A 62,570-nucleotide genomic window follows, 5' to 3' on the forward strand; every position below is an offset into this window, starting at 1 on the left:
GGTTATGACGACAGAATTTTACACAGCTGGCTTATGTTTTCAACGTGCACAAGTCGAGGTTCTAGCGAGGAACAATGATTTGGTGAACTAAAGAATTTTCGTGTTTTATCATAGAAAAATGCAATTGGTATTTCGAAAAAGGAATCTTGTAAAAGCAGAAGTATACTGATAAACTGTATTTTTTAGAAAATTAGTTTATTGTGTATAAACAAATTAAAACCGTATTGTAAATAAATATAAAATATCTAGTTATATGTATATGTACAAATATAATAATTAAATTAAAAATTAAATTCATAAGTTGTATATTTACTGGAATACGTGATGTAAAAATTGTAAAACAAAAGAACGATCAGATTTTATGAAACTGTTCGTGTTGCAATCTATCACATATTTTCATATGCTCTAACATCTGACTATTTCTAGGATTATGTGTCTACAGATATTTTTATTGATATTCTATCAAACGTATTAAGTGTTGTCTATATTATTTATCATATTTGTATGTATAGGGTGTCACGTTTAAATCTTGTCACATTTGAAAAGTTAAATGATATCAGGGGACACACTTTCTGATATCAGTAACTTTTTTCTATGTGGACGCGTAGAGGTCATATGAAGGTCAACTTTGTTTTTTTAAATGAAATCGTATACTTTTTAATGCACTAATTCGCTATAAGTAATATAGTAATATAGTATTACTATATTACTTACAAGTAATATAGTATAGTATCTGTTAGTACTTTATGTAGAGAATAATGAGTAGCATCAAGTAATGCATTAAAAAATATAAGATTCCATTTAAGAAAACAAAGATGTCTTTTATATGACTTCTACGCGGCCACATAGAAAAAAGTTACTGATATCAGAAAGTATGTCCCCTGATACCATTTAACTTTTGTCCGAAACATTTTAATATCGTCAACAGTTTCGAAGATATTCGAGTGGGTCGATTTAAATGGGACACCCTGTATAATAAAAAGTGTCATGGGTAAACAAATTTTTATTTTTATTTTATTGCGTAAAATATTTTCGAACATATACGTAGATCCACCACTCAGAAAAATGTCATAAGTTGAAGTCCAATATGTACTTCAAGCGAGTTGACACTAATATCATTTTCTTTAATATATAAAATATTACGTAACAGAGTAGTTTCTTTTCGCGCAACTAAAAAATTACATGTTTTCGACAGGAGTCCTTCCAGAACGGTCATTGTATGAAAATGGCATTTACAATATAACACAAGATAATGAAAATTCGTGCATATAAAAATACAAATTTTAAAGTTACATTTGACTTCGCTATTCTGTATACAGACAGGAAGCAACAGAGGAAGACGCTATGATTCCTAACTAGAAGAAGAGACAAAGAGAAGAAATGTGATGAAAGACCTGCAGAAATTCTCGGTCAGACGCGTGATCTCGTGTAATCGAGTTGACCCCGTAGGACAATTAGCCAAATTGGAAGGTCTCTTGGATGACTCTGAGTCATGACTTCTCCTTAAAGTTCACGATCGTCGAGTTTCGTGGCTTCTGGCGCATGCACATGTGACCGTTCATAAATATCGCACGCGATGTATCGGGATTTAGGTGCGTTTCTGTGTACTTACAGGGACGAGAACAAAAAAGGGCGCAGGACGTAACAGATTTTGCAGATTTTAATAAACCACGGCTCACCGTATGCATAATCATTCCTGAAAGGCGTGGTACCTGCACCATGTCAAGGTAACGAGGTATTCGTGACTCTTGGCAATTTCGTGACGGACTCGAGAAAATTTTCAGGTTAACGTTTTGATCGAATGCACGCACAACCACGTAATCTTTGCAATCGATACTGTGATTTTTCCATAAAACTTGCATAATTCAGTAAATTCGCTACAAAAATTAATGAGTTCGTTGCATATGTAATATTCAGACTAAACTCCAAATTTTTTTACCTATTTTTCTAAGATTTGTTCAATTCATTACCTATGTATTTAGATAAGGGTTTCGAATGAATAACCCATTAGAAATTAGTGGCCCATTTTGTATTATGGTGGACTACAGAATTCCAATCATAAAATAAACAACATTCCATGTGGATGTTCATACATTAGGTATCCGAATAACTCTGTAATCGGATTAATTGTTTAAACATTAGGACGATATTCTCAAGTACTCATTTACACTTTTGTCAATTACCTACTATATTTACTCATAATTACACTGCAGGTAATTATACATATATGTTTAATAATATTCAATAAAACATAAGGAAGATTTTACTTCATTTGGACCACCATAAAAACTTCATAAAGGCACCACATATTTCATTCATTCCAGTTTCTATAATTTCATCCATAAAGATCTGTTTCTGCATAAACGATCACTGTCTACTGACAATGTTCCATACACACTGCTAATTATAAATTACAATCAGATAAAAACAAAGACTATTTCTATCCGGCAAAAGTCATCATAAAATCCCACCCATCTCTGATACAAACGCTTAGTCGACCAGCAAGCTTCCTAGTTCATTTAACCCGCACTGTATCGGATAGCGAAAAAACAGAATTAAACGGTTATATATTAAGTCGTGTCACGGGCTACAGTTTACGAGGTTCGGCAGAAAATGTTCGCAGGTATGAATGTCATTGATCATAATAGATATTCGTCGCGGGCACGATAATAAACCACGCAACGTGGAACGAGTGACTCGCTAGATTGGTATCAGATGATCCAATTAAACGATGATACGACTGCCTTCAACCAAGGTCAGTTTTAGACCTTAACTCGAGGAACTAAAACTTTAAAAATACTTTTTTAAAAATTTTAAGTAAGTACTTAGATCGGCTAATGATTGTATCCTCCGCAACGAAATTAATCTTACAATTAACTGGTGATATCTGTGAGACTACCGGTTGATCATGACTATCACCTCAAGTAGCAGGAAATGATTATTGTTGATTTTTGTGTCGATAATATAAATTATCGTTATAAAGTGCGGATGTGTATATAAACTCTAAATTAAATACCTGATGGTGTCTGTTCACTTTTTTAGTTATACAGTGTTTGTTGTTTTGCATCAATATTTGAAAAAATAAAATACCTACCATATAAATGATATAAATGTAGTTTATTTGTTACATAATATTTTAAGAATTCTCATTCATTGTATGACCCTTTCTATGAAAAAATCGTGTATTGCATGTGGTCATCGAAAAAAACACAATTTAGAAGCGTTGATTGATTTTGAAATTTTATTACGTTTTATACATCGAAAATTTATTACACTATAAACAAACTAAATAGTTCAGTAATCTTGTATAACTGGTTAAATGGAAAATTCCTTGCAGTTTTGATGCTTCGTTTATATCTTCATATCTTTTAGCGTTCATTTGTGGTCATTTAGTCACGGTCACGTAAAAGTGACAGGATGTAACGCATATACAATTCTTTTTGGAAAAAGGATAAATCAGACGTTTCAATACGGCTTTGTGGACTTACGCCTAAACCTTCACCATTTTGTTTACAATGGCCGATTGCGTGCATCCGTGTATTTAACCTTCGGTTTTAACAACACACCAAAGAGGACAGAATGCCTCGAAAAGCGCCAAAAAAAATAAAAATATGAGGGATTGGCAGACGATAGTCTAGCTAAAAAACGACTGATTCAAGTTTAAAGTGCAGATATCTTACAAACGATTAAATATCAAAAAGGAAGTAGATACATAATTGCTTCATTGTCATTCATTTGGAATTATAAAAAGAAAGACGAAATCTGGGTTCTCATTTGAAAATATACGAGTTTATAATATAAGAAAATAGTTGAAATAGTATTGTATCGATAATAAATTTACTTTTTTTAAATAAATAAGTGGAAAATACAAACTGAAATATTATATCGATAGAATTTGTATTTCTGTAGCTCTAATTTTTGAACTTGCAAACCCTTATATGTTATGTAACAGTAACTATTTATAGACTTATTGTCAGCGATCTTTTGTTTAGCAAAATGGATTCGGCGAAGAGAAATTGTATGAAACCGTCTTGGGATGTTTGGGCTATCTACCAGAGATGGACAGATTCATCATTTGTTATAGATAAAGAGTTTCAGAAAATGAAGAAAACTGTTTAGAACGATTTTCATCCCCTATCATATAAATAATTCAGTCGGTTCATGCATAAAGAATTGAATGAACCAAGTACAGATTTATTAATTCTATAAAATCTAAGAATTTATTTGTATATTAGGATTTATTTAATTCTCGTTATAAATTACTATAATTAACTGACGACAAACAGTGATACGAAACACGTTAATAAATATATATACAAAGAACCAAACGCTAGTAACATAAAGAATTTATAATATTAATAACGAATTTTTATTTCCATAAATATTTATTACATCGTTCGTATCAAGACACATGTTAACCAAGTATGCATAGAATAATTACTTATGTATACTTTTCTTGTATTTAATGCTGACACGAACATTTCCCCTTAATTGTTTCGTAGGTACATATTTAATTCCTTCCGTGTCATAAGTAATCCTTGTTAAATAAGCTAATATATACAATAATAGAAATAGTGAAAGATTATTATGAAATACAGCTTTCATCATTAGAAAGCAATAATCACTAGATTAGGAATGTTTATGTATTTTAAATGCCCAGAAAAACAAAGTTTGAACATCACAATCTGTTCATTAAAATGCCACTCGAACTTTCGGGAAAATGGAAACTTTTCGTATTGAAAAAGTGGACATTTCCCCATAAGAAAACTCTTCTTATAAAACTTACGAGAGTCACTACGCGTTCGATATGTACTCTGAAGAACTGAATATGAAAATAAGATTATTAGGAATGATAAAGCGGTGTTCAATAAAGGCAAGCGAGATACGGTTGAGCCTTAAGGCGTGGGTCGTTATCACGAAGTGCTACTTCACGGGATCTATCTTCCTTCTGCCCGACGATATAACGCAAACCCAGAAACGATCTGGGTAGTTCGATCAGATCTATCCGTATCGAATAAATTTCTCCACTAAACGTGTCGTTTTCCAATCCGATAACCACGATCGAGGACATTTTACTATGTGATATCCGGTGATTTTACCTTTCAGTGGATGAAAGATGACGACCGGCTCACTGGATGTAATATTCATCAATTAAGAACACATTTTTGAATAGTTGGACACATTTTTGAACAATATTTACAGATATACTAATAGACTTCATACACTGGTTTACTTTAATAATTATCAATTTACCTAGTCTTTGGATGGACGATGTATTTTGAATAGGATTACTACGTTTTTGCTACACTTTGAACATTATACACGTTTTATTTATAACTTTTTTACGCTTCTTGTGTTTCTTCTCTACCTGTTTTATTTTGTTGCAGTAGCTTTGTATGATGTACTACAATGAAATTTTTATCTGTACTTGTATTAAAGAATACATCTAATTAAGAATATTATAATTAACCCCCGTATACCGAATGTAGGGTCATTTTAACCCATCTATAGCTATCACCCTGTGCCTTTGTTCAAAGGTGTATTTAATATACATACAAGTAGATTGGTTCACCTAAAGTGACCACCTCTGTCAAGTTCCGTCTCAAATGTTCCATTGTATCATGGGGGACATATAATACAATAGTATGTTTTTCACTATGTTACATTTTTATCAAAATATAACGGTCGCCTTCAGTTTTTTGTTAAATGGAATGCCCATATTTCTTCCTGAATTTCGATGAAGTATCAAATACTTCATAAAAAAAAGTATATCATTATACAGGGCCTAAAATGAACAGTTTCTGAGATATCAGTGAATTTTTTTCACATGTTCATGAGATTCTTCCGATTAAAGTGACACCAAAAACTTTATTAATATTAATAATTTACGAGTAATTAAAGTAATCACGTTAAGTGAACCACACTGTATGTAGTTATATGTAAATGTAATGTATGAATTTGAAAATATACATAAATTTTTATGGAAATTTTACTATGATTCAAAATGACTATCATTCGTCTGTAGCATCCGTTCATAAACCTTCCGAAGGTTACTAAACGAAAAAAATGAGTTTTCAAAACAAAACTAAAATTAAATTATGCAGAAGGTAGTTACTGCCAGCTACATTTCTACAACTTCCAATCACGATTAGAGAAACATATACAGTTTTATGTTATCTGAACAGGTTTATCAAAGGAGGAACACGAGCAGGATTATCGGAATTTTTCGTTTCGAAATTTTCTTCCGTACCAGAGCCTCGGTGTAAGTAGTGCACCCGAGTGAAAGTCAAATTTATGGGTACGGAGCTATTTGAACTGCAAGAAGATGATTAATTAAGTCACGGAACAGGTTAATTGGAACGTTCAAGGAACGTCCCTTACGGCCCCTGTGGACCTCTACTACGTGGTGTGTCCAAGCAGTAATAAGAATCATTCTTTTTAAATTGCTTCACTGAAAAATTTTACAAATCAATGTTATCTCCCTCAAGGTATGATCCTTGGCAACGCACACAACGTTCCCAGTGCTTCTATCATTCTTGGTAGCATTGCTGCAAATCTTCAATTGTGAGGGTGTTCAGAGCCTGCGTCGCATAGAGGGGTCCACCAAAATGGGACAAAAATCAGTATTACTTGAAAACTTACTTTATTGGTAAATTAAATATACCTGTTAATCTTTGCAGATAGGTGTATCAGTCCTGTCAAGTAATGACGTAACGTCGTCATTGAGCATTATAACTTTTTTTAATGAAAATTCATATAAAGCCTATTATTACGGAGTCCGACGTAATACAAAGCATATGAAACGGGTTTTTCAAGTTTGGTTGAAGAGATGAAGACGTGTGTCTAAGAAACCTCTGTGGTGGTCAAATGGTCAAAATCCATTCTGACCATCCCCAAGGCTCGCAGGCACTTGAACTAATTTATGACATTCAGCCTATAGAACTGAGCAAACCGCAAAAAGCCGCAGTCATTTTTAAAAATTCAAATTACAGTAACGAGTATTCTATTATATGCAACAAGGAACAATTCATTTCAACACATTCCAAAGAAGTCATGTATCCATATTCATGTTACTGTTATCTATATAATAATTCGTTGATTATTATCATACTTTCAAGCCAGATTTTTAGTTTTTTAAACAATTTAGAACGTATTCATTTTAGTGGAATAGAAAAATGATTATTAAAATTTAAATGATTCCCAATTATTTCAATTCTGTCAGTTATAAATAAGACCAAACAGAAAATAAATTTGTTACTTATACGTATTAGATACTAATAAATCAAATTAGTTGGCAATTTTGAATTTATAGAATAATTTTTTTTTATAGAATAAATTTCTGATCCATTTTTCAGAAGAATCGACCACTGTGCGTCGTGGCCTTTTTGGACATTGGCCACTGTGCCGAAATGATGCCCTTTCAAATGTCTCTTAATCTTAGGTAATAAAACGAAAGTCACACGGAGCCAAGTCTGGGCTCTAGGGTAAACGTAAAAGGACTCGGATTTGTTTTCCAGCCAATAACTCTTTGGCAGCCATCGAAGTGTGACTCGGTGCGTTAACGTGATGAAGTATCCATGAACTGATGATGTCACCAAACACACGCACAACCCTCTTCCCCAAACGATCAAGAATTTCCAGCTAAACCTTGTACCACTCTGCAGCTCAGACTTGGCTCCAGGTGACTTTCTCTTTATTCCCTAAGATGAAGACACATTCGAAAGGGCACCATTTCGGCACAGGTCTCGGTCAACGGTCCAGAAAGGCCACGACACAGGTTCTGAAACACCGTCACAGTTGAAGATTTCCAGCAATGCTACCTAGAGTCGTAGAAACACTGGGAGCATTATTTGTGTTCCCAAGGATCATACTATGGAGGAGCCAACGTTGATTTGTAAAAATTTTCAAGAAAACAATAATGATGAATAAAAAAATAATGATTCTAATTACTTTCTGGACACACCACGTAAACTGGGAAAATCCGTTCCATTTCTTTATTGACCATACCGGTAATCAGTTTTATGGACAAGATAATTCGCACGTAAGTGTGGAATTACTTGAAGTTCGAAACGGGTGCACGTTACTTGTCGTATTTAGATATTAACGCATTAGAGGGCTGTCGTGTGGTACCAGGAAACTCGTCGTGAAACGACCCTGGTCGGATGATACTCCATTAGAGCCATATTTGCCGCGGCTATTTAAAAAATCCACAGGTGAATACCATTATCACGCGATGCTCGAGTAAATAAACAATGCGGTAGCTGTACACATAACGGAAAATGGGATTCGATACTCCTCATTTCGGACATCTTTAGAATCTTCTACCAGGTTCCGCTTTGTTTCATTCAATTAACCGCTAATGATGTACCTTCGCTGTTTTTCATTTCAATTTGGAATATGTACCGTACCAGAGCTTCTGTAATTACAGTACATCTATGTATCTCTGTTTATAATTGCTAATATTACAGGCAGTGCAAAGTCCTGTCAGATTTTAATTTAACATTGGTTTAGAAATTACGATCGTGTATTAGGCACCGTATCATTCTTAATACGCAGCACCACACCGTTTTACATATCAAGCTATACCTTCTCACGCTACAAATTGAATAGATATTAAAATTAATCTTAGCACGAGGCGATCCGCAAAAACTGGTTTACACTCAACGATACTCTCTAATCGCTTATCCTTAGATGGTAATCTTATACAGTGCCGATACATTTTAGCGGGATAGCAATTTTGACTTTCTCTTTGCTGTGAATAGGCGGCTGGCAAAAATTACTTTACGACTTCGAAAAATTTAGAACTACGAAAAAGACACGTTGACCGTATACAGGTGGAGCACGTCACTGGAACCACTTGGATACTGCGTAACTAATAATTTTAGTGAAAAATGTTTCAGATAAAAGTTATATAATTTCGAGGGGGGCACAATTTGACGTAATTAGTCTTTTTATAGAAAGATGCGTAGAGGACATATAAAGGTCAACTTTGTTTTTTTAAATAGAATCATGTATTTTATATTACATTAGTCGATCCATCTTGTAATTCAGAATAAAAAAGTATTAATCTGTTTATATAAAGAAACCATTAGTTTAAGAAATATTTTGACTTTAATTATTCGAAGTGGCATACATACGTGGAACTATACGCTTGGAAGTTATCAGAATGGTTTCACGTATACCACTTCGAATAATTGAATTTACAATATCTTCTAAAGTAATAGTTTTTTGGTATTAGAGGTTAATATTTTTTTGTACCGAATTACACGCTGGATCGATTAACGTAATAAAAAATAACATTCCATATAGAAAAACAAACTTGACCTTCGTATACCCCCTACGTATCCTCCGACAAAAAAAAACTAATTATAGCTATTATGTGAAACATTATTGACTAGAATCATTAGTTACGCAGTATCGAAGTAGTTCCAGTTACGTGCTTCACCCTGTATACATTCGTATTACGAGCTACCATTTTTACAAAACAGACATATTGTACGAAAAGACCATATGTGTATATTCGCATTACGAACTACCATTTTTTACATTACATACATATACAAATTTTATTGAATAAAAATTATTTGTTTTACATTGACTGTTTCTGAATATAAAAAAATAATAAAAGCATAACTGTCGGGTATCAATCGATGTAAAATAGTAGATATCAAAAATATATGTGTAGTAACTCACAACAGGTCGTTAATATTTGCAGTCAACGAGACTAATCTTAATCTCTCTTTCTTTTTGTATTTTCTGAAATACTTCAGTGCCCGAGATGACCATTCTTCTTCAATTTTTGTTAAAATTTAACAGAATTTAACAAATTTAACTAATCAAATAAATTCAATTTCTTTTGTTCAATCAGTGCATATGTCATACCATCATGTTTACAAATATTTAGCAAAAAACTTAAATTTACCAGAATTTATTATTTCCTAATTTTATATTGTGTTGAGTGTTGTACTCGGGGCCAGGACACACCCAAATCAAAAGTTCCACCCAGAAAACGTCACACGTGATCAGTAAACTGCGGATTTTATGCATTTGTAGAATATCCCATCATCTAAAATTCAGTGTAATAAAAGGTTTCCGAAAGTTTATTCAGATTTTCCGTTCATTTTGAACCTACTGAAACCCTTACTAGGTTAAATAAAATTTTATTTACGCCTAGTTTTGCGAAATTAATCTGTTCAATACTATATTTATGAAAACATTCAATCGTAGTGATCAGTAATAACCACAGAAAATAATATAGCTAAAAAATAACGTGCAAACATAAAATTATAAAACTATCATTGTATTCTTTATAAATCTGTCAGGGCTATTAATAATTTCGTTACCTGAATACAATTTTAAATTACACATTTTGAAATTATTAAACACTGAACTATATACCTATGTCTTTTAATATAAATTTTTGTAGATTAATTCACATAAACTAGGTGAAATGAAAATTTATTTATTCTATTAAAGTACCAGAACAGAGTAAAGGCCAAAAAACAGAGGTATTTTAGGAACTTTTTTTGAGCATACAGTACAATTAACTGATTTTCTGGTTTACTGTACCTACATAAAATATAGCTATTGAAGAATATATAAAAAAAACTCTTTAGACGATTTAGCGCTGTTAAGGCTGGTACACGCTTTTTCAAAATGGACGCCTCTAAATAGTCGATGCTGTGGCGTTGATAGCAAATTGGCCATCAGTTTATTTGAATTCAATAAACCAAAACAATGTAGAAACTTTTTTATGGATAGCTATTACTACATAGGGAAACGTAAATATTTTACAAAATAATAAAATTTCGGACATCTGAAAAAATATGTTAAAATTTTATGATTTTTTTATGTATAAAGAGTTAAATAAAATTGAACCAGTTTTATTAATCAATAAACGGTCCGTACTGTAAAAGAGGCAAGTTTTCTGTATAAAATGCGTTCTTAATCATATCAATTGGGTTAGTAGATTTTTCTTGATTTGCTGTCAAAGCGGTTGAAAAATGTCGTTTCGAAAAAAACCGTCTTTAAAGTTTGACATTTTAAGCTGCTAAGCGTAAATACCGCTTTCGCAAACTTCTGTATCTCCGTTAATTTTTCAAATTTTCCTCGGAAACTTGTTAAAAATATTCTCGAAATGTGTATCTTCCGAAAAATAAAAAAAAAAATCGATTTTTTGAAACATTTACACTGTTCTGATCCCTGAGACGTTCCATCAGATTCCAAAGAAAATAAAAACCTCCTTGAGCCCCATTAAACATTTCACTATACTACGGTTCAGGCGATCCTATACACCGTAAAACGCATACAAAAACACAGTCTGTTGATCACGAATGTTCGAATTCTTTCGCGAATCACTGTGTAACCACAGCAGGAGCAAAGCAAATGCGAAAGACCGGAGTCGCGGGCAACGCAAAGACAGCCACATACCTGAACGAGTCGCTTCGCGTCGCTGCGATCGCGATTGAGGCCCCCACGGCTACGTTGGTCCCCGCATTCCACCTGTCAGAAGGTGGGTCCGCTCTCTCACGGACCGTAAACGAAGCAACGAAGCCCACTAACGGCCAGGAAACGGTTCAGCGTCCGAAAAGTGTTTCCCGTTCGATTGTCCGGACGCGATCGTCATTCGTAAAAACGATCGTTTTCAATATGGCAGTGGCCATAAGGTCCCGTCCCACTATACCCTGTACATTTTACATACCTCTCTAATGTCCATTTTCCATCGGCGAAACACGCCGCATCCCTGATGAACTTGCTTGAAAAATTCGAAATTTCACTCTGGTTTCGGCCCCCTTGGTTCTAGATCCTCGAAAAACAATCCCTGTCGTTTCCCGCGAATCGCTTGCACCGGATCATTGGATCGGATCCTTTGGTGTATACTGGAGACCACGCGTAAGTATGGAATGTAAATGGCCCAAGACACACACACGCGCGGCGGTTGTGTTGAAAAATCCGAGTGAAACTACGTCGGTTTTACACAATTTTACACGCACAATCGACACGATCGAACTATGTATTGTTGACAACGTTAAACACGAGCAAACAATGCGGCGTGGATTTCTCGCGTCACAAAAGCCTCTCTAAACGAATTGTCGCCCCAGCAACGTTCGTTCGCCACGACAACATAACTGGACACCGGTAGGTAGGGGAACTGATCCGTGGAGGAACAAGTAGAAGGGAGGTCCTCGAAGGTGAGAGGAAGGACGTAGGATTACCTGTCGGAGAGAGGGAAGAATAACCGTGTGGGCAGCGGGTTGACGGGAGGAAGCAGAGGGATAGGGGGGAGAAGACCACTCTGTCCTGGTCAGGAAGGAGGATGGCCGGTAGGCGTTAGGGCTCAACACACAGTACCGCCGCCTATGTGCAACGAGTCTCTCTATACGTGAATGTAATTGAAATATCCTTGTTTTCTTTCAGACCGTTTGTTTTTTTTTCTTGTCTTTCTTTGCTGCGGCTATCGCGAATACCCCTGACTTCATTTTTGCTTTCCAGGCTAATATCTAGCTGCTACCGCCGCGTCCCGCCTGTTCTTGCCCCGACTACCTACGACCGCTTTATACACTTTTTCCCGTCTATTTGCATATGCGAATGATATACAAAATCACTTTCTTATTTTTAGCCTTTAGATTGCTGGCATTTCTTCGTAGAAAAGATGGTTTTTCTTGGTAAAAAAATTGATGTATATATGAGGGGGTCATCGTCATAGTGGTGTAAGTTCATATTTTGAAAATTTCAGTTAATACTATTTTTACAATCTTAAAGGCATTGTCCGTTTACTTTCATTGTTAATTAAAATATAAGTTTATTGTTTACCGGAAAAAGGCAGCACTTCTTTGGCATTAAACAAGCAGAACAAACCGTTTAGAATCAAAGTGGTGTAAATTCATCTTACGCTCTTTTCTCCAAAGAAATACGAGTGATCCAATGATCGATATTCTGATGTTGACGAAACAGAAGATTGTATGTAAAAATGAATAGTTCTGCTGTGACGGTGCATAAAATTGTAAATATTAATGCTGTGTTTTACTGTTTTTTTAATTTCGAACAAATATGACATACATTCGTAAAAAAAGAAATTAATAAAAAAGCTTCGTTTCTTAAAAATATTACTGTACTTATTACTTTTGCAAACCAAAATATTTAGAAACAGTGATGTAAGACAATTTTAATTACTCAATTCGCTTCTAGATTGTACAAAATCCGTTTTGTATTTCAATTTTCACGCGCAGACATTTTTTCAATAGTTTTTTGAACCTACAAACGTGTTTTTAAAACTTCAATAGGTATATGGAATTTTTTTAAACAATAAATGCAAAACACCATTTTACGGGAAACAGCACGACTATGACTTACACTACTATGACTTTAACCCCCTCATATACATATAACATATAACTTATCGTCGCTCGAGTTCTTAATTGTTCTAACTCCATTTTTCAACAAACTTTAGTTAATCAATCTATATGCGTCTCATTGGTCCGTAGAATACAAGTTCACCACAATATAAAGAAAATTCAACCTAGAAAACAACAAATATTCTTGTAAGTTCTAACTCCGAAACTTTGAAAGTTTTTTTTTTCTTAATGGTTGTGTCTCCAAATACTAACAACAATTAAAAATTTATGTTGATAATAAGATGAAATTTTGTTACATATTCTAATAAATAACTATTCAGTAGATAGTATTATATAGTGTGTTTGATTATTTCACTACATTTCTGTTTCTATAATATCAAACTTCGTAAACATTAAACTCAGTTTTCTCAGTTTAGAAACTAGCGGAGATAGGAACAATTACATAAGAACTAGAGCAACGATATGCATGGCGTTCAATTTCGAGTTTCGCCAATGTCCAAAAAGGCATATGTACTCCAGGCAGCCTAAAAGTTAATGTTTTTTACGAGTTATTGCTTTCGGTTTCTGATCATTACTCCATCTGTCTTCCAGATCGTATTTTTTTTAGCAATATGTGGTTTTCATGAATAGGATATTCACGATGTGGGAAGTAAACAATTGCCCCTGGATGATATTACCTGTTAGCATACATCGATGCGAGCCGGATATTTGAAAAAGGAAAATCAATGGTTATATAACCAAGGATATTCACACGTCGAGTATCCTTTGTCTTGACCTTTACCGTCCGACGATGGAGATATACATATGAGCTTACATATAACAAAAAATGCGATACTGTGTCAGACGCTCGAATATGTGTGGTACTCCTACTACATAACTATACGTAATAATTAAAGTATAATATTTTATACATTAATAAATGTAACTGTAAAAAATAAAAGCGTTTATAAATGTCAACACATTTATTATTGGTTTATTTACCTAATAAAATAATTAATCAAATTGACGGATTTCTACTTTATTTCAGTTTTCATGAATTAGACCATAAAATTGTAAGTTAGTGTTTAATAGCCGCAGTCCAGTTCTAAGAAATATAAATATTATTACGGACTAACATGAACAGTAACATAACTGTAGACTAAACAATTATGGTCTGCCCTAGTATAGAGACCATGTTGTAGATACATACGTCAATGACTCCCACCTTTGCTAACTAAAAGTACGTAATGCACTGCGTCATTGGTCGTTGGAACTTTTAGTATGTTATCTGTTTGGGTGTAATAATGAATGGATAAAATGTTGTATTAAGAAAGACAGGATTGATCAAATCAGACTGTAATAAAGAAATAGCAAATAAGAATAAGGAAAAGGAAATTCAACAATAACAAATGTGTAATTAAATATGATACAACAGTGGTTAGATAATTATTTCAAATAAATATTTTATCAAAATTCGTTGATGCGTAAACACTGGATACAGTGGTTAAATAATCGAATAACAATGTATTTATTTAAAAAACAAGAGAACATTTTGTGGTAAAATGAATGATTATGAAATCGGACTGAAATGATTCTAAGGTTTTTGATAATTCACTAGCTAAAAATATGTATTAAAATAAAGTATTTTTAAAATAAGAAAGCAGAAACTATTTATCGATATATAATTAATTAAAAGTAGTAACGTATTATGTAACAAAGTTTCATGAAACATTACGTCTATTGTTCTCATCATTCATTAATATCAATAAGCTGGGAATTTTTCTTGCTTAACACGTTAGGTTACGGACTCCAGCCATATAGGTGATCAGACCAAAAATCGAGCGCCAACGTGTTAATGTATACAATTACACACTATTTTCATTAGTTTATAGACGCGTACATTTATAAACATGATACTTTTATTAATAATTCACAAAATTATCAATCTTGTGTCATGTAATGTAATAACTGCTCATACAAGAGTATAGCAACTCTATAGTACTCTATAGTATTGTATAGTAACGCGAATAACGGCATGCTGATACTAGTTCTTAATAATTAACACATTTTCAGTGCATAACTACTAATTAGTCCATAACCAGGAATTATACTTCTCTAATACAAGTTCGTCTACCGATGAATATATTTCAAAATTCATCGTCATCAATCTTTCTTGCATAATTTATAATCCTGAATTCCGCAACAAAATGAAGTATAAATTATAAGGCGAACGAATTCATTATCGCGTTACCGTGAAAAATATTCCAGCAATAAAACGGTGCACATCGTTACTTGAAAACCGCACAAGTTTTCTTTTCGACGCAACAGAATTATCTTTAATCTTGACCTTGCCCAAGGAGTTTTGCGGCACACCGTTTAGATTACGGATAATCACGATAGGTTCGCCTTTATCGTTTTCCTTTCATCTTTACAGCTTTTATCGTACGTTAACGTATAAAACTCAGGCTGACAGAAGATACTTCCGGGAATTGGTCTGTAATCGAGGAAAAATCATAACAAGAGAGTTATGAAAAATTGTAAATGTTTCTCACTTGTATTAAAGTTTCACGAAAATTCTCGTATAATGGTATTGATAATAATTAATACTATACTGTTCAATTATAATAATTATTATAAATTAAAGAAATTATAATGTTGGGATATAAGGTTTTACTTTAGATTTCAGTATATTATTGAATCTCAAACTCGTTTTCTATCTGTACCATTAAATAAAATTGTAATGCAATAAATGATGCAGGAACGATTTATTCTTAAATAGCCAGGCGTAACACGGTTCTCTTGTTTAAAATTACAATGCGTGACTAACATTTCCTTTTTTCACTTTGACTGCAGTACAGAATTGTTGTATCATCTGGAATTAAAAGATATTAAGATTAAGTGTATATAACAATATTGTTAATAGCATTATTCGCTCTGTTTTCGCGTTCAAAACTTTTTAGCTCTAAAAGTAATAAAATAGTTCTTTATACGACAAGTTAAAATATGACATAAAGAATTATAAAACATAGAAATCTGTTTAAAAAAATAGGATCAAGCTAACTGTTCATTATACAGTTGCTTCATTACACAGATGCTTAACTGAATAAGTAAGAAGTTTTACTAAAATTTTTAGTCTAATAGAGTCTTAACACTAAACCCACCGAACTCTTTAAAGAGGTAGGAATTAGTACGTCAAAACCGGTCATTTTGACCGGTCGTGGTAGGTTTAGTGTTAAATAGTGGAAATAAATTTCTATTGAATTCCCATTTTTGTAAATAATTTTTTATACACATCTGCAATTTAATTCTGTGCAATGTATATACACAAAAGTTTTCAATTGTGTTCGTGTATGTTAAATGAGCACATCTATTTTTATTTATAGATACGAAATTAACTATCTATAATTTGCTATTCAATTTTGTACTTTTATACATACTGAAATATCATCGACGTTTTTTAAGTATTGAAATCAATAACCTAATATGTCGCCACGTTTCCAATTTCCGCTTCCGCTTCTCTTCCGCCAAGTATCAATAGCCACAAACATAATTATTCCTTTGTATGAGCCTCATATGTTATAAAAACAGCCTATTAAATCAATTTAATGCAAGAAACATTTACTGTGATTATTGTACATCTCTTCTAGTTCTTATATCACTTTTGATAGGAAGTTATTATTACGATCGATAGGGGAAAGAATTTCAAAGGAAATGTTCGTTTTCGTGATTATGTGCATTCATGAAACGAGAAGAAATATCTATACCGTCACCACCGAGTGCACCGCAAAATTACATAATAATTCCTTTTGCGATTGAGGCCAATCGCGTCGCGGAAAATATTCACACAGTTTGCTGTGCTCTAACTATCTGTATACGCACAATTTATGAAAGTGTTGTGAAGATATTTACAAATGCACACAGATTGAAAAATATATAAAACATTATAAATAATCATCCCAGTGTGGATCACTATTATTCAATAATAACGGTACGCTTGAATCTAACTATAGTCTTTGTGGAAACAAATGAATACTATAACTGCAACGAATTTCGTATAATAGACAAATAAAAAAAGCTAAAATGTACAGCAAATCATCGATGAATGCTCGAAGGCTCCTCGGCACTGACAAGGAGAGGTCCCCAGATGTAACGTTGACTTTTATAATGAGGTTTAACACAGTGCACACTTATGTATAGGCATACTTATGTATAGCCATTAGTTTATGAAATATTTCATGTTCAGCGCTGAGGAGCCTTCGAACACTCATCGAGGATTTACTGTATATGATTATTTATAATGTACACGTACATATTTTTTATATACCATGTTATTGTAAATTGTTTAAATAGCAATGCATCATTTTTCATTTGCATGTAAATATAATGAAAATAAAATTGTTTTTTAAACATTGTTTCTGTTTTTGTTAACCACATATATTTCACCTGGAACATATGTTAAATCAAGTTATAATATATATAAATAAATAAATTTATTTAATAATTATTTATCATTCACTTTTGTATTTTATGTATATGTGTACTATCGAATGATGTGTATGTATATATGTATGTATATTGGGAAAGTTAAAATTTCGATACGCCAACTAGTGATAGCAAATGAAACTACTGAGAGTAGGTCGAGTATCCATATGATTGGACCATACTATTCTAATGGGAGTTAACAGGCCGTGATCTAACCTCTCCAAGAGAACTAACCGAACTAACAACTGCTAACAACGTGTACATAGTGATATAAATATACGTAAAAACAATGGCAACAATAATGGGATTAATTAATTGTCACGATCATTCATCAAAAGAATTCGACGAACTTTTACAAGATTTAATATGTTCTAACGGTGATATACCATTTCATATAGAACAGGTAAAGAGAAATTTAAACTAACCTTATAGTTTTTTTATTATATTCAGTTAAAGATTATTTTAACATATTGAACCCAGATCATTTTTATTACAGATTAATGGAACAGAAAATGCTATTGTATCAGTTATCAATAATTACTTAAATCAAGCACGTACCAGATACAATGGTTTAGTAATTTTGGACAAGATTTTATCTCATTGTTCAAAAGATATTGTTTCAAAATATTGTATTCTATGGATATCAAAAGCTACACAAGTATTAGAAAGCATTCACAGCGTCCCACAAGAACTGAATATTTCTTGTAAAGTGCTTGGACAATTAATTATACGGACAAAAGGGATCTCTGAAATTCAAAAACAAATATCAACGCAAAATGTAAAACAACTTATATCTGTAGTTGGAAATTTAAATACAGAAAAAAAATGTGGTTCAGTATATTATTTAATTGCTGTATTGTTACATCAATATCCAGAAGTTTGTGAGCGTTTCCAGGTAATGAAATTTCTTTACTATGGTACGAAAATTTATAATAAATATTAAAGATTTTATTATTTCAGGCAATCATAAAGAAACTAGTGCTACTACAAGTTGATTCTACCCAAAAAAATTTAGTTGATGCGAGTGCAAGGTGTTATGCTCTTTTAGCTAAAGCAACAGAACGCACATTTAAACCACCACTTTCTAATCCCACTTACACTGGCTGGTTATATCATGAAGCAGTTATTTGTAATAATTTGCATATTATAATGAATGTATTGTTTTCTGATTTGGTAGAATTAGAAAATGTAAGCATTTTGGATAAACTAGAATTACCACATATATCTGCAGAGAGTATTTTTGAATCTTATTTTAAAAGAAAACGAAGGTTTTTAAATCTCTGTTCTTATTTGGCTTATATGCTACGGTAAGTACACACTGAAAGTGTACATAATATCTTAATATGTTATTTATTTAATAATATATACTTTGCAGTGAATTTGATAAAAAAAATTCAGTATTGACCCAGGAGATTTTGAAAGTTATATGTAGAGGATTAGCAGTACAACCTTCAAATGTAAAAAATCTTGAATCCTTCAAGAATCAATTCTTATACGTTATCATACCACAGTTGCATGTCGCTTTATTTAATGTTTTAGATGCATTAATATATGGGTAAGAAAACACTTACATAAACATAATATTTAAACAATATTTAAACTAAAATTTATTAGCTCAAAATATTTAGATTTAAGGAGCAGTTAATACCATTTGGATCAACAATATTACAACTGTTTCTTCAAACATTACAATGGACAGAAGAAGTTACAGAAAGTCAGATAACTTTTAGTGGCAATAAACCATTCAGAAATGTAAGAATATCTGTTTATAAATGTCTTACATCTTGGTTAGCGAATACTCATTCACTATCAGGAGTAGAAACAATTGCAGATGAATATCTGCCTTCTATATTAAAAGACATTGTGCCAGAAAAAGATCGCGTTTTATTAACCGTAAGTACAAGTTACTTGACGATCTAAGTTTCAATTATAAAATAAATTTGAATATACTTCTCTAAAACTTCGGTTATAGATTCAGAAAACGACTAATTTGTCAAAAAGACAATTAAAACGTCTTCGAAATAATCAGTATGAAGAAGGAGTATATTTGACTAATGGATTAACTTCTAGCAAAGAATATTACCTAGATGTAGATGTATGTAAAGGATCTCTCATGGCAGTGGAAAATATATTTTCCAATGGTGGAACTCTTTTAAAGCAAACATTTGTTAAGGTTCGTTGTTTTTCTGCATCTTCTTTAATTAAATATTTGATAGAATGATAATGTTTCCAGACGATACAAAATATTATAATACCTCTATTATATGATTGTTATCTGAGTTCTACAGAACACAAATTTTATAAAGAGAATTCTGATTGCCGTTTACATTTACTGAGGCTTTTGAGAACATTGCAAATGAATCCACATTGCTCAGTGCCGTTGCCTACACAGTATTCTTTAGAAATATTTGAAATGGCTTTATGCGACAACAACTTATGCATTATGCAAGAGGCAAAAGTAGCATTGGCAGAACTAGAAAAAATTGTACATCCTCATGCGCCATCTATACAGTTAACTCAAGTAGAGTAAGTTAGAAACATATATACATCTATTAGAAATATGAACGTAAAAATTAAAAATCTTCTAATATGTTAAAAGTTATAATTTTAAGACAATATTTTTCAGAACAATACAGAAAGAATTTGTTGCCGATAACCAAAGTACAGAACACACTGAGACAGTAGACGATGTATGTTCACTTGATGCTGAAAATATAATAGTTGAAGATACAATGTCTTCGTCGAATACAAAAAATAAAGCAATTAATTTTCACCCCGAGGAGAATATCATAGATGAAGATACAGCGCCATCTTCAAGTAAAAGAATGAAAGTAACAGATGATCTTGATAAATCTGTTGAACCTACTGCAAATATTAGTGATTTGATTACTAAAGAGAATATTGCAGTTGAATTACAGGTAGAACAAACATATCAAAATTTACTACGTGTATCAAGTAATCCTTCAGAAAAAGAAATACTATTAAGGGCACGAGAAAATAGTATGGAAACTGTAGGACCCAAACAAATAACTGACAAATCATTAAACGAGGCCGAAGTGGTACTTGTTGCAAAACATTCATCAGAAAGTGTAGACATAGAAACGCAATCAACATTATTAGTAAATCCTGCTAAAGAAAATGAAGAAATAATAGATACTTCAAAAGACGTTTACCAAAATCTGCGAAACGATTCAAACACGACAGAAGCAGATCCAAAGTATTCGTCAGCAGAAAATGAAAACGAAGAAGAGGAAATATTACAATTGTTTCAGGATGTACCAAAAGATAACGATTAATTATATTCATTTTGTATATTTTATATGCAAAATAAACATGTTTTTTTGTTATTTTTCTATTTAAACATTTTTTTACTCAAATCATTTACAGAAACTAAATACATCTGGAAACGTTATATTATCTGCTACCTTAAATTTTACATCCTTAGAAGATTCCTTGATATTATTTTTTATTTGAATTTTAGAATAGTAAAATTAGGTATAATACTTACAGTAGTTTCTTCAAACAATGCAACTAAATTTTTAATAGTATGTACAACCGTTTTGATACCACACTTTACAATTTCAAAAATGGTTTTAAAAATATTATATATTGGCGACTGTAATCGTTCTGTAAGACCTGTCCATAAGCTCATTTTATAATATGTAAAATAACATTTACGAAACAAATATTCGTATAATTTCTTACAGTTTATCTAATTACTTGCACCCTTTACTCAAGTTGTTGCAATATGCTAAGTTTTGAAATAATAGTGTAAATGAATTCAGCCATATAGTCACCCATTTTTAGCAAATTCAGCTATTATGTTTGTAACTACGTTTTTTACGCATTTATCTTCATTTAGCTCTTAAAAAGTTTCTGTTACCTCTCCAATAATTGAATTTTGTATTAACCTCACTCATCGTCGTGACTTGTAATATCTGAAAAATCATTAAAATTATGTTTTATAATATTGAGAACTTTTAAATTATAACTTACTAAACTGAAATTTGATGAACTATCTTGTTATCATTATGAAATTATTATTTGAACATTCACCATCTGAAACGTGTTTGACAACTAGGAAGTTTTTTAGGAAAGCTTTAGTTTTTTTGGACCAACAATTCACTGTAAGAAAGGCAAGGTAAGTACACACTAAAGTATAAAACATTATACAAAGATCCTTCATAACTTCTGTTACTTTAGAAATATTAACAGACCCGTCACCATTTTTAAAAACATCAAGATACTTACTGAATGTACCCTGTGGAAAACGCGTTGCAGTACCAAAATTAGAAACAGTTCTTTGTAATCTTGGAATGAGACGTTTGTTCGAGAAATCTACAAGAATTCGTAGTTTATTTTGAATCTCAGGTCTGTAATCACCAAACACTGCACCCCTTAAATCGGTATTCCTGTTAATAACAGTATTGGCGGGATGTTTCCAGCTATTAAAGAATCTTCTGTTGTTTTGGTAATAAAATTGTAAATGGACCTTAAATAATTACGAATAAAGTGATGAGTCTAAACGAAAGTAAAATAGTAAACAAACTGTCGTCGACGATACCTTTCATCATCAGAACCCTCAATCACAGAGTCATGTCCCAATAAACCTGATAAACTAGAAATAAAATCTTCCATACTGCAGCAAATGCTATCTAAACTAGAATGAACTTGTATCAACTTTTCAACTGGTATTGCTCGAAGGTAACGAGCTATGTCAATTACATTAGTTATTGAATATCAATTTTTCAAAGTGATGTACTGTTCAGTTGTTGAAGGATCCCTAAGTCCATTTCAAAATACACAACACACATTGATGAATCGTGTGACATTATTATGAAACTGTTGCATTATATTTATTTCCATTTATTTCTCGATAATTTAAATAATGCAAGCATTAAAGCAAAAGTGCATCCCATGCCATGATCGAACGTAATGATTCTCTTTGGATTTTCATCAAAATACTCAATGTAATCCTCTATCCACTTAACTGTCAGTTTCATGTCAAATATAACATTATTGCACAGCAATTCTTTCATGTTAGTATTCAGAAATCCTGCATACATTTGTTTAGACTTTAGTTGTTGATATTGTGAATCTAATATCTCAAATTACAGTGGACTCTTCATACATGACTGCGGCCGAGGCTGTAGGAGAGGTAAATTCTCGGAATCGGCAAAGCATGAAGCCCTGTCCATGCTAAGTTCTGCCGTCGTAACCCCGGCTCTAGCGGCTGCGTAAGAGCTGGACTGTGCCGGTAGGGAAGCACACGCGAAATTTTAACACGTGCATGCGGTGGTATTTTCCGTACATTCATTTGTCTCATCTTCCAGTATTGCAATGTGCATTTTTATAATTCCGTACTGTATTCTCGTAATAAAATATATGTATGCAAAAATGGCAAATAATTGTTACTTTAAAATATTAACAACTATCATTTTCAATAGCTAATTTCATTGCAATATATTTTGCTTTTCTTAATGTAGCCAGTTCTGTTGTAGATAACAATTCATTCTTTTCGAAAAAAGATATTAGTGTGTTGGCTGCTGACACAGCCTCTTCCGGCTTTATTATTTCAGTTAATTTGCCATCATTATTTCCTACAGAAATAAACAAAATTTCTTTTAAACAAATAATTAAAGGAAATCTAAATTGTAAAATTATCAATATTTAAGATTGCAGTATTAGTTTAATAAGAAACGTAAACTGTTTTTAAAAAAACAAAGCCTTCCTTATTAGACACAGTACTATGTAAGTTAAACATTTTAATTACTTAAGAACAAAAAGGCAGATTTAAATGTCAACAATTAAAATTTTGTTCATAAAAATTATTTCTACATTATCTTAATAAATATATACAAATTTTTTAAATGAAATTTACCTTCAACATCATCCGGTGTGACCATGGCAATCAATTCAGAATTTGTTGGTATGTTTGACTCTTCATCATTTGAATGAATCCAGTTTTGTACTTGATCATAAGTAATATCTTCATATTCATAAAGTTTTTGAAAATTATACAAAATTTCCTCATTTGTCATATTATCATCTACATTTACATTAACATACCAGAAACCAGGTTGTAAGAATTCATTCCAACATTTAGAAATAGTTTCTTTTTTAACAGAATCCCAAGCATCGCCCATCCAACATACAACATTCTCAATACTTATTGATTTCAAATATTCAGTGAAATGAATACTATTTTTCTGAGCTGTAAGTATGGAGAGTAAAAATAACGTTCTATAAAACCTTTTGAAATTCTCAATTATGCTCTGGTCCATCAGCTGCATTACTGACGTTGTGTTGGATGGTAAATATTTAACTTTAATATCACCTACAGCCAGCATTTCAGAGGCTGGATGACAAGGTACACTATCTAATAGCAGCAGAGCTTTCGTAGAAAGGCCTTTTTCAGTTAAAAATTTTGTCACTCTAGGCACGAATTCCTCCTTGAACCATACTTCAAAAATATGTGCATTCATCCAAGCACTTCTTTGATGTGTGTAATATACGGGAAGTGACGATTCTGACATGTTTTTTATTGCTCTACACTTAGCAGTTTTGCCTATAACAAGCAATGGTAGCTTAAAAGTTCCATCTGCATTACTGCATACCATTACCGTCACATAATCTTTATTTTCTTTTAAATCTGTTGGTGTAGACTGGAACTTCGTATCTAACATTCTTTTTGGCATCATTTTGTAATTCAATTTAGTTTCATAAGCATTAAAAATTTGACACAAATCTAGTTGCTCTTCTTGTATTGTTTTCTTAAATTCACGTTTAAAATCATTAAAATTGTTACAATTAGCTGCATCAGATAATTTTTCTCCACTAACACCATATAAACGAATACCATATTTTTTCTTCCAGTTACTCAACCATCCTTCACTAGCAACAAAATCTTTTGCTATATTAAGATCTCGGTGCAATTCTAAAGCTTTTGCTGAAAAATTATTACATTTATGAAAAACAAAAAGTAAAAGAGAAGGTTCATTTATGTTATATCTATCTTGCATAAACATAGCTTACTGATTTCAAATATTTCATACTTCTATTATCATTTTAGTTTTTTTTTTGACCAAACATACCTTGTTTTGGTTGAAAGAACAAAAAATCAAATAAGAAAATTAATGAAAAAAAATAAACAATCACTTTATAATTTTATCATTATTTATCACTTTAATAAATAAAATAAACAAATATGTTAAGAACTATATAAGAAATACTGTATTAAACCGAATATTTACCCATAATTAAAGGACCTGTAAGTGATGTACCACACTTAATATTTTGATTATACCATATATACAATGCTTCATCAAGGTTATTAAAAGCCGTTGCTTTTATTCTTTTGGCACTGTTTGATAGAATGGAAGTCCTGTATTGTTCTAATTTCTCTCTAGTAGCTATATAATTTCTTATGGTTCTACTTGGAATATTATATTTTTTATTTAATTCTCTCGTCGATGTGCCTTCATCAAATTCTTTTATAATCTGCAACTTCTCTAAAATACTGATATTTTTACGTTTCATTTTTAACGAACACTCTTTTACGTTGTTAATATCTTTCTCATCTTTTTCAGACTTTATTATAAACTTTTCTTCAAGAGGGTTCATCGTTTTTTCACGTCGATAGAAATCAAAATAAATATTGAAAATTTCACTTGTTTTTACGGGTTTAATTAAATAGATCAAAACGTAAAAACAATGACACGAACGGTTAGGAAACGGCGTACGCAACGCGGTGGGAGAGTGATATTTGTGTACGTAAAAGTACGTGTGAAAGGAAAGTGGCTTGCGCGGCCATACATCGAGCGGCAATATAAAGAGTCCATTGTATAATAAACCTAATAAACCAATATATAAATCGAAATACTTGATCACTGCAAAGATTTTCTTGGTTAATTTTACTGAATTTAAATCATAAAGTAAAATGACTTTTTCTTTAATTAAAATACTTAAAGATTCAATAATCACATATGAGTTACTTCACTTCCAAATACATAATGGCGGATCCAAGAGTATGTCTTGAGGAAGGGGTGGGCGAAATATGTAAAATTATATATATTTCATTAAACCAATTTTTACAAGCATACGTGATATAATATTTTTATATTTAATTACTCCAGGGAGCCCTCTATGGATCCGCTACTGCAATATGCGTATAATACGCTTATATAAGCGTGATTAACTTTTTGCACATAGGGTGACAAATAATTTCAGATAATATAGCTGATAATATTTTAGATAACAAATATAACATAAAGATAAATGGATGACATAATTTAGACAATAATAAACAGAAATTTTTAATGATTACCAAATGTTACCCATCGATGTATATAATTCTAGTTCGAAACAACTACATATATTATACTACTTTTTCCTGATCACATTTCCCATTTCGTATTGGTAGGTCGCACCCTTCTGAAAATCACCCCCATGAGTCTATATTGTATTCGCTAGAATCTGGGAGCATCGCGTAAAACGTTCAAAAAGAGAAAATTTTCACTTCCAACAATGTTGTTGCCTAATGCTGCTCGGTTAGGGACAAGAGGTTGGAATCGATATTCACCCACTGGAACTTTCCAAAATCATAGGTAACAGTAGGTAACTAAAAACGTAATATTCTTTATTTTAGGATCTTGGGTATCGTAAATATACGTGCTTGTCGATTATTTTGTTTCACATAGACAACTGGTTCATCGAACAAAGTTTGTGCACTCTGATCTGCCACCAACAATTTTTTTCGTTTTCTTTTTTCTACAAGCACGTTTGTATATTTCGAATAGCGATACCAAAATAAACAGTAAATCGACTTCTCTGGCCTCTAATCTATAACTATATTGATAAAACCCGTACCAGTATGGACAATGAATATGATATAAAATTTAAACAAAGTCTTGAATATTGAAATTGTCATATATTAACGAGTTCCATACTTGATTACACGAATTGTTCATCAATCATACTAGAATTTCTATCGCATAGTTTAGTTTGTAACAAATAAATGAAATTTGGCGGGTATGCAGTTCAACCAACTTGAAGAACACGAGATAGATCGACTTCCGGCTGCGTCTTTCTCTGTTTGATATCGGTTCACTTGGTATGGGATCTGTTATTTTCTTTCCTCTTGAAATCCACCTAAATTCGTAAAAATAACATGCATCTGGTTTAAAACTATTATGATTAGAGAATTTTAATTGATTCTCTAGATGTTTTAATGAGTATTTTATTTTGTTAAAAGAGAATTGTGTTATATTTTAGTTGTTTCGTTTTAAGGTTATATTGTGCCAAGTAACAAGCCATAATGTCACGTTTCGTGTTGATGTCGGTGATTTAAGGAACAAGTATTTCATCACATTTAATTGTTTTTGTGCAGGTTTTAAACCATGGGTCGAGTAATTCGTGCTCAGCGTAAGGGAGCTGGGTCTGTCTTCAGATCCCACACAAAAAGGAGAAAGGGAGCACCTAAACTTCGTTCCCTAGATTTCTCTGAAAGGCATGGGTACATCAAGGGTGTTGTGAAGGTTTGTGTAATTTTTACATTTAGAAATTTTTCAAAGTTTTTAAGCGTATGTGAATTTAAAATACATGAATGATGAATACTAATATACCTACTCTGATTAAAGTTGAAGTAAACATTAGAGGCTCTTTCTGAAAATGTTTTTATGCTTTATAGAGGAACTCTTATTACAAGTAATTTGCTTATAACAATTATTTTCTTTTTCTAGGATATTCTTCATGACCCTGGTCGTGGAGCACCTTTAGCTATTGTTCATTTCCGTGACCCATACAAGTTTAAGACAAGGAAAGAATTATTTATTGCACCTGAGGGAATGTACACTGGACAGTTCCTGTACTGTGGAAAGAAAGGTACATATATGTTTATGTTTTAGAATGTGTTATAGAAAATATATGTTGAATTATGTTAATCTTCAAACTGTTAGAAATTTGTCAATATACTCGAGTAAAGTGAAATCAATATTTCAGCAAATCTTCAGATTGGAAATGTGATGCCTGTTGGTCAAATGCCTGAGGGTACCATTGTTTGTAATTTGGAGGAAAAAACTGGTGACAGAGGCCGATTGGCCAGAGCATCTGGAAACTATGCCACAGTTATTGCGCATAATCCTGATACAAAGAAAACCAGAGTGAAGTTGCCATCTGGTGCTAAGAAAGTTATTCCATCCAACAACAGAGCAATGGTTGGCATTGTCGCTGGTGGTGGACGTATTGACAAACCCATTCTTAAAGCTGGTCGTGCTTATCATAAGTACAAGGCAAAGAGGAACTGCTGGCCAAAGGTACAGTATATAATGATATCAATAAGCATAAACATCCTACTGCAAATGTAAATATTTTTCAATGATGCTTTTAGACATTTGAAACCTGAACATTTTATTGTGGAACATTTTTATACTGAGCTAGCTTGAAGTTTACCATAAGTTAATACTATTAGTTCATTGCATTTGAAATACTTTTAATGCTTTTAGGTTCGTGGTGTTGCTATGAATCCAGTTGAGCATCCTCACGGTGGTGGTAACCATCAACATATTGGTAAAGCATCCACGGTTAAACGTGGAACTAGCGCTGGTCGTAAGATTGGTCTTATTGCTGCGCGTCGTACCGGAAGAATCAGAGGAGGAAAAACCGATACCAAGAAGGACGATTAGATTAAACGTTGATTAAATTTTGGAACATATAAAATAAAAATACTAAAAAAAAACGTTACTTTGTGTACAAAATTATGTATTCCCTAGGATACCTATTTCATATCTCGTATTATTGACTTGATTCTATTAAACATTCAGAGTTTTCGAAATTTACCAAGTGTTCTATTGTAGTTTTTCTTTGAATGTTCTTTGGAGGCACTCCATAGTAAAGTCTGAACCTTGCTCTGCAATTCGCTCTGATATGTCGATGTTATCAATACCTTGAACATAGATACTAACTAGGATTAAATTGAAAGGGTAACAAAAATGTGTTCACAGACTCTATTTCTATATCATGTATAAAGTATAAATCTAAGGTTTAAAGTTTGTTTTGTGAGAATAATAGGAATGATATATGTCAGGAAAATTGTCCAGCAGAGTGTGCTCTGTTAGTTTTCGCAATATCCGGCGGAAATAAATTGTCAGCCATCTTGCTAGCAATATTCGGCGCTCGGCCATTTTTGTTGCGTCGACGTCAAGTGTGGCCAGAGGCCTTTCATAGTAGCCAGTCTTCGAATTTCCTTTGCATCGAAGTAGCGACAAGCAGAAATTGTAATTATAACTACTCGACTTAATCGACAAGTTTCGTTCGTAGATCAGCAAGGAGCGGAAGGAGAGAGGAAAGGAGTGAACAATTAAAATTTTTTGCTTGGTGATTGTCTAGGCGAGAAACAGCTAAAGAGCTTCTGCGGCAGAGCTACGAAAAATACGCACCGAGGCGGAGTAATATGAGTAATGCAGCCAACCAGAATGGATCAGGTCTAGAGCAGCAGGTAAAATAAAAAAACAATTTCGTCTCTCATATATCTGACAACCCTTGCTTCGACGCACCATTTCTCTATTCTCCTTTCCTATTCAGTATTTCATTGTTCCGTATTATTACCAAACTTTTGTTTCATGGAATTGTATTTGAACGTTAATAGGCATAATTTTTTAACTTCCATCTACGCGAATCATTTAATCCCGCTTCTTATTTCCGTTGTAAAAAATTTTATAGACTCGGGTCATCGTCGAGATCGTTTGTGACGTACAGCTTTGTAATGGCGGCAACCAATTCTGGGAACAGCATGCCTCGTGCTATGACGCATTCTCGCGTTGCTTTTGTATCATGTTCAAATTCTCATGATAAGGTGCATTATACGCACAATTCACATTTTTTAGTTTTCTTACTTTTAACCTACTTAATCGTGCTTACCAAGATTCCAATATGTTTTTTTAAATTTTTGATTGCAGTGTGATAACGATCTTTTGGATATAAACAGTGTATGGCCATTATGTTCTAAAATTATTCAGTTGAATTTTTCATTTTTTGTTTGTATTGTACCTTCGATAGATCATTTAAAAATTCTAATCTGATAACATTAATATATATATATATATATATATATATACAAATAATTATAATTTTAATGATTATATTTTGCATTGTAGTTAGCTGGTCTGGACTTGTCGGGCTCCCGCCAAGCTAGTGGGGGTCGCTACGTACCACCACACCTAAGAAATAAATCCGGAAGTAAGTACTTTCTAAAGTAGAGTTTTATTTTACATGTAATTTTATCATGACATCAAAAGTTAAGTTTTGTTTATTTATGTAACAATGATCTTGAAGTTATTTTAATTTTTGTTTTTAAATCTTCAGTATTTAATAAAATGAGGTACTACTACTGAAAGGATTCATGAGTCAGTAGAACCTCTTGGTGATACTGTATTCATAAGTTAATTATATTTGTGAAAAAACCTGAAGTATGGATTATTTATAGGTAACGGACCTTCTGGAGGAGATCAACATTCTTCGAACTCGAGATCATCATACTCTGAGAGAGATAGGGGTGGTGAACGTGATCATGATAGGGACAGGGATCGTGATAGGGGCAGAGTCGGTCCCGGCTATAAAGAACCACGAAATTCTCGCGATGTCGATTTTGGGAACTTTGGAAACTATGGTGTACGCAACAGACGTAGCGCTGGTCCAGAAAATGGAAGAGATTATAACAGATTTTCTAATTCCGAGCGCGATCGAGATCATGAGCGCCCGATTAGCTCCGGCAATGACCGTTGGCCAGAGCCTAGAAACAACCGCTGGCAAGAGAGCAAAACCGACCATAGAATGGGCAGCAGCGGCGGCGGCGGCGGTGGTGGTGGTAGATGGAAAGACGACAGAGATGGAGGAAGAAGAGGCTCTGAAATCGATTGGACGATTCCTACTTCCAGAGATGAGCGATTGGAGGTGGAATTATTTGGTACTGGGAATACTGGTATCAATTTTAGTAAATATGAGGATATCCCAGTTGAGGCTACTGGAGACAATATACCTCCACACATCACATCTGTAAGGTTCAAACTGTAGCAGAAACACTTCAAAACAGTAGTATGATGTATGTTTATATATTTTTTTGTTCGCTTGTTAACAGTTCGACGAGGTTAAGCTGACGGAGATAATAAAGAACAGCATTAGTCTGGCTGGTTATGATAAGCCTACACCCGTGCAGAAGTATGCGATACCGATCATCATTGGACGTCGTGATGTTATGGCCTGTGCCCAAACAGGGTCTGGTAAAACAGCGGCCTTTTTAGTGCCAATATTGAATCAGATTTATGAAGGTGGGCCATGTCCACCGCCACCACATGTCAATTCTTCTGGCAAGCGTAAACAGTACCCACTGGGTCTGGTATTAGCACCTACAAGAGAGCTTGCCACTCAAATATATGACGAGGCAAGGAAATTTGCATACAGATCACGTATGCGTCCTGCTGTTGTCTATGGTGGTTCAAATATTGTAGACCAAATGCGAGAACTAGATCGCGGCTGCCATCTTCTTGTAGCAACACCTGGCCGTCTCGTAGATATGTTAGGCCGGGGTAAAATTGGTTTACATAATTGCCGGTATGTACATAATTTTCCAGTGAATACACTAGCAAGTGGCATAATTAAATTAATTTAAAATATTTGGAGATATATAACTTAAAATACTGAATTTCATGTTGTAGATTCTTAGTATTGGACGAAGCGGATCGTATGTTGGATATGGGTTTTGAACCACAGATAAGACGTATAGTCCAAGAGGATGCAATGCCTCCAACTGGGGAAAGACAGACACTTATGTTCTCAGCTACGTTCCCTAAGGAGATACAAATGTTGGCAAGGGATTTCCTTAGCAATTATATCTTTTTAGCTGTAGGCCGTGTAGGCTCTACATCTGAAAATATTACTCAGAAAATTGTATGGGTGGAAGAACATGACAAACGTTCATATTTGCTTGATTTGCTTCAGGCTAGCAATTTTGCAGATCCTAGTAAGTTCCACAAATATATGTATATATAATTAATTGACGTTTATTATACAGATTATAATGTATTGTACCAATATGTTGTGGTACAAATAATTACATTACACTTTCAGATGCTGAGTCATTAACTTTGGTGTTCGTGGAAACAAAGAAGGGTGCAGATATGTTAGAAGAGTATTTGCATCAGATGGGATATCCAGTTACCAGTATTCACGGTGACCGAACACAGCGTGAGCGAGAAGAAGCTTTGCGCCGTTTCCGTGCTGGTAAAGCGCCAATACTTGTTGCAACTGCCGTTGCTGCCCGTGGACTCGATATTCCACATGTAAAACATGTGATAAATTTCGACTTACCAGGCGATGTCGAAGAATATGTACATCGAATTGGTCGTACTGGTCGTATGGGCAATTTAGGTTCGTTCTCGTTTCAATCTTAATTGTCTTATGCGTGCTCCGTAATAATATATATTTTGTTGCCGTAAAAGGTCTCGCAACGTCATTTTTCAACAAGAAAAACCATAATTTGGTGCGTGATTTGGTGTCTCTGCTGATCGAGGCTAACCAAGAACTTCCGACGTGGCTGGATGACATGTTCGGTGACGTAGCAAGACATTCTGGAGGTGGATCTCGACGAGCTGGGGGTAGTAGTACTAAAGGAGGAGGAGGAGGAGGAGGTGGAGGTGGTGGCGGCGGTGGCGGCGGTGGAGGACGATTTAGTGGGTTTGGCGCAAGAGATTATCGTCAACAACCTAGCTCTGGATCTGCTCGTAACAACGGGTCCTTAAATAGACCTGGCAGTTACGGAGGTTAGTATTTATTATTTTTATGGGAAATATTACGTCTTATTGGCTGTTTCGGACCTAAGAATAGATATTGGTTTCAATGTAACTGTAAATCTATTGAGCACACACATATATGTAAATCCCATTTATATCTTCACGGTTATCGCTTCTCCATCTAAGTCTATCTCAAGTACTTCATGGTGTTCTATACTTTATCGGTAGACATTGATGTATGAAATTTGAATTTAATTTTTCTTATGTTCAACGTGATGTGTAAAACTTAATGTTGTCCTTTATTTACAATTCATTAGACTAAAATATAACGAAAGAGAGCACAAGTACATGAGTCCATTCTTTCTCTGTAGGAGGTTACGGTGGCTATGGCGGCAGTTATAATAATTCATCGCATAATAATTCTGCTAACAACGGCAGCAGCAACGGCACCGATTGGTGGGAGGTATGGGACAAGTAAATCATCAACATCTCAATTTCAACTTTTATCATTATTACTATTGTACACGTAAATTCAAATATATGTAAGAAAGACATGTACGGACATACACATCGGACACACACATCGGACTCACACGCACGTATATGCGCGCGTATATACATATACACAACAAAAGACAGACAGTATCACATATAAACACATCACGTACGCTAACTGCCTGAGCACTACAATTTTTGAACGGAAAAAAAAGTAACTGTTTATTCAATTCAACAAAAAAGAAAATGAGAAAAAAATACTTTTATCCACGTGCGACGAAACGTTTGACAAATCCTAAGTGCAATTTCAGCATTAACAGCGGCGGAAGCAAATTCGGACAGTGACGCAGGGAAGACAATGATCTCGTTTCGAAAGCATTCAAGGAGTCATAGATCAGGATTTGTCAGGCACTAGACAAAGATATGCAAGATCCATCCAAAGTTTCGTTGCCGTGCGTATTGAGGAACACAAGTAGTATAATCACTAATGAATCGAATCGTTATTGCCTAGATAGGACATGACGATGCAACACATAGTAGGTGGAGAAACTTAGTAAAATTTTTTAGAACTCCTGTCGAGACTATGGGGCTCGTTGTGGCTTCATTATTTAAATTTTTCGAAGGATGTTATTGGCGTATCTTCGAGAATTATGGCGTCTAGATTCGAGGAAATTAATGTAGCTTTAAATGCACAAGTGCTTTAGTACTACTACGCCTGAATGGCCAGTAACTTGTGTAGTTTGATTTAACCTGATAGCGGCATTTCTTTGTTTTTTTTTTTTTTTTTCGTTTTTGTATCGTTAGTTTCTTTTGCTTTATTCTTTTGTTTAATGTAATGCACATACAGACTTGTCTAGACGCCTAGGATACGCCATAACATCGCCATCGCCATAGATTTCGTGACGATTCCTGTTTTAAATTTACTATAGTCCAGCGACGAATGGTACTTTGTTGTTTTGCCGTCCCCAGACACAGACGACGTTGCGCCGGCAATATCATGGTTTAATCGACTGAATTGTGGTGAAATATTCCACTAGTCGAGAAGCTTTGATATTATGAAAAGGACACAGGCTGCGTCTTAGGATTACTTTTAGAAATCTCCGTTCGTATTTCTATCTCGCGTTCTCTTAACAATAAGTAAGTTTCAAGGTCAGAATGCTGTAAACTTATTGCTTGTCTCTAACTTAATTGAAAGTATTACTTTATTTAAAACTTTGGTCACTGTATCTAGAGAATAGGCTGAAACGTTTAACAAACACGTCAGGTATATAATTCGTTGTACCTGAATTTTTAATGTACTCTAATTAGAATTTCTAAACGTAATGAAGACGTTGTCCTGTAAAAATGGTATGGTGCGTTATAAAAAAAATCTTATACCGCAGTTATTGGGTGCGAGTGCTCTAGAACGAAAGCATAACACTGTGAAAGAAAAATAATGTAAACGGGTACAAGAATACGGTTGCAGTTACAGAGAAGGAAGCTTCAATATGAAACAGAAAAAGCACACGTACATGCACTGTTAGAGTCGGTTCAATTTTATGAAAATGAAAGAAACATACGAAAGAAAAATAACGATGAGAATTATACAAAGAAGCAAGCCCTTTGAAACAAGAAGGCGAAACGCGCACTCATATTTTATAACTGTATTTATCAGTACGCTATATATAGATATATATACATACTAAGTAATATTCGTAAATACATAAACATTAAAATAATTGAAAAACGACTGTGATATCGAACGATCTTGTGACATTCAATTTCCAAGCGAATTGATAAATATGAACAATTTAACGAAATACAAATGCTAAATGTATTAATTAATCGGTATTGAATGTCATGGAAAGCATGGGAGCTCAGTTTGTTTGAGCCGAGAAAGCGGGAATATTAAGTCGTTAAATACATCAAGAAACCACGTGGCTGTTGTCCGATCGGGGAGGGCTAAACGCCTAGCTCTTACAGTCCTGAAAACATGTTTTTTGGGGCATTGTTTCTACTTAAAAGAAAAAAAGAATGAAATGAAAACGAAAAGAAAACATATAACGCGCATTAATAATAGATGACGAACGGCGAAACGCGTCATTACTGGTTGATGATGTTGGTAGGGCTTTATAGAATGTCGATATCTTTTGTGCAAACGTCGGATTCTTACCTAACCTATGTGAGAAAAAGTACAAATTCGATTTGCGTGACAACTGACAGGATTTTTAGACATGTCATACTTATACCTGTTATATTAATAGATTTATAGTGCAATCGCGTGCGTGAATCGTATGCCGTGTGACCGTGGACCAAGGTGTGAATGCCCCCTCGGCGATGGGAGGGGGGGAACATAATTATTTCAACTAGAACTTTTCAAATAGTGTTACGAGTAAATATTGTTGGCTTCCGACCATATGGTGCGTGTCGTTTTCAAATTCTAATATGATTTTATCGTCGAGTTCATTTGTCAACTCGGAGGCCCTGCCAAGAACATTACAAGAACCCACAGTGAACGGTGACGATATCGATCGATCGCATTTCACTTATAATGTACAACTCCTTACGGCAATAGAAATTGTTCACTTGGACATATTTGAATCTGTCGAGAAAGTAGTAGGTCTTGCCGTAATAGTACTACTATTATTATTAGTACCACTATTACTATTACTCTTATTTACTATTATTGTTGTTACCCCTATACGTTTTTAATAACGTCTATGTGGTTTCGTAGGTGGTACTATTGTATGCGCGCAAGCTTTTTGCATAACGGCTTTGCTGTATTGCGTTGCGTTATTTTACACTATGCTAGAAAGAGAACGTGTATAGGAGGCTTTTGGACACTATTATCCTGAATATTTTTGTGTTTTCTCTCCTTTGTTTACAAAATTTGCAATCCACCAAATTGAAAGCGAAGAGCTACAATCTATACAAACAGATATAAATATATTCATAATAAAATTCCGGATTCTACTGTCCAATTGATCGCCAAGGCAACGAATATATATGACGCGTCGATGTAAGTTATTAGTCCTGTGCAGTTGGAAGTAATATGTTCATTTACGAGTAATATGGTGGACACAGATCATGCAAGTAACGTCAACTATACGCAAAAATATTTTTATACTTATTTCTCTCCTAGTTATAACGATATTTTTATACATAACAGTGTTGGTCGTCGAGCAGTTACGGTGTAACATTGATTCCATGTAATTATTTTCTTCTTTTTTTTTTTTTTTTTTCATTTTCTTCTGTCGTGAACGAACCGTCAATGGTCGACATTACCACCGATCGGATTCGAGCGGTTTAGTTCTCGTGTATTTCATACGAAAACTAAAAAATCGACAGATATTTGTGCGATAATCAGATGTCCACCGTTTCCGTAACCGATACACGTGTATAAATTCAAGTACGGCATTATGATTTAGAAGGTATTAGCATCTTTAGAGGAAATAGGAGAATGATGTAATAAACGAAGCTATTTATTAACGTTTTAAGTATTTATTATTTTTTTTCTCTCTCTCTCTCTTTTCGTTACTTCTGTGGGAAAGACAGTGTCATGTATTTGTACTGTACAAGTATCTTTAACAATTATGTTTGGTCCTCTAAAGTATATCGGACGAGCAGCCTTAAGGAACACTTACGGATCTACGCAGAGCGAAACGATTAGGAAAAGATCAATTATAGTGCAAAAGAAACGTGAGAGGGGCTATACGAATAGCAATCGTATAACATATTGTGTAAAGTAAAAAAGAGAAAAAAATAGGAAAGAAAACAAACGTGGCGTTTGACTGTGACTGCAATCATTAACTACGAAAAGAATGCGCAATTATAAAGCACACATACACACAAAATAGAAACATATTGTAAATCATATATATGTATCGTTGTGTACGCAACACGCAACCGCGTCGAAAGACGGAGCACGCGAAAATGTCACCGAACACAATTGTGTTGTGTCGCGTGCTGTAGGTAATAATTTTCTTTACCTTCTTTTTTTATTGTGTACGTTACGCTTGTTCGATAATTCGAGTACTCATGTGTTCGATTTGCTCTTGGTAAAAAAAAAAGGAAAGATTTGTATGCGCTTATTGTGTGTGTCTACCTCGAGCAGCTTTTTGTTCAAATCGTAAAGGTAAACAAGCTATGTAATAACTCAAGAGAGAAACACAAATGAGCGAGAAGAAGCAATTGAGTACATCGTATGCGCGAGCGTAAAGGGGAAAAAGAGCACACGCGTTGGTGGAAATGAAAAATTTGTAGTCGAAACGAGGCGGGATGGCAAACGAGAAAAAATAATGTCTTCGAACTTTTACGAGTGTTATTTAAGTCAAGGAGCGTCACTTGTCGAATCGAGTACGTGGCAAAGACGTGCGTAAAAAGAATGAACAAACCTTGATGGGAAGTATGACACGTACTGTCATATCGCTTCCGACAACGAGTCTCAGTGGCTGTGTCGTGTATTATTCCACGGTCAGTGATGCTCGTCGTGTATCATTCACTTATAACTAATGATATTGCTATATATCTGTTTCATCAAACTGGTGAGCGAAGTGGCAAAATAGTGTGAAGAAAGAGTAAAGAAACGGAACGGTGAACGTACCATTCTGTCGGTCTCTTATTAGTAATTGCACATTTACACGCTACATTAGATGAATCGAGAAAAATATGAGAAGTAGGAAAAAAAATCTGCAAACAACTGTACATCGTACGGCTATTGAATGAATTAATAAAAATAAATTGTCTGAAATTGAATAAAAAGAAGGAAATCAACTTAACCTAACGAAGTGTATGATACATATACGACATGATATGTGTACACACACACTCGTTGTTCATTAGCAATAAGTTGTGATCACATTGCAGAGCGTGTGCACATCTCATTCCGAGGTGAAAGACACGTGTATCCCGTGAAGAATGATGTAGAGTGTCAATATTGTTACAAATACCTCATAAGAGACGATGGATCACGTGTATTATTTAAATGTTTATTCATTTGGTGATTCATTCGTTTTATTTATAGTATTATGCAAAAATGACAGGAGAATTCTATAAAATGAACCATCTAATAAACGAGGGAAAAAGATTATGCGATGTAGAATCTTTTCCATACGTATACGCCTTTCTACCCCGTAATTTGCATTGAAATTTATAAATGTTCAACTGCATATTGAATATGTGTTTTAACCAAAATATTTTATATAGTTATTTTATCCTATTCTTTTATATAAGTACATTCAAGTCAGACGGTAGTCACAGTCGTTTTATGGTTTGTCGTTGCAAAATTGCATAATCTTTTGTACTGGGTAACTTAAAGAATTTCAAAATATAAATTTTTTTACGTTGTGCGTTTTGTATTCATCATATCAATGGCAGAGGCAAAATTATGCACTGTTTATCTGTAGTAGACAAGTAACCGTAATATTACTTTGTTAAAATATCCTAAATGTTTACCGAATGTGTGCATATCAGTAAATATAGAAATTTTAAACCAATTTTTCAAAAAGTTTGAGTACAAAACATAGCCAATATTTTAATAACGATTTAAAAATTTTATGCAGCATGTATTTCTGTTAATTTGTATTTCTTAGAAACAATCTGGAAGTATATAAATTTTCAATAAATGTTTAGACATGAATTTTTTGATTTTTATAAATTCGTATCAGTTAAACAATCTCCGCAAGTGTTACCTTGAGTCTTTAGAAGACACTGAATAATTATGATAATTAATATGTCTAATAATTTGTATAAACTATCTTAAAAAAGGCTAATGAACTTAAACGCTTTGTATCTATATAGAATCTACCTAGGATAAATTGAACGTCCACTGAATAAAATTTGTACGCGGTAGTATGATTTACAATTTTTACAGCGAATTCGTAGGTAGATGGTGGGAGGTCAATTTCTGTTGGGCCAACTTGGACCAATCGTATAGAACCACGATCGCAATGGCGGTGTGGCTGAATAGTTTTGTGTTATCTGGTGGTTAAGTAGAGGCTTGTGAAGCCAGCAACTCTGTTTCCTTGTTTATTGGTGTTCGTATCATCGTGGCTCAATTGTTTATTCAGTCATGTACCATTGTGGTTTACTACTTGTCTTATTGGATCTGTCTTTAGACGGTAAATAATCCTAACCTGCAGTAACTTATTATAATTATTTTACGGATTAATATTAAATGAATCTGTATTACAGTGGTTGGGAGTGTTTCCCAATTAGAGATTGACAGGCATCTGGAATTAGGTAGAGAATTTTTAGCAAAAGGTCAGTTACAAGATGCCCTGTCACATTACCATGCAGCTGTTGGTAAGTTTTGTTTCTATTTAGTTTTCATATTTTATGTTTTATAATCATCATAATTGCATGAATTAGTATAAAATTTCTTTGATTCAGAATTTTGAAGCATGTTATTTTTGCAGAGGGCGATCCAAACAATTATTTAACGTATTACAAGAGAGGCACAGTATATCTAGCATTAGGTAAAGCGAAGTTTGCACTGCTTGATCTTGATAAGGTTTTAGAGCTAAAGCCAGATTTTACATCTGCAAGGTTACAACGAGGTAATGTGTTACTCAAACAAGCTCAATTCAAAAAAGCAGAAGAAAATTTTCAAAGTGTGGTAAGTATAACTTTTATGATACATGTAGTTTCTATTTTTTAATAACTAATGTACATTTTTGTCTATGCTTTCTCTTGTAGTTGGCAGTAGAACCCCATAACGAAGATGCTCTCAATGCTTTATATAAAATAGGGAGTGCAGAAGAAGATTTGACTGTTGTAGACAGATTGATAAGTTATGGCGATTATGCAGCAGCTGCGCAACAAATTACCAGAATTATTGAGACATGTCCATGGGCAGTTGAACTTAGGGAACGCAGAGCAGAATGTTACGAAGCTCTCGACGATTATATGAGTGCTATTTCTGATGTGCGTTCCACAACTAAGTTACAATCTGATAATACTAATGGGTATTTTAAATTAGCCAGCTTGCTTTATCGTCTTGGACAAGTAGAAGAATCACTGAAGTGAGTGAGCAAATTATTTAAAATTGTTTGATGCAGCAAAATATCTAATTAAAATTATAACTATTTAGGGAAATTCGAGAATGTTTGAAACTTGATCCAGAGCATTCAAAGTGTTTTTCGTTTTATAAGAAAGTGAAGAAAATAGTCAAATTATTAGCAGATGCACAAACATCCGAGGAAGCAAGAGATTATGATGGGTGTATAGTTTCTGCTCAACCTGTCCTTAAGCTTGAACCAAATGTAGGCAATGTACGTTTCCTTGCGTATCAACTCCTTTGCAAGTGCTATAGTGGCAATTCAGATACAAGTCAGGCAATTAATAATTGTCAAGAAGCGCTGAAATTGCGGAAGGAACCAGGAGTATACTGTGACAGCGCAGAAGCGTATCTTGCTGCTGAGATGTTCGATGATGGTAAGTCATTATATGAAAGTTCTTTTTTATTGGTATAGTTTAGTAACCTAATCACATATTCTGTTTTCAAATAGCAATGAGAGAGTTTAAGGAAGCTTTAGAAATTGACCCTAGTTTACAAAGGGCAAAGCAGGGTCTTCATAAAGCGCAACAACGTCAAAAACTGTCCGAATCTCGAGACTATTACAAAATCCTGGGTGTATCAAGAACAGCATCAAAACGGGATATTATTAAGGCATATAGAAAGGCTGCACAGAAGTGGCACCCTGATAACTTTCAAGAAGGAGACGAAAAGAAGCGAGCGGAGAAAAGGTTTATTGACATTGCAGCTGCCAAAGAAGTACTGACTGACGACGACAAGCGAGCGAAATTTGACCAAGGAGAAGATCCTTTAGATCCTGAGTCCGGATCACATCAGTATGGTTCCAATCCCTTCCAAGAATTCCATCATTTCCATGGTTCTCCCTTCCAGTTTAAGTTCCATTTCAATTAATCATTTTTTTTAACTGTCATGGTACTAGCCCAAGTACATTATCGAAATTATCCTATTGTTGTCGCTTTGTACGCGACTCAACAACTTTTGCTACCTTAGCTGAAATTTAATTTTGGTAATCTACCTCGTTGGTAGTCATGCGTCTTACATCTGCATGGAAACTGAAGACTGTACATGGAAAATGTCAATCACTCAGTAAGTTAAACAGTTGACCAATAACTAAGCCAAATTACATCACACATAATGTTGTCCGCAGTATTTGGCAATGATAACGGTCTTGTTATTATTTCTGATTCGAGACGGTGACTTGTTAACGTAATTATTGAAATTTAATATGTACGTAATATAAATAATGCGTACACATAATTTAATACGTTATTTATACTAATTGGTAAGCACGATGGAAATTCTTAATTTGAGTAGGTGGCTTATGAAACTATTTAGGAGAAACGTTGTAGTTGATACAGACTGACCATGTAATTAGTTTGAAGTGATGTAAACATTTTCTACTCGAGGAAACTTCGTGCCAGCGACATATAAATCAGATGTCGTGATTAAATCCGCGTTTTGATAAAAGGTATAGAAGTTACTGTGGGTGGCACTGTCATCCGAGTGTTATGGCGGGCTGTGGATGATTCAGTTTAGCTTGAAATTGTGCGACGATCGCATCGAATAAATATTATGGAAGTCATCTTTTCAGTCATACAGTCACCGAGTACAAATATACTGGGTTCAGTGTAGATAGCATTAATACACTGTACACTGGCTGTATTCGACATTCATGAAAATACGTAGTACATACAGTGCTGAGCGCGTGTTGTGTTCGCATGAGTGCGAGAGAACTTTATGTAAATACTGTAATCTCTGATATTTGTTTAAATATATTTCAATAATTTATACAAACACACTCGTATCATTTGTGCATAGTTTATGAACACTTGTACACAAAATACAAGAAATTGTGTCGTACATAATGATTTCTTCAATACCAATTTTATATTACAAAGCATAATTCATATAAGTTAAATGTAAAGTATTTTGTACAAATAGTAATTTTTTCAACATTTGTTCCTTCGGTTGTTTGAAACAATTGAATCCTAATGAGGTATGAATTGATTACGATAATTCTTTGATCAAATTTAATTTACATGGAAAAATATCGGCAGTTTAGTTGTACTAGAAAAATAATGAAATATATAAATCTGATTTGAGTTGTAAATGTATTTGTTTTGAAAATCGAACTTAATCTCTCGAATTAAATTAATTTAATATTTTATGTTGTTGCCATCTGTTTTCGTTATATAATAATAATAATATTCTCAATAACACAAGTAACCGTAGAACCTTGTTAGTCTTTCTTTCTTCTCAGGTATATTATTTACAATTTACACTCTGTAATGAAAATAAAAATTTATTTAATTTATAATTCGTTTTTATTCTTAAAACGAACGATATTAATTATGTGTTTGTTTGCATCTTTTACCGTTATAAGTTTCCTGTCGATTTTATTAGGAATTAATTTTGTATTCTATTCATAAGGTACATACCAAGTTTTATTCCCAACAATGTTACTTGTATAAGCTTGTTACGTTTGATTTCTTACGAAAATGTTTATATCCACTTTCCATACCTCAAATGAAATTGAGAAGCCTACGGAAATTAATAAACGATACACAAATATTACGTGTATTATAATAGTATTGTCTAGATTTATTTTCATTGACTATTACAACTATTTATGTACATCTTGAACACATTCATGTAAGCATTGTATTCGTATTCGCGGGAGATAGAAGAATGTAAAACAAATGGCGCTAATCTGATAAGGAAAAATATTAAGTAGAATTTCTTCCGTGTCGGTAGCTTCGATGTAATATCATTCGATATACATACACAGTGTTATGATTCTTGGTGTTTAAACAGGATACCACCAATACTATGTATGTATAAGCGGTAAGAATCATCTATGCTGTGTGCACAACCATACCTTGTACCATATTCGTTAAGCTCTAACATGAAAAAGTGAGCTCGATAGAAGTATAATCACAGTTATTAGGATTAACCCTATTAACTTAAGCTTCTGTATCCTATTTATCCTAAATTGTACTTTATCATAAGGACATAATAGAATAAGTTTTATACGTCCACTTTGCGATATTTCACCTACCGTATACATACATGCGCTTTGATAATAGACATTGTCATTATTAACGTTTAATATGATCAATTCTGTACCTGAATAAACTATATATATATTATATCTCTTTGCCATAAAGAATGAAAATATACGAAATTCAACAGTTTCAAAGTGTTCTATAAGCGGTACAATATCTATCATTCTACAAATCATCTTACATATTTTGGTATCAAGCTTGGTTGATTTTATCATCTTTGTTCTACCATCGAGACTTCTGACTCTTACTATTTCGCAAAATACTAGTATACATATACAATATAAATATAACAATTACACTGATATAGCATACGCGCAGCGGTACGTTTGGCATTAATTATTTTGTCTAAATAATTTATGCACCGCACAAAACACATTTGGACAATGTAACTTGTCCTCTAACTCGTATTATCGCTTTTAGCAGTCTGACATTCTCATTTCATTTACATAAAAGGAAAATGCGTTGTAACGCCAGAAAAACTTCTGTACTGTTGACCGAGTTTACGAATTTTTTTTTAAACTACTCGTAACTTATTCTGTTTAAAATAATCAATCAAATTCTGTTCTTCATAAAATATTATCATGCGAGTAAGACGAAAACTGTTCTCGCCTATTGTAAATATTACCCTGATAACCAGTTGTGTACAAGTTTCGAGCAAATTGCCAGCACATAATGACAAAAGTTGTCTAAAAAAATATAGACATCTGTTTCCGTATTTGGCTTGAGTTTTGCAGGCAACGCCAGCTGACAAAATGGTAAAGCAAATTGGCAAAAGTCTTGCAACGTAACCTGTGTCAAATTGGGGGCAGAAACGGAACAGAATCTGCGCGAGCCAATTTGCTGCATATGTTGTTGCCAAGTTGCTGCCTATGCTGCTGCACACGTGCACGCAAATTGTTTATAGTAAATCTTGCATAAAACATGTAGCCATAACTTTATAACGGGCATTGGACAAAATTTGGCTTTACAGATTTGGCTGACTGGTACATTTGTTTCATTAAAATAAATTACTATATTAAAATTTAAGGTAATTTTGCATATTTTTAAATTTATGGAATTTACATTTGGTAAAATTTGAAGTAAATCCATTTTCGAGGTTATTCACAAGTCAACATTAACAGAAGCCATCCTGGGGTTCAACATCTAACTTCTATGATTGTATCTTTTTAGACTTTTTAGAGTATATTGTCCAGTTTTTGATCTTTTGTTCCGTAAGCTCGTAGCAGATTTGCAAAAAAAAGAAACGTAGAAAATACACATCTAACTGGGTGTTCAAACGCAAGTTTATATATTACACGAAGTAGCTGGTGTATTCGTGAGGCATCACGCCTCTTCTAGGATAAAACGTGTGACTCGTTGAGTATTCTAACAGGTTTGTGATCGTGCTCATATAAATATCGGCGAACCTAAAGAGTCTTCTAGAAAAATACGTGGGATTGTGATATGTTCGGAACACAGAGCCGAATTGTTTATTAAAGACACGCTTTATGTCGTTCCTTAACTGATCCCTCTCCTTGATCCACTCATTGAGCGTTACTTGAGCGTCGGGTCCTTCATAATCTTGATGCTCCTCGATCAGGCCAGTCAGCATTTGCAACCAATTAGCGTTCTCTTTGAACTTTGGATTGTTTAGTGTCGATATTTCGTGCTGCGATATATACAAATAAATTACAGAATGACATGATGCAGAAAGCTTCAAAGCTAATAAAAGTAAATTTCTTTGAAATGTGCTTCCTATAGCGAGTAATTTTTTCTACTAGTTGCTGAAAATTTGTTTCTTTTTCCAATATTTTTGTCTGTTTTATTTATTATCAGTATTGTGTCGAGTAGTAAATTAAAAATGAAAGTAAATTATTTATTTTTAAATATAAAAATGTTTCAGAGAAACATCTTTGTGATCGCAAAGGAAACTGTTGGATCGCCATTTTCTTAGTTTGCAATTGAAGTGTTCTAAAACACGCTTCAAGATTGTCAACTCCATTATAATTTCATTGTCAGATAAAAATCTCCGATTTTGAACTGATTTTTCTGTTTCCTTTTCAGTGTAAATATTTAAGGTGACCATACTGCTTTATTATTCAAAGAAAAATACTCCAGTCGAGTTAATTCTTCGGTTAGAACTAACAAGAATGGCGGCACTCGATGTCGAGCAAATTGTAAAATAGAAATCAAACAAATTGAATCCGAGTCTCTAAAAACTGAAATAACTGTTTTCAGCGCTTCACTTTGTACACCACTAAACGAACTGATGATAAATATACTTTTTAAATGATTAAAAATCATACAAAACTGGACGCCACTGTTCAAAGAAAATTTACTGCATTCCATTTAAGGACTAGTAAGTTCTTCCAATATTTACAGTTAATTCTTTAATTATGGCACCGGTTCGCCAACCATGTTCCAAAGTTACATCCGCCAGATCACTATAGGGATGATCCCCGAAATACAGGACTTGGTGTCCTCGCCAACCAGTCATGTCTTGCAATTGTTTAACTGTTCCCTAAGTTTGCAAATTTGTTATTATTTAAATTCTTCTGTAAACATTCTAAGACGAACACGATCGAACTTACTTCAAGGTATATCACACCTTTCTCGAGTTTCGTGACCCGATCCCATAACTGAGTTTCATTGACTTCATCGTAAATTCTGAGCGGTCGAGATTCTTCGGTGAAGAATTTCGGTTTCCTTGCTTGCACTATTACGACGTCGAAATAATCTTTCCAGTTATTACCGACCAAAAATTTCATTCCCGTATCACTAAAATCAAACGTCAATTCATCGATCAACGGTAACGCTTCAAACAGCCATAGAAATCCTCCAACATTTACTTCAAGTTCTCCATTGTATATTCTGGTCTCTATCGATCAACCATCAGTGGAAATTAAAATTTCTAAATATTTTTATTATTTGTTTTTATAAAAGTCTGCCATTTAAATGTTTCGTTTATTAATAAATCCGAGAAACATTTTCGATGAAAAGACCAGAAAGTGATCAGATTTGTACAGCTTTTAATTTTGATTTTTAAAACGGGGAAGCGATTACGAGTAATTCTTAAGTATAAGTGTTGTGTATAAATAAAAATAATTTTGGGAGTAGAAAATTAAATATCTTCGGTTTTTCATTTACTGGAGAACTTGAGTCGATAGACACATTCTACACGTCACTAAAACTAATTGTAACTCACAACACTTACACAAAGTGGAAAGGGCTGTTGGTCACTAAAAACATCTTTTTGTTAGCCTTTTTAAGTCGGTCGATGAATTTCGTTAATTCCTTATTCTCTTCCAAATAGTCTGACACATTTTGCACCACCATGCCGTGCATTATGGGATGGCAACTTTGCACAGAATTCTATAAAGAGAAGAGATAAAACTCGGTTTTAGAAACTGTTGTTCCTCAGGAATTGAACACTTCATTCAAATCTATATACGCTTATAGAATTTTCAATATTATTTATCATGTGTTTTTTCTTCCAGTTATTGTTCATGTAATTTCTTACGAAGATCTTATTATTTCTGTCATTATTTATACTAAGCATTTACAAAACCGAATATAAGTATAAAAAAATGAAATGTAAAAATATATGTCGTAAATATTAAATTATTATTACTAGACTATAAATGTTTATGAAAATTTACAGACTACCAAACTACATCATTTGTGAGAACTGGAATATAATGGAAATTAATTTATTTTCATTAAGTATATCAGTATGTCGAAAGTAATGCAAAAACTTCACTATACAGTACTTAAATTCTTCTTTTTTATATTAAGACTTTAGTAGTTTTATTACTAACGTCTTAATATAAATGATAAAATAGAAACAATCAAGAGAAATATCTTACATTTCATACTGAATTATTAAAAGTGTTTAATATATCTCATATTGACAAACATATGTTAAGAGGAAAGTATTAAAAAGAAAGATATATTCTTATCTTTTAGATCGTTAATAATATTAATTAATTTCTATGAATATTTCTAAGCATTAACGACTTTTGATAGAAGTTCATCGCGTAAATAATCGAACTAACTTACTTTTTGGTCATGGTATATTTCCACGTCTATAGTAGAATATTAACCCCCTGTCTTACGATTTTCTTGACGACTGCAGTCTCCAGAATTACTTTCTTGTGGATAGTTTTCCAGAAACGAAAAGAATTCTGTACTTACCGCAACTGTACATTTACTCTAAAAGTTAAATATTATTACCAGCAAAGTGGTATCTTACATGAATTTAAAGAAAACTAATAATATTCGTGTTTGCTGAATCGATTTTGAAATTGTCAACTCGGGTCTGACTCGACGTTGTAAGTCAAGAGGTTAATTTATAAATAATCGTTATTCCATTTTAAATGTTTCATACTCACCTTTACGTCCCTGAAGAGTATCTCGGGGTGATAATCGATATGATTCCGAAGGAAGTACTCCGTGACGTTGCACAGAAGCCCCATTTCCGGTACCGAAAACAAATCGGCCAGTTGAATCATCTTCGTTCGGTGCAGCGCCTCCTGTAATAAAATTTTCACTTTATCCGCGCAACCGAGGATAATTAAATACAAAAAAGACTCGTGTAAGTACTCACTTTCTGTACATTACGTTGGACAAAATTCCGTCATGAAAAACACACGCGTCGACGCATGCAAACAAACAGAAGACGTTTAAATCGCTGCAAATTCGGGGTCCAGTTTTCGTTCGGGAACGGAAAATTGAGGATACGTGTATGTACATACATGCAAGATATCAACCTTGAAGAAAGGCCAAAACAATCATGCATCGATTACATCATGAAATGTTGTTCGGCTTTTAGTTTCTAAGTGTACTTAAATCATTTACGATGTTTCGTATCTGCACTGCATTGTATGCAACAAAGAACAACGAAGAACACCTCGAACAGAGAATATTACTTATTTCTTTTCAATTTTTTTACGATGTTCAGTAATCGTATTTTGCATTAGAACAATACTGAACGCAATATAAGATAAGATTGCGCGTGAGATTCTTGGATTTTCAGAGACCATCACGATTCGGTCGTTTACATAATGTTTGCATATTGTACTGTTCTCACAATAGACAGTACGTGACAGAAACAGCGTTTCAGGCAGGTACTTACCAGGACAATCAAAAACCTTCTTCTTTTAAGAGGAATAGAGGTTGAACCTCTTACATTTCAGAACAAAATTTAAAGAGTAATAATAATTGATTTATTATGTTTTTGTGTACTACTCCATGGTCAGTCATGTGAGTTCTTGCACCTGCATGTTGTTGTTTCAGTTACTGTCGGTCAAACTGTATATGCTTAATCCTATTGCCACCTTTATGATACATACATATTGTGCTTTCAGCTAAAAATTATGAATACTCATGTGATATTAGTATGTACATATATTCAACATCAAATCATTTTAATTTCTGCAAATGACCTGAAATTGTTATTTGATCTACTGGAAGTGGTTTTTTTTAATATTTAAGAAATTTGTTCAAAACGTCATCCGTAGCAATTTAATATCTATGTTCCAATATACCAGCAGATCTTTCCTAAATTTTTGATATTCTTAATAAAAATATCTTCAATACTAACTATTTTTTTCCAATGCAATTCATTTATGCTTATAAGTCAATACTTCTTTATACAGTTTCAGATTCAATTCTTCTCAACAAAATTAATTCTGGCTATCGTAGATAACTGTTGTAATGATATAAAAATACAGGCTAATATTCAAGTATTCAATGTAACATACAGTAGACACCCCTATTACACGGGGGATACGTTCCGTGTTATATGAATCCGTGTTATACGAGTCACATAGATTATACATACACATATGTACAGTAGCGGACAAAAAGGTTACCACTTTTCAAATATATATTGAACACATACTACAGTTTTAAATTGATGTTAAAAAATAATACAAATAGAACAAAACGAAAAAGTGGTAACTTTTTGGTCCGCTACTGTATATGGTTTGTGTATGCATATGGAAACAGATATTTACATAAGACGTAACGGACTATTATAAAAGATGTAAAATGAATATTAACACGTTAGGCGCCGATTTGATTTCGATGACTTTTCCGTTTACGTCCGTTGTAGATATTTCAATCAAATGCTATAGTTTTCAAAAAAATACGGTAGTTTCCATTAGAATATGAAAACGCAGACTTACCTACCGTGTTCTATAAGCCTGTTTTACCGTGTCACAATTTTTCTGCCGTGTTATACGAATCCGAGTTATACGAGGGTCTACTGTACTCGAATGAAGATAAATCTCTACAGTACTAGAGATCCTATAGTACAAGGAGTGTTTCCAAAGTTCTGGGAATTCTCGTATAAATTGCTTATTTTATTAATTTTCGTTAATATTCCATTATAATTTTTCAATATAATTTCCGTTTAACTGTATCCATTGGTCCAAGCGTGAAATTAGTTTTTTCAAGCCATTTGAAATAACTTTTTGGGAATCTCTTCATTAAGTCATTTAAATCCTGAAATCATCCACCACGTAGAGGTTTTTTCAATTTTGACACCAGTTGATAATTACTAAATTAACTTTTAAGAAAATACTGGTTCTTTGAGAACATACAACTTCTTCAATAGTTGCAAAATTAACCACTTAAAAACACATCTACACAGTGTATTCAAAAAGTTCCCGGACTGTTATTACATGATAGGGCTAAATCTATCGACTATAGATCTTCTTTTGTTTATCAGCTTCGTTTAACCTTAAAAGATTTAGTCGTTTGTCTGCAGAGCACATTTAGAATTTGTCAGTTTTGTTTTGTTGTAATAATTTTTGTGATGGAGCAAAGAACTGCGATACGGTTTTGTTTTTTAAGTGGAGAAAGTCCTACAGACATACCAAATGATGCAAAATGCATATGGAAGTGACTGTCTCCGTCGTACGCAAGTATTTGAATGGTATTCACGTTTCAAGAATGGTTGCAAGTCATTCGAAGACAACCCAAGGAAAGAGCGTCCGTCGACAAGCAGAACGGACGAAAATGTTGAGCGAGTTCGTCAGCTTCTCATTGAAAGATCGCCGTATGACCATCGAAATGTTGTCAGAAGAGTTGAAAATAAGTATTGGAAGTGTTCATGCTATCCTTCATGACGAACTTGGAAAAAAAACACCAGTTCGGTCAATGGTTTCTGTCACACGATAACGCTCCGTCTCACACATCGCTAACTGTGTCTTCATTTTTGGCTAAAAAGTCAGTCACGGTTCTGATGCACCCTCCGTACTCACCAGATCTGTCTCCAGCGGATTATTTCCTATTTCCAAAATTGAACCTAGCCATGAAAGGAACTCGTTTTGAGGATGAGGAAGCAATCAAACGGAAAGTGACAACGACGTTAAACGGTATTTCGGTCGAAGACTTTTCCAGATGTTTCCGGCGACTCTATGAACGTCATCAAGAGTGCATCAACAGAGGAGGAAACTATGTAGAACATTAAACAATAAAATGATGTCTACCTATAAATCTTTTTGCTAGTAAACATAACTCCGGGAACTTTTTGAATACACTGTGTATGTTTGCCAAGCGGCTAAATCATTCTGATCGATATTGACTAACACCGTTCGGAAAGTCTGACTTGTCTGTATTTGAAAGTATTAGTCAATACCCCTGGAGTGTTCAGACAGATCGCAATTCCCAGAATTCTTGGAAACACCCCTCGTACTTTGAAATCTTTCGAACAAACAAGAGGAAACAATTTTCACAGTTAACAATGGATCGGTCAAGACCAAACGAAAGAGATTCTTTCATTAAACCCCACAGAATCATACTCACTAATCGCCGAGGGTGCTTACATGGGAGTGCTTGTGCGGCGCCTCCACGTAGGCGATCGGTATTATTCTGTTCTTATAGAGCCTGAGGACCTCGTCGTCCGGGACCGGATGTAAACCCCGGTAAACGGCGCCGAATTGAATTTGCAAGAAGCTGTCGAGCTTCAGCAGCAGACCCTTTTCGATGTCGTAATGGAGACCCCGTACAGCGAAATCCTCCTTGTATTCGAGGCCGCCGATTCCCTCCGGGTACTGGTACAACCGATTAAATAAGGTTTGGTGGGTGGGTTTGCCTCAAGTTTCAATTGAAATTCTCGTTCGGACCGTAATTGTCGCTTGATTTTCGAGAAAACGTCTGCGCTGACGAGCAGACCCCGGAACTCGCGAGCAGAAACGAGTTACGACGAAGTTTCGTCGCGTCGCCCGTCGCGAATTAGAGTTGCCGCGGCGGCGACGGCGTCTGCTCGAAAGTTCCCGTCGGCCGTCGTCTCGTTTCGCAGACACGGGCATTTTTCGCAGTTCTAAATGGAAGCTTCGCGCGTACCTTGTACCTCTGGATGAGCATGTCGCGGCCGAGATTGTAAAGCAAGTAATCCATGGAGGGTTTGTAGCAGGCCAACGTGTAGTCGTAATCGAATCCGTAGACCTGGACCTCCTTTAGGTCGAGCTCGTTGCAGGCGAACACCCCCTTTGGATTCACGTCTCGGGGTAGCTTTTTCGCTGAACAGTCGTGGAAATTGTATCTTTAACGACCTGGTATTGAGAATTTTCTCATTTGGGGGGGGGGGGGTTATACATATAGGTTTGATAGGTCGGAAAATAGGGTTGATTTTATGAATTTTGTCTCTTATATACAAAAAATTACAAAAATTCTTTTAAATGAAGGTATACATCGTTTTGTGCATAAATTAAGCTGTATTCTCTTATTAACCCATTCATTACCACTGTTGCTGTATGGCTACGTAATCTAAATTAGGTATGAAATAATTTATTAGTATCGTGTATTTTTTCGTATCTGTGAGTATATAATAGTTTCTTCTAGTCTTATATAGATGGTATAGTACAAACTTTAATGTGCATTTAAAAGCTTCAATACTAACTAAAACAAAGGTAAGAAAAATTGGGTTTTATTATGAATAATAACATTATAGTGAGAATTATTATATCTAACTGTTATAAAAGTAACAAAGTTGTCAAACGGCAAAGAATGAAAAGTCGCATTAGACAGTCTCAAAATGTTAAAATGTTTTTGAATCATTTATATGTCGTCTAATATACACAAAAATACAACAAAATATTTTCTTGATAATTTTTAAATAAATTGGGAATGAAAGGGTCACAAGAAATTTGATATCTTGAGAAATGATACCGTAGTAGCTCCTTCTTCCAAGGTCTCTTCACAGTCAGCGCATTTGCGGTAACATAAATATCTCTGTAAGATTTTATCGGTAATATTTTCTTGTGTTTTCACATTCATCTAGAATCTACACAAAAAACACTAATACTTGTCGAAGACGATTTTGAAAAATGACAGCTACTCAAAGTCAAGCATGCGATTTTCGACCTAAATTTTCATTTTCTTTTTTTAATAGAATGAAAAACAAAACACGAATAAAAAAATCTTCTCGTCAAGTACTGGATTATAGTCTTAAGAATATTTATACTAAATTTTATTTAAATCGATCCAGTACTGTCTCCGAGATATTTTCGTTACCGCAAATGCTGTAACTATGAAAAGGCCTTGGGGGATGCTGCCACAGTATCATTTCTTAAGATATCAAATTTCTTTTAATAAGAGAGTTCAACTTAATTTATACACAAAAAGACACATCTTAATTTTCAAATAAAACGTTTCTTTATGTGAGAAAAACATGTCTAAAAATAACCTTATCTTTTGACCTGTCAAAGCTATGTAACTCCTTAACCCTTTCGCTACGGACGGATTCTACGGCGCGGTACTTCCGCGGAACGGGCCGCCGCGCAAGTGTGCACTTGCGGAAGAACTAAAATCGCCTGCTGTACGTTCAATACCGCTGCATATTATGCAGAGTGACTGTAGTCGCTCGTAGAAAGGAAAGGGTTAACAAATTATTAAATAACAAATTATCACATAACAATAAGCAAGCATACATAGTGAATACCCGTAAATAGTGAACGTCAGGCGCTGGGTGACTATAGTCACCGCTCGTAGCGAAAGGGTTAAGAAAGAGTTCCAAATTCCAAACTTTTGTAATTTCTATCCTGGTCAACAGAATTTGTGATACAACTGAAAAAGAGATAATTCTACATATAAAAACAATTCGAATAACATTTCTTCACTTACATTAAAACAATATGTATTACTTCTAATGTTACATATAATACATTTATAACGTTACGTAACGGGCTTGATAGTATTAGTCCTACAAATGTTTACGAATTGATTCCTCGTTTAAAAACATATCGAAATTGTTAAATTATTCCGTAAAAGTTTAATTTTTTAAAGAATCGACTTTCGGTTAACGTGCCTTTCCATTACTGACCGTTTCTACTCTACCAGATGCTTATCAAGTGAATCTTCAAAGTCTGATTTTCTCGACAACGACGCCCAATACGAATAAACTTTTTTCTAAAATTCGATATGTCCTTACAGACAGATTCATCTGTTTTTCTTTTCTCTTTCTATTATATAGCAGCATGAACCACTTGTTTCTTATACTATTTTATTTTCCTTTACTTTAGGTAGGTCATATAGTGTTATTTTTCTCTGTAGTCCTTCAATTGTTTTTCTTTGTATCACCGACTTTACCGCATATCAACATACCTGACAACCTATAATCACCTACACTGAAAGAAATTCTTCCATCCGACTCTTAAACACACCTAAGTGCGTTTATTAATTCTCGATCCCGATACGAATTCACCGCAACCTCGAAACAGCTCTCCATACATAATTAAACGCGCGTGCATCAGGATCTCCTGATACGACCATTATTTGCACGCTCGTTAATGCCTCTACTTTTCTTATCGTTTCGCGGCATCGGGCGTGTGGCATAATTTTAAAAACGGGCCAGACGGTACTACTCCCTCTCTCTTTCTTTCTCTGTTTAATGTTCTCGCGTAACCTCAGATAGGCTCTATCAAGATGAACACGGCCGAACGCGGAATACGATCCGCGTGCACGTGACTTTTGCGCTAGCTCGCGGCCTTGCACCGTGTCCGTTTAATACGACAGGATAACGCGTGCTGTCGCGTTATTCTCTCCCCTCACAAGGGAACGTTTTGTACGGTTACACCGGAAAATGAAAAATCTTATTTGCATTCTGTAGTCCACTTAATACTTATTAAAGGGGTATTCACCTGTAGCCGGTCAAAAAAATCGATTTTCTTTTTCTTGCATCTTTTTATAGCTTCGGATCCTGAAAATGTGTTCCCGAAGCATTGTAGCGAAATTCATAAAATTGTCAAACCTATAGAAGAATGAAGGATGACGCACACACTGCGCGCCCATACCGCATGGAAACTTTAAATGCGTTTTTTGAAAAACCGTGTTCTGAAAAATAGTTGTCAAGATATCTCAAATTTGACTTGACCGATGGGGACTATCTTGTGCACACATCTTCAGCAGATGTGTCGCTATCGTCTCTCTTAGAATTATACCAAATTTTTTTTCTTTTTTAATTTTACAGTCCGCTCTTTTCAAAGGGACGAAAAAAATCGCAGAAGTCGATACTTAATTTTCAAATTGCAGCCATTTAAAATTTTGTTAATATTCCAACCCAAATGTGGTATCTAGGATAGCCATGCCTGATTAATTTAGGAATCATTTTAGTTTTGTATTTCAGATGAAAAGAACCAATCGAATAATTTTTTTTCAGGTAATCGATTTTCATGGGCTGCAGCGCAATCTTTATTTCATATTTTCAAACAAATAAGATTTTTATTTACAATTTACGTGTCGCGTCCATCCGCGCGGATTCTCTTTCGAATCCGCCTGGAGTTGTAAATTCCAGGCTCGACCGTCGTGGTACGCGTACAGTTGATTCATAATATTTTTTAAGAATTGAAACAAAAAATTTTTTTTATAATTTAAGGTTGGCTTCTTATATTTCAAGATTGTTTACTGTCATATTATTAATAGTTCTCTCAACAAAAAATTCGCAAACATCATTTGCTTTTAGAACTGATACACCAGAATCTCCTCACAAAAGTGAAAAACTGTAAGGGCCCATTTTTCGATATATCCAAGACACGGGGCATCAAGGTTTAGTAAAATAGGTGATACTGTATCAAATGACGAATTAGAACAAAACAAAAAATACTGCATTATTTGATTTTTCTTTATTATAAGTACCCTTCGAAAATCAAATCCTTCTGGCAATAAATTGTAGTTTATAAATAATGTTACGGTTCAATGTGTATATTGAATTGTATATTGTATATTCTTACGATTTAATATGTACGTTGAATCGTAACAATATTCACCAAATATAGTTTCTTGGCAGAAAGAATTGATTTCTGAAGGGTATTTGTAATAAAAAAAATCAAATAAAAGCAATCATTTTTGTTTTATTCCCATTCGTCATTTAATACACTGTCACCCGTTTCTCCAACTTTGAGTGCTCTGTATCTTTGATAAATAAACAAACGGATACTTATGGTTATTCACTTTAAACTCCTTCAAACTCCGCGTGCAAAATTATGTATATATAAGTTAATCCTTTTTTCGAGTACTTACACTCAATATTCTTTTACTTTTTGTTGGTGTTTTGATATTGGCAACATTTGAGAACATAATCTAAAATTGGCGGGGTTGTGTGTTCATCGGTTCCTGAGACATTTCATAATTAAGTCACCACGGAGAAGCCATCCTCGGGAAGATAAAGTAAGGTCTTTTTCAATTTTTTTGTATTTATATAATCTAAAGAATGAATGAAATTGGTCACTTGCATTATTTGTTTTTTTACGCACTGCCAAAATTGCATTATATAGCCATCAAAAACGGATATGCGTGATTATGCACGATTCTTTTTTCATACACATAAAAAAGAAAAGTTCAAAAAAATATTATTTTAATATAATTTGAACCTAAATAGAGTAAAATATATAAAAACATACTTTTTCTAGCTTTTAGCATTAATTCGACACTGAAGGGGTTAATAAGGGCAAGGTGGACTACAAAGCGCATACAAGATTTTTCGTTTTCCTGTGTAACAGTACAAAACACGTTCCTTTGTCAGCCTTCGAAGTTAGGATAAAACCCCGCCGCGCTCTCGTTTTGTTCCGTAGATGCCCGATACGAGACGCTTTTCACCGTCCTAGATTTTTCTGCCCGGTACGCCCCGTCCGACTCAGTCCGACTCGTCTCCACTGCGTGTTCTGCTACTAATTAACTTCGAGATACAAATTTCTGATAGTCGGCTTCTCCTCCTTCAATTATTTCACCGAACGCTCTCTGTCGGCGGATCGAATTGGTATCGAGGACTCTTCTCTACACATCCTGTTCAGAAGTTCCACTCCGATCACCTTACTGCTCGAAATTCGAGTTGTATGTATACTATATTCGTCAATGGGCGAGATAGCTACGTGAAAATAATGAATCGATACACTTTTTTATTGATACGATGATTTATTTTCAGAAATGCAGTGTGCTTCGTAAATTCTATTCGTAGCACTTTAACCTTTTCATTCCGGAATTATTTAACAATTACGAAAAAATATTTTTTTTTGAACTTTTGTTTATATTACATGACATATAAATGATTCAAAAAATATCAGAAAGTTTTTAAAAGCTTTTTTAGTGCCATTTCTCATTCAGTTATGTATAATAGTTGACATAAAATTATTATACATAATTAAACCCATTTTTGTTACTTTTGATCAGTGAACCCTATTGAAATATTTAAAAGAAATTACAATTCTATAAGTTCTTATTGTATTTCTAACAATACACAACACATGGCTTCCAGCAAATGAAAGAAACAAAGGACAATAATGTCTTACTTTACCGATAAAAGCATATCAAAATTTGTGTCATGTTACCTATACAAGACTAGAACAAACTAGTATATACTCACAGATATGAAAAAAAATATGTACTAATATTTTATGTTGTAATTTAGAATACGTAGCCATATGACAACAGTGCGAAGGAAAAGCTTAACACGTTAAACGCCATTTGTATCCCAAGTAATATAATAATCGACCATCTGTATTAGTATGGATATTGTGTCCTTCAGACTCGACCTTTTCTTACGCAGTGATCAAACGCAGCATCATTTTTTTCCACGATGGCGTTTAACTAGTTAAAAATTGAATGATATGAGTAGACTGTGATTTCTATGCAAAATGTAATTTTACGAAGTGATTTATAAAGATGGGATTAAAAATCACAAATTCTTTCTTCTCAGGGATATTAATGGGATAAAAGTAGAATAAGAAATTTTATTAAACTCGATCGAACTTTTGTCCTTTAGTGTGTTGCACATACTTCTGTGTGCTATAAATGCAATAAAATTTGTAGTTTATGTAGATACAGTAACGAATAAAATTGTAATCACTTTTTTGATTTTTTATACTTCTATTACTTCTTAATATCAACTTAAAATCTTAATATACTGGGTTTTATGCAGCTTTTAATTTTCTATCAGAATTTTTGTATATTAAACGCATACTGGACTTTAAAGTCGACGTTAAAAAATAATAAAAATAAAACAAGTCGAAAAAACTGGTAGTTTTTTTGTTTGCTACTGTATGGGGTTTCTGTGAATATACAACAGTAATTACGATAATTCAGTGAAAATAATAAATTGTTATTCTAAGAATACTGATCCAATAGCGTTTCTCATGGTTGCACCTACCCCAAATAAAGCTCATTTTATTTGGATTATTACTATTATTTGAAAAATTTTATCTTTCATACTTCTAATGAAGTATTTCTATGATACAAGGATCTATTTTCCACGTTGTCTCGCTCTTGGATGTTTCCGGTTTTCAGATCATTTACAGTTGAAAATGGGCTGTTATCAGATAAAATAAGCTCGTAAATTTTCAATGAGATTTAGATCTGGCGAACGTACAGGACAGGCTAAAAGTGATATATATTCTGCAAAATTTTGCCCTTTAATTCTATTTAAAAATTGTAATACCTTATTTTCGAACATATTAACGTAATTACTTAGAAATACCCAAGAAAACTGGAAGTAGTTACTCAGAAAGACACGATAGGACACCACTTGTAGCTGATATGTCTGTCCGTTACAGGGGAGTCCTACTTGTGTTAATGTTTATAAACAGTGACAGGAGTACGGTAGTATTTGTTTTCGAGACAGTAAAACCGACAGAAAACATAGCACAGTATCATCATCGTTATGTATTATAAGTAGAACCAGCAAGTAATAGACCGACATCTTACCAGTGGTTTGTGGAAATCCAATGAATTTTAATAACCCTAACGCCAACGGCTAGGATTTTCGCTGTGTGTTAATTTAATTATGCATATTTGTGTATGATAATACTTTCAAATTGATGGAATTCATGCTGTCATAAAGGCTACCAAAGATCATTTCAAACAGTAAACGTAATTAAAGTAAACACGTTAGGTAATCATCACTGATCTATTCCTGTATTGTAATACAGTAAGCCTGTTATTGTATTATGGTTAAGTAATACTGTTTCCTTATTTTTAGACTATCTTTACTGAACCTTGTGAACACAATTGTCCGTCACCGACGATACAATCAGCAAAAGGATAAATCTTCATGAAAAGTAAATCGAAACACTAAAATAAAGATTCTATAAATAGAAATTCTTCTTCGAGAAAATAGCTTTGAAAATTTGATTCGTACACGTGTTATTTAATAGGACTCGACTTGCGTGTCTGTTCATTAGATACCGTTTCTACTTACTGCTAGCAGGAGTGCATGCGTATCAAATGTTTGAAAGGCTAACTTCTCAAAAGCAGAACGTCATATGAAGAGATTTTGTTGTATATTTTTGACGTATTTTTTTCACGAGGAATCATTCCTTAATCGGGTGTATTACCAATAACGGACCGCCTTGTGTATATGTATACATATAATGTTATCAAACGATGTCACTTGTAATCCGGTATCTGAATGGCGTCACTTTCGAAAACTATAGTAAGCAAATTATTAAAGTCTTGATTATAAGAAAATATCAGTGTACTTATAGTTGTTATACTCATCTTCCACTTATATTCCATTAAAAAAACACTACTAAAGCTTATAATATCAAAGACGGTGGTTACAGGAAAGAATTTTTTGTCGCGCCATGTTTAAGACTAGACCTATCAAAGCAGTCAAAATGATGGGTTAGTACATTTTTATGACGACGATTAAATGTTACAACAACGGATTTTCTCAGATGTTTCATAACTTTCATTACAATATGAAAATTAAGAAATTAGCTAATTTGTACATTTGCATAATTTCAAAAGTTCGGATACGATAGAAATAGCCCACATCTATCGTTGGTAATCCTAGTGTTAAACCTGATAACCAAAACATTAATCCAGACCACATTAAGATTATCCCTATTTCTAGTAAAACGCCTTGTAGATACAAAGCCAGTCATATTTTACAAAGTCATGGGGATCGTTAGTAGCAACGTGTTCGTTAATAGACGCGCCGAAGACATTTGGAGGCCCGCCAAACAGGCGTACAATCAACGTCCGCGCAAATATGCAAATACTTCCGCTTGTCACGCTCTCGTAACATTTAACGATAACGTTGCCCTTAAGACCGTGCGCGTAGATCGAACGCTTCCTGAAAGCGCAGAGTAGGGATGATTCATTGACATATCAATTACAATTTCCGCACACGGGGGGACACGCGATCAACGGGGGGGCATCAAGGTCCCGCGCGGCCAGTGTCATCGATTCGAAATATCGAAGCAGTTTCGTGCGGCGAGTGCGCATGCGCGGTGTGACGCACGCGACGTGGATCGGGACGAGACACGAGTCGACGAACGTGGTACGGAGAGAGACAGATGGAAAGATGGCTGCAGCCAGCGTTCGTACTTACATCTGTACTTCTCGTGCGCCTTCTGGTAGTTCTCGAGCATGACCTCACGCGATATTGGGATACTGTGAAGGACGCGTTTACCGGTCGTACCACTGGACACAACATGGCTGCTGGACACGCGAAACAACCACGACGAGAGGAGACTTTCGACAACTAGTGGCGATGTTGCAGCGACAGCGAAGGTTTTCACGTGCAGCATCACGGACGATTGGCGGGTATACACCTACGACCACGGTGCTCGACGATTGGCACTCCACACGGCGGGAGATTCAAGTTCCTGCGCCGTTCTACCAGCCCTTGTCGTTGTTTCCGTGTGTTGGCCTTCGTGTTTCTCACTGAATCCGAAATCGTACGTGTATGACGCTGTTCTTCTCGTGCTCTAACACTATCACACACCGTGAGTCTTCTATCCGTTTATCTCTTCTTCCCTCGTTCTTAGTCGTTCGTACTCCGCTATTTATAGCGAGGTCCACCGTGTTTCGCTTGTAATTGTCGGAGTTCAAACGCTCGTGAACGGACTCGGCCACCACCTTCGAAGCACGACAAGTACGCGCACGCTGCGTACGTTCGACTATCGGCTGGTCTCTATCTTCTTTGCGTACACCTCGCGATGTGGGGGGATGAAGGGACAGAGCAGGGACTCAATCATGTCGCTCGGGATACTTAACGTAACGAATCGGAGTTACGAACGGGTGTCGCAATCGGGGAAAGAAAATGATACCTGGAAGACGGAAATAGACGCGGTATGTTGCCAGGCGCACACCTTCTGTCTCCGTGTTTAGAAATTCCACAGATTCGTGGTCGACCGATACCGACAACAATCGGGGACATTATGCGTATCACTTGGTCTTGTCGGGAACTAACTGGCAACTTTTATTATCCTCATTTTGATGATTCCTGTCTTTTATTGCCGGATAATTTGTTATGCTAGAGGCATGCCTCGATGGGTCAGAGTATAATATGGTAATACGAATGTAAAGTTAAGTAGTGAATTTTACTTTCACATTAATGTATTTTCATTTCTTTCAACTAGCCTTTAGTGGAGATCGTTGCCATCAGCGGAGGGTAAGCAAAAGCGGTATAGTAATGTGCCAGGTCATGGCCATTTCCACCCATAAGTATTGGGGCATCTGTTCCGTAGGATGAAAATGTGATGCTTCATAGAAATGATGTATTTCATGCCACTTTTATTACTTCATAGTCATTAATATCCCCTAAACAATATTTCTTTCAGGATTTCAGCAATTTTGTAATGCTTTGTAACATTTATTTTATGTACGGTAAGTGTCCTAATACTTATGAGCGGGAGTTTACATCTACGTTACAGATGTATAACTATATTATTTAGCTACGAAAATAATAAGGTATGGCTAGTTTTATGACACCTGAAACAAGTTTTTCTTTTAAGTAGCTTTAGTCCCTCGAGGATAGCGATACAAGCTGTCTGGTTAGCACCAGTTTTTTACAGACTTAGAAAGTAAATACTACTCTGGTAGAAAACAGTAGATTATTCATGGCCACGTAGATCCATGATTCCTATCTCTGTTTTTTAGTTGAAACAATTGCAATTTATGTGTCCACGGGTAATCTAAACCGGTAATCTTTACGAAAATGGGGTTAATTAATGGTCGAATAATGGATGGCAACCTTGAGCCGCGTTTCACTCTGAAAGCACTTTTTTTTGTCAATGCGTTCGAGCCACTTGTTGGACATACTCCCGTGAGTCGACAATATTTTTCAGTGCTCAACACACTTTCCGGCTGATTCGAATCGCAGTACAACAACAAACACGCACTAGAGCGCGTTCGTGCTCACATCAGTATAGCTATCTCGATTTAATCTGCTGATATTCGAACCTCCGGGAAAAACGCTACAGTTACGAACAGCCATAACCGATGTTATGATTAATGATCGGGCCGCGTCCTTCTGACGGTCGTTCTCACGTTTCTGCTTCCGTGGGTTGTACTTGACACTATTCTGCGCGCGCGCGGTAGCCGCGAATGTATCTTACTTTCTCGGCTTTAATATGAATAGTGACGGGACTGGAGTCTGTTTTGACGGTTATGATTGCTGCAGCGATTTCAATGCGCACATGGAAAGTACTCGCCATAATAAATCCAATTTTTTGTTTTTTTAATTTTTCAATTAAACGATATCACTTCAAACGAATGTCGTTGAAAATTGTAATTTACAATTTTGAGCATACTAACTAATTGTAAATTACGGAACGATTTTAGAAAGTTGTACTTTTGAAATTAAGACACTAATATTAGTAGATATAATATTATTAGACAATCTTCAGTTATCTACCTGTACCTAGGATCTTATTATTCTCTTGACAAAAATGATATATGGGTAATGAGGAAGAATCCGTGGCGCACAAGAATAAGTAGAACTTAAAAGATAGATATACACTGGGTGCCAAAATTAAAGCATCACTAAAATTTGCCGAAAATATTGGTCATTTTCAGATGCCTATATCTTCGCGAAAAATAGCTATAAAAAATATTGTGACAGAGCATTTTGTAGCCCGAAGTTTCTAGTTTTTGAATCGGGAATTCAAAAATTATTTTTATGTAGTTTGTT

General features: G+C 34.2%; 5 protein-coding genes across 6 annotated transcripts; 4 read left to right on the top strand and 1 right to left on the bottom strand.

The window, feature by feature from the left end:
- Positions 1-18,074: 18,074 nt before the first annotated feature.
- On the top strand, positions 18,075-21,163 carry LOC107193551 (proline-, glutamic acid- and leucine-rich protein 1-like). The gene is made up of 8 exons (XM_015583019.1): positions 18,075-18,219; positions 18,313-18,711; positions 18,777-19,123; positions 19,192-19,371; positions 19,445-19,709; positions 19,789-19,989; positions 20,050-20,342; positions 20,443-21,163. The coding sequence occupies exons 1-8, from the start codon at positions 18,106-18,108 to the stop codon at positions 21,110-21,112; spliced, it is 2,469 nt and encodes an 822-aa protein (XP_015438505.1). The 5' UTR covers positions 18,075-18,105; the 3' UTR covers positions 21,113-21,163.
- Positions 21,164-26,896: 5,733 nt separating this feature from the next.
- On the top strand, positions 26,897-28,556 carry LOC107193484 (60S ribosomal protein L8). The gene is made up of 5 exons (XM_015582936.1): positions 26,897-26,928; positions 27,205-27,352; positions 27,557-27,698; positions 27,816-28,129; positions 28,319-28,556. The coding sequence occupies exons 2-5, from the start codon at positions 27,215-27,217 to the stop codon at positions 28,496-28,498; spliced, it is 774 nt and encodes a 257-aa protein (XP_015438422.1). The 5' UTR covers positions 26,897-26,928; positions 27,205-27,214; the 3' UTR covers positions 28,499-28,556.
- Positions 28,557-29,007: 451 nt separating this feature from the next.
- Positions 29,008-34,245, top strand: LOC107193605 (ATP-dependent RNA helicase bel). Of its 2 annotated transcripts, none has more exons than XM_015583084.1 (9): positions 29,008-29,089; positions 29,202-29,310; positions 29,969-30,050; positions 30,298-30,866; positions 30,949-31,421; positions 31,526-31,830; positions 31,938-32,237; positions 32,309-32,629; positions 32,971-33,383. In XM_015583084.1, the coding sequence occupies exons 2-9, from the start codon at positions 29,266-29,268 to the stop codon at positions 33,075-33,077; spliced, it is 2,202 nt and encodes a 733-aa protein (XP_015438570.1). In that variant the 5' UTR covers positions 29,008-29,089; positions 29,202-29,265; the 3' UTR covers positions 33,078-33,383. The 2 variants fall into 2 exon arrangements, with proteins under 2 accessions (XP_015438570.1, XP_015438571.1); XM_015583085.1 differs by adding an exon at positions 33,406-34,245 and having other exon boundaries at positions 29,011-29,310; positions 32,971-33,062.
- A 4,774-nt stretch (positions 34,246-39,019) lies between these two features.
- On the top strand, positions 39,020-41,029 carry LOC107193607 (dnaJ homolog subfamily C member 3). Its single transcript, XM_015583086.1, has 6 exons — positions 39,020-39,192; positions 39,266-39,376; positions 39,490-39,689; positions 39,770-40,095; positions 40,164-40,507; positions 40,582-41,029. Exons 1-6 carry the CDS (start codon positions 39,144-39,146, stop codon positions 40,998-41,000), a joined length of 1,449 nt encoding a protein of 482 aa, XP_015438572.1. The 5' UTR covers positions 39,020-39,143; the 3' UTR covers positions 41,001-41,029.
- Positions 41,030-44,379: 3,350 nt separating this feature from the next.
- On the bottom strand, positions 44,380-60,496 carry LOC107193520 (5'-nucleotidase domain-containing protein 3). The gene is made up of 9 exons (XM_015582984.1): positions 59,985-60,496; positions 51,506-51,681; positions 50,986-51,213; positions 47,760-47,762; positions 47,545-47,685; positions 46,368-46,525; positions 45,745-45,931; positions 45,534-45,674; positions 44,380-44,822 (listed from the first exon to the last, which is right to left on the bottom strand). The coding sequence occupies exons 1-9, from the start codon at positions 60,181-60,183 to the stop codon at positions 44,466-44,468; spliced, it is 1,590 nt and encodes a 529-aa protein (XP_015438470.1). The 5' UTR covers positions 60,184-60,496; the 3' UTR covers positions 44,380-44,465.
- Positions 60,497-62,570: the final 2,074 nt, after the last annotated feature.

This window comes from Dufourea novaeangliae, unplaced genomic scaffold (assembly GCF_001272555.1).
Source record: "Dufourea novaeangliae isolate 0120121106 unplaced genomic scaffold, ASM127255v1 scaffold6, whole genome shotgun sequence".
NCBI lineage: Eukaryota > Metazoa > Arthropoda > Insecta > Hymenoptera > Halictidae > Dufourea > Dufourea novaeangliae.

What these genes read in the sequence shown, in the direction of transcription:
- LOC107193605 (XM_015583084.1), top strand. Translation starts at nt 29,266, where the DNA reads ATGAGTAATGCAGCCAACCAGAATGGATCAGGTCTAGAGCAGCAG. An exon ending in CCTAAGAAATAAATCCGGAA is followed by an intron (nt 30,051 to 30,297) that starts GTAAGTACTTTC and finishes GATTATTTATAG; the next exon opens with GTAACGGACCTTCTGGAGGA. An exon ending in TGGTCGTATGGGCAATTTAG is followed by an intron (nt 32,238 to 32,308) that starts GTTCGTTCTCGT and finishes TTGCCGTAAAAG; the next exon opens with GTCTCGCAACGTCATTTTTC.
- LOC107193484 (XM_015582936.1), top strand. Translation starts at nt 27,215, where the DNA reads ATGGGTCGAGTAATTCGTGCTCAGCGTAAGGGAGCTGGGTCTGTCTTC. An exon ending in CCTGTACTGTGGAAAGAAAG is followed by an intron (nt 27,699 to 27,815) that starts GTACATATATGT and finishes TCAATATTTCAG; the next exon opens with CAAATCTTCAGATTGGAAAT. An exon ending in AGAGGAACTGCTGGCCAAAG is followed by an intron (nt 28,130 to 28,318) that starts GTACAGTATATA and finishes TAATGCTTTTAG; the next exon opens with GTTCGTGGTGTTGCTATGAA.
- LOC107193520 (XM_015582984.1), bottom strand. Translation starts at nt 60,183, where the DNA reads ATGCTGCACGTGAAAACCTTCGCTGTCGCTGCAACATCGCCACTAGTT. An exon ending in AAGGTGTGATATACCTTGAA is followed by an intron (nt 45,675 to 45,744) that starts GTAAGTTCGATC and finishes TTGCAAACTTAG; the next exon opens with GGAACAGTTAAACAATTGCA. An exon ending in CCATAATTAAAGAATTAACT is followed by an intron (nt 44,823 to 45,533) that starts GTAAATATTGGA and finishes TATATATCGCAG; the next exon opens with CACGAAATATCGACACTAAA.
- LOC107193551 (XM_015583019.1), top strand. Translation starts at nt 18,106, where the DNA reads ATGGCAACAATAATGGGATTAATTAATTGTCACGATCATTCATCAAAA. An exon ending in TTAGATGCATTAATATATGG is followed by an intron (nt 19,372 to 19,444) that starts GTAAGAAAACAC and finishes CAAAATATTTAG; the next exon opens with ATTTAAGGAGCAGTTAATAC. An exon ending in AAGATCGCGTTTTATTAACC is followed by an intron (nt 19,710 to 19,788) that starts GTAAGTACAAGT and finishes CTTCGGTTATAG; the next exon opens with ATTCAGAAAACGACTAATTT.
- LOC107193607 (XM_015583086.1), top strand. Translation starts at nt 39,144, where the DNA reads ATGTACCATTGTGGTTTACTACTTGTCTTATTGGATCTGTCTTTAGAC. An exon ending in AAGAAAATTTTCAAAGTGTG is followed by an intron (nt 39,690 to 39,769) that starts GTAAGTATAACT and finishes TTTCTCTTGTAG; the next exon opens with TTGGCAGTAGAACCCCATAA. An exon ending in TGCTGAGATGTTCGATGATG is followed by an intron (nt 40,508 to 40,581) that starts GTAAGTCATTAT and finishes GTTTTCAAATAG; the next exon opens with CAATGAGAGAGTTTAAGGAA.